Raw genomic sequence first — 72,089 nt, 5'->3', positions numbered from 1 at the left:
AGGCCCAACTACTGTGGTGTCACCTGCAAACTTGATGACCCTGTTGGGGCTGGATCTGGCAATGCAGTCGTGGGTCAGGAGCATGATGAGGAGTGGGCTGAGCACTCAGCCCTGAGGTGTGCCAGTGCTCAGCGTAATGGTGCTCGACGCTTAGTGGGAGTCCTTAAAGTTTGTCCTTAATGGATTGTAAAAGGAAATGTGCAGACTAATGCAAAAGTTTGTCGGTGAAGATTTACCTCAAGTACTTTGAAAACAAATGGCTATCCAAACAGAGTGAGATAATGCCCAGCTCCATTCACCTGGATTGCATCTCAAATTCAGATGGCAGGAGAATAGCCAAATTGCTTTTTCACCTCCTAATGGTTAGTAAAAATGTTTGGATTGTACAGATATGCAGAAAAAGTTGTGCTTTTTAATTCAACGAATGGTGCTGATGCCAGAGTTTGTGTTCAGCTACAGATAATCACAGCTTTCTCGTGATACCAGACTTCGTCACTTTCAAATGTACTAAACCGAGCGAGTTATGCTGTAAAGTTCTTTATAAACCTTCTTCTTTGTTTATTTCGATAGAATATTTAAGATGACTCCATAACACATTGCTATTCTTAAAAGTAGAGGGAAATTTTCTCTGCTGTCACATTAAAGGATAATTACTATTTTGTTTCCTGTTTCAGTTAAAAGCCACCAGCTCCACAGAAGCATAAGGGTAAAGTTTAAGGGCAATATTTGTGTGCTGAGTTGATTGTGTCAGAATGGAATAGAGAAGCTGCCTTCTAATATATTATATTCAAAATTTGGATCCACCAAAGTGGAGGACCAAAGATAGAAATGAAAGAATTTGCGAATTGTACAGAAGTGAAAGGTCTACCAACAGAGGTTTACAGAATAATCACAGCATGAAGTAAAAGAGCCCAGGCGAGAACAACCCCAGCTCCTTTCCCATTTCTTGATTTTTTTTTTCTCAATGGAGGATCTATCCAATTGTCTTTTGAAAGCAATTTGTTTCAATCTTTTCAGGAAGTGAACTGCTGTTGAAGGTTCTCACAGTCCTGATAGGACCATATTTACAAGGGCGTTATGGGTGATGACTGATGGTGTCTAATGAAGATATTTTGTTGAAAATTTTCCTTTCCAGTGTTCAATTCTGTTTATTCCTTGTAATTGCCCCATCTTACAGAAACTGTAGACAGACTGTCTTCCGATTTATCCTTTCTGCCAATAGGACCACCTGCTTCTCCACAGTTGTCTCTGACTCTATTCATCTGCTGCTAAAGCACGGAACTCCTGCCTCCTTTAGTTTTTTCCAATGCTCAGCATTGGAAAGGGTGTGGGATTTATGTAGAAATAATAATGCAACATTTGAATAAAAAATGATAATAACTTGAGCAGCAGTTTGAAGGAGCATTTTGGGGATAATGAGTTAATTACAATGCAGGCACGTATAATGGCTCATCTATCATTTTATTCCTCACCTTGGAATTTGGTATGACTGGATAAGACAGCTGAAAGAATAGTAAAGGCATTCCAGATGTGAAAAGAAGATACCAACCTTCTAATGAAATTCATCTCACTTAAACTGTAAGTTTTAGATTCTAGATGGAAGGCAACCTGAACTAAAATTCATGAGTGCAAAGTGGAGGAAGTTAACATTGGAAATGAATGCCATCTCTCTCATACTTAAACTGACCATAATGAACAAGTCAACCTATCACACTCTCCTTTCTCATACTGATGAATTTTGTGGGACACTGTAGTGGGGAGAAGGGGTGATAGCAGGACAATCTATGCCCTCATAAAGCAAGGGTTTCACAATGAATGCTTTGTAATACATACTATTCAAAGTGTACACAAACTATGATCCTAGTCTTTATTCCTTTGCTTTTTTGAACCTATGCAGTCATAATCTAAACTTTCCTGATAAATGGATCCATCAGTTGACAAACACTTACCTTTTTAGTTGCACATTTTCTCCAAATAAATTGAGGAAATTAATTTAATTTAGAGATGTAGCGTAGTAACAGGCCCTTGCAGCCCATGAGCCTGTGTCACCCAAAAATGCACCCACTTGACCAATCAACCTACCAACCCTGTATCTCTTTGGAACATATGGGGAAACTGGACCACCCAGAGGAAACCCATGCAGCCATGGGAACAATGTACAAACCCCTTACAAACAGTGCCAGATTTGAACCTGGATCGCTGGCAATGTGATGGCTTTGCACTAACCACTGCCCTGACTGTGAACTCCAAGAGGATCAGCTTTTCTTTATTTGTATTAGACATAGTTGGCTGCATTGTGGATGAGATCAAAGCTTTCTAGCAAATTTGCTAGCCCAGAGTTTGAGCTGGGAAACTAATGGAAATGGCTTGTGCGAGTTAGGGAAAGTATTGGGTCTGATTTCAATAAAGTATTTTCAATTTTAAAAATTTTTCAAAATCAGCACGGGAACTTTCAGCCCATGAGTTTGTGCCACCCAATTGCATCCAATTAACCTACAATCCCATACATATTTTTGAAGAGCGGGAGGAAACTGGAGCGCCAGGAGGAAACCCGCACAGACACTAGGAGAATGTACAAACTCCTTACAAACAGCAGTAGATTTGAACCGAGTTCACTGGTGCTGTAATTTTGGAGGGATTTGTGATCCATGAATATGAGCAAGAACTGGAGAATTTATTATATCAGTTATAATAATAGCTACTCCCCCAAGGAATAGGGGATCAGATGCATAAATTGTGTCAATTTGGATGTTTAGAAATCATTCTTTTATGTTTAGAGAACATATCTTAAGATAGGGCAGGTTCATGGCAGATTTTACAATATCTTTTCAATATAAATAATGTTTTTGTTTTCCAATTGATGGATAATGTTCATAAAAGAGCCCATCACATCTGCCGGATATGCTCTTTGTGCAGAATAACGTCACATGATTCACAGAATAGTATTTTAAGCAAGCCTATTGACTTATATCACATTAGGACAGCATACCATTGGCTTGTTACTGTTTATCCCTACACAGCATTCTAAATGTATTAAAGAATGTCATTTTATTGTATTAATTGTATGGAAGACCTTGAATAAATAGTATTTAATCCTGTAAGTAATATATTTAGTTAGTTTTTCCCCTCTCTCAAATAATGTGGCATTCTTGGCTGCAGGAAATCATGGAACATAAAAGGATGATTTAAGCTGTGAAACCTGTCCTTTCCAGGAGCCCAGGTAGAGGGTGTTGGGTTCTGGATTCTCTCCAACTTAATTTATCTGACAACTGAGGTAAATAAATACAAGTGCATTTTAAATTGTAAAAACGAACTTAAACAAAGGACGGTAACTGAGTTACGAGTTCCCCACAGAAGATAGAAGAGGAAATTTACAACCTATTCTATTTTTAATGGTTGTTAAAAATATCAGATGACGTATTAAAGTGAAATCCTAACTACTTTCTATTGTGAATCTAAAAGACTCCTGGTACCAAGGAGAAGTGAAGTTTCCATCATTATAATTTTCTTTTAAAAAGAAAATCACTCAAGTAGCATCTCTTAAAGATATAATTAATTTCACATTGATTGACTGGTTGTAAGAGACCCCTTCATGTAAAAGGGTTGCTGCTAAATTTCCTTAGGACGTCTCCCGACATTTTTCCACACCTTGATGAGGGGCTCAAGCCCGAAACGACAGTTATTTTGTCTATCTTCTTTAACAACTTCACTAGCTGTGGACTAAGCCGAGGATTTTAAAGGGTCCAGATCCAAGACTTCAATAAATCTATTTTGGAGCGTAGATCACAAATATAAATTGTGCACACTTTAATTTCACAATATCAATTCAATTTTAGCTTTGGAATTCCAAATGAACTCCTTAATCTGATTAATTCCATGAAATATTAATCTTTCTAGCATAGTCTTATAGAGTTGGACAACAGAGAAACAGACCCTTTAGCCCAGCGTGCCTATGGTGCCTGTTGAACCCACCTGTGTTAATTGCATTTACCAGCGTTAGGTCTGTAGTCTTCTATGTTTATATGCGTTAGCTTCTTAAATGTTATGACTGTTTTTGGCTCCAACACCTCTTTCGGCAGTACATTCCAGACTCCAACTTCACACTCTGTGTGAAGAAATTTACAACTCTGTCCTCTTGCCTATCATACTCCCAACATGCGAAAAAAAAATGCTATCTGCCTTTCTATCCACCTCATAATATGCCTCTATCTGGTCACACCATCCAGCCTCCTCCATTCTAGGGAAAATAAAGCCAGCCTCTCCAATCCTCTATAAATTCTACCAGTGTAAGTCATCCACTCTATGGAGTAAACAACTGAAAATTCCAGAAACAGTAAGATTTATTTTGGTCATTCCCAATAAACATTGCTTAGTTTTTAAAAATTTGTGTCAGTTCTAGTCAATAAAAGGCACAGAGATATCGGGCTTCCACATTGTTCCCAATCAGGAATGGGCATTACAAATCGATTCAGAAGCTTTGTCCAAAAGAAAGTTACTTCAGTTAATATCCCAGTGACCATCAATACAAAATGCACAGTCCGAGTTAAAAGCATTAAAATAATTATGGGCTTTAGGTCACAATTATAAATTGTGTACAATTTGCTCTTATATATTGAGGCAGTGTGTGAATCCACCTTGAAATTACAGTGACTCACATTGTGTCCAGGAGCTCGATATGTTACGTAGCTTGTGAAGACAATAGAAACTGCTTAATGGCATGGTTTGATTGATGACAGCAAAGAGATGAGTGCATCTCTGGCAGAACTATGAATCAAAATCCTGGATCTAGTTCCACATCGGATAGTTAACAGAATTTTGGTGCTGCTCAGAAAACAAGAATATAAAATTATGCCCTCCTATTTGAAAAAAGAATGTACAAAACAAAGCTCAACAAGAAGAAACAGCTACATACCCTGATACAGAGAGCAGGCTACTGCAATCCATCACTCGTTGTATTATTGAAAATGCACCAAGTCCAGCTATGGTCTCTCATCAGATAAGGATGCAAGGTGAAAAAATTAAAGTCCTTAATAACGGTTATGCTTCCCACCTGAATTGATTTCACAGTCACACTGGCAATGGAAGCATTCCCGGTTCAAAGCTCCAAACGACAGTAGTTTATACTTAGCTCTGCACAGCCAGTAGCAGTGACACTCTCTTTAAGCAACAGCAAGGAAAATGATTGCATGTGACAGTGCCTGAGCATCCCACACAGAGAACACGCTGCACCCAGGCATGGTACTGAAGCCCCCATAACCTTCTACAGCAGACTGCAGGGGCACTGGTGTTCAGCTGACGTGTAACTCATGCCCTTGCATTTGTTAAACAGGACATTGCATTCCTCATTATTATCCCTTCTGCCGTGAAATGAATTTTTATAACTAAATGAGGTAAAACACCAGTGAGCTCATTTGAAATGTTAAATAGGTATTTGAAAGGCAGTCTCACCATTACAACTCTCCAAATGGAGACAATATGGTGATATGTAATTACACCACTAGGTCACCAGGGGTCACCCTGGTGACCTTGTATATAAAGCAGTCCAGAGCTACAGTCTAGCCTTCCAGGTTCGTCTTGCAGAGAGACAAGACCTCTTAGTGTACATATTAGTTTATTATACTCGCACTGGTGGTGTGGTTATTGTCAGTACAGATGTAATCAGTTCAGTTCTTTTCTTTCTTTGGCTTGGCTTCGCGGACGAAGATTTATGGAGGGGGTAAATGACCACGTCAGCTGCAGGCTCGTTTGTGGCTGACAAGTCCGATGCGAGACAGGCAGACACGGTTGCAGCGGCTGCAGGGGAAAATTGGTGGGTTGGTGTTGGGTGTTGGGTTTTTCCTCCTTTGCCTTTTGTCAGTGAGGTAGGCTCTGCGGTCTTCTTCAAAGGAGGTTGCTGCCCGCCAAACTGTGAGGCGCCAAGATGCACGGTTTGAGGCGATATCAGCCCACTGGCGGTGGTCAATGTGGCAGGCACCAAGAGATTTCTTTATGCAGTCCTTGTACCTTTTCTTTGGTGCACCTCTGTCACGGTGGCCAGTGGAGAGCTCGCCATATAACACGATCTTGGGAAGGCGATGGTCCTCCATTCTGGAGATGTGAGCCACCCAGCGCAGCTGGATCTTCAGCAGCGTGGACTCGATGCTGTCGACCTCTACACCCTTAAAGCTTCTCACAGTGGAGCTACCGTCAGCAGATCTGTCACACGAACAGGAATTTCGTGGCACATTGCATTGTCATTCTGTGACCAAACTCTTTTTTACTTGCCTCACAGTGTATCCTGAACTAAGGCAGTTGATGGATGTCTTCCTAAATCCATGCCATTGCTACTTGTAGCTAGATGATGAGCGTGCCTAAGAATAATGTGCTACCATCCTCATCCTGAAAGAGGGAAAGAATTTTGGGTTGGGATCCTGCTTCAGGACTGAGAATGAAGAGGGAAGAAAGCCAGTATAATGTGGAGGGAGGGAGGGAAGGGTGAGACAGGGGACAGTAGGTGATAGGTGGAAAAATAAAGGGTGAGAAATGATTGACAGATGGAGCTAGATGCAGGAGGGCAGAGGTGGAGTTATAACGCAGAGGCATGCAGATGTTGGGTGAAAGCAGACAAAGAAAAATAGCTGGAACGAGGTAGGGAGGAATAGGAGGGTGAAGGAAGAGACAGGCTGGAGGGTAATGAGTGGGACAGAAAGGCTACAAGGGCCTGAATTCAATAAGTAAGGTAATAATGGAAACCAGTAATGAACAGATGAATGGCACAAGGAACATGGTGAGGAGAGTTATAGAAAGTAGGTGCATGGAACTGGGAGGGGGGGGGAAGGAAGGGAAAGACAAAAATGGGCAATGAGAGCAGATGGCAGAGTGTGGGAAAGGGATCAAAGGGAAAGAAAAGAAAAAGATCAGAAGAAATGAGAGAGTGAAACACAGGAGGTGAGGATTATCCAGGCAATCTAGACAGAATAGGAGATGTTGTTCTTCCAGTTTGTATTGGGTCTCATCTGGCAGTGGAGAAGGCTGAGGACAGAGGTGGTGTAGGAAAGGGAAGAGGAGTTGAAATGGCATGCAATCGGGAGGTTGGGATGCCACTAGGTGAGTGCAGGTTCTCTACAAACAAAAAATAAAGACATGACACACAGGAGACTGTAGATGCTGGAATCTGAAGCCAAACTCAGCAGTCGAGCAGCATCAGAGGGAAAAGAATGGTCAACAATTTGGGCAAAAACCCTTCAACAAGAATGATTTGTGTTTATATGTGACCTGAAGCAATTTGCAATCAATGAAGCACTTTTCAAATGTAGTTGAAGGGAGCTGTAGGGAACATATCAGCCACATGACACACAGTGAGAGTAATGAGATAATGTTTGTAGGAGTAAGTTGTGGGATGACTATTGATCAGAAAAATACGGAGAGTACATCAGCTTATCTTTGAAAATGTAGCATGGGAACTCCCACTCCTGCCTAAGAGAGCAGATGTGGGTTTTACAAGATGTTTCATGTGAAGGACAACACCTCTCTATTGTACAGCGTTAATATTCCCTAAGTACTTCTCAAAAGAATTAGCCAACATTAAATGGTGGCCTTTGAGGTGGACATTCAACCCATACTATCTGACTCAATGCTAAGTATGCTGTGGGCATTTGGTCAAAATGACTGAGATTGTTATCTCGTAAAAATGCATTGCTCATGCATTTGGATTGATTGGCCACCTTCCTCATTGTGCTCCCTCTTGCATAGTATTTTTCACTACTGGTTCCCAGCAAGCAGACTTGTAGCAATTAAATAAACCACTATATATGTGGTATTAGCATATAGTCTCTTCAATCATCACTTAACCAGCTTCTGCTTGAACCAAAGTTGAAAGCAGATTGCCTAATTATTATCACACTCCTTCCAAGGGACCTTATTTTACAAAATTTGGCTGTCATACCAATAGTGACCAGAGGTCAAAAGTGTTTAATTGGCTGAAGAGAATATTGAAACACCCCAAGTCATGAAAGAACAGACAGAATGGCTAACTTTGAAACAATGGTTTGCAATATGATGCTTGAAGTTAGTAAATGTTCATGAAACAACTCATTATTTATCTTAATTCTGGATATGGCATAGAACAAATAATCTTGCTTAGATCTCTTTTAAAAGGAATAGTATAAAAGGAGTACATTGAAAGATTGGGAAATTAAGGTTCTTTGGCTTGTCCTATCTTTAGGAGGAAAGCTGTATCAATCTTGCAATAACTTAAATGCTGCTTTTGTGATTTTTAAGCAGTTTTTCCTCAATAGCATCTTCTTCTGAACAGTATCTATTTAGCTGAAACAAACAAAATTCTTGGTGCATATGCACATTGTAAAAAGAATATGACAAGTTGTAAACACAGTTCAGGTCATCACATAAACCAACCTGCCCTCCAGTGACTCAGTCAATACCTCCCAGTGACCTGGAAAGTTGACAGTTCATTGAAGGATCTATCCCACCCTAGTCATCTTCTTCTTTCCATCAGACAGAATATAAATGTGTTTGAAGAGTCTCCAGCTAACAAATACAGTTTCATTCCAGCTGCAATTGGATTTTTAGTTGGAAAAATAAAAGATGATGCCCTTGCAATGATTTTTTAAAATTGTATTTTTCTCTAATCCGTGCACTGTGTTCAACGAGAAGAACAGGCTGATGCCAAAGAAAACTCCATGTCCCCCTGATGAATGAACCCTGCATTGCCACTGCCAAGGTGAGGAGAACCCTATCCAAGTTGAACCCACAAAAGTTAGTGGGACCTGACAACATACTTTATTGGGTCCTGAAGGACTGCACAGACCAACTAATGGAGGTCCTTCAAAATGCCACTGCAGCAGTCCATCATCCCCGTAGGTTTCAAAACAGCCACCATCATCCCGGTACCAAAGGGGCCAACAGTAACAGGCATCAATGACTTCTTCCCATGGACAGACCTCCACCATTATGAAATTCCTTGAGTGTCTGGTGATGGAACGCACCAAAGCACACTTCCCAGAGATGCAGGACCCATTTCAATTCACCTACAGATGGAACCATTCCAATAATGAATGCTATAGCCTTGTCTTTCCGCTTCATCTTGACTCACCTGGAGAATGACACCTCGTATGCCTAGCTGCTGTTCATCAAAATTGGCTCAGCATTTACACTATCATTCCCCAGAAGCTGGTGGAGAAGCTAGGACTCAACATCCTCTCTCTGAAATAGGACTCTGAACTTCCTAACAGAAAGACTCAGGTCTGTCCAGGTCGGTAGCAGAATGCTTAACACTGTCATTCCGGGCACTGGTGTACCTCAGGGATGTGTGCTCAGTGCACTCTGTTCACGCCACTAACCAATGACTGTAGTGCCAGATCCAGTTCTAATAAAGTCATCAGGTTTGCAGATGACAGGACAGTAATTGGCCTCATCAACAACAATGATAAGTTGCACAACAGAGAAGAGGCGGAAAATCATGTCAAATGGTGCAAGAATAACGACCTGAGTCTCAACGTAGACAAGACAAAGGAGATGATTATAGACTTCAGGAGGGCCATCATCCTCCAGTACACGTTAATAGATTGGTAGTAGAGAGCACCACATTCCTTGGAGTACACTTAAGTAGTGATCTATCCTGGACACATAATATCTCCACACTTGTCAGGAAGGCACAAGAGCAACTAGGCTTCCTGAGAAGACTGAGGCTGGTAAGGCTACCATTTTACCATCCTGTCAACATTTTACATGAGTCTATCGAGAATGTCCTGGCTGGCTACATCTCAGTGTGGTCCGATTGCTGTAGAACATTGGATCAAAAGTCTGCTGCTCAATACAGCTCTCCGACCTCTGGTGCACATTACCTTAATTAGGTAGCTGTGCACAATGTCTGAGGCACTGGAACTGGCAGACGAGCACCAGGGAATGTTTGAGTGATCTACTCTGACCTGAAAAATTCACTGGCAGCGACTCTGGCTTTGTCAGAGGAGCGTCCATTGTGAACGTCTTGATGGCTGAGGTGGGCGCCTGGCACATCGGTGTGAAGGCTCTTGGAGGACAATGGTGCGGCCCAAGTGCCCAGTGTGGATGCCAGGGCAGGCCAGCCTGAGGTCGGGATGACGGATGTGGAGCCTAGGGTTTATTGCTGGATGAAGTTAGCAGATGAGGTCAAGGGGATGGCTCACTGAGGTTATAGAGCTGAACTGTGGACTATTTGCAGGGCAGGGATTTCTCCAGCTGGTGGGGCGTTCCGGAGGGGCTGCATTGTGGGGGTTGATGGCAATGTGGGTGCCTGTGGGGCATGGAGGTGCCCATAATATAATCCCAGGCATCAGGGAATGTGAACGGAGAGACTCCTTACTCAAGCTACTGCAGTCTTTCAACCCTATGGTGCTAGTGTTGATTTCTAGTCGAAGTATTGGTGGCACAGATTTTTTGGGTTTTTTTTTATATATAATTGCAACTGAGTGTATTATATATAATAAATTTAGTTGTAATTTAGGTAATTTTACATTAAGTTTTGAGTCTAAAGTCTAAATTGTGTTTAGTTTAAAGTGTCTTGTGTTTTACCCTAATCATACACCAGTTTCCAAGAGTGTTATCTCATTTTTCTTTACTGCTGCTCATTTTTTATTGATTTGTATTGATTCTCTTGACATTTGATAGAAGTCTTGACCTCGCTTTTGTCATGGTTGTCTAAGGAGATGTAATGCCTGCCCAGATAGTTTGGGCTTGTTGGGCACAAGGCTAAGTTGGCCACACTATTGTGTTTTAGCAGCCTGTCGCCGCCCACATGTTTCTCCAACCTATTACTATTCTGTGAGATGTTTCTCCAGTATCTAGTCTTTTGTGTTTGTTGATTATGTGCTTTGGGTATTTTTTAATTAATTGGTGTACAGCACTTTGAAGCAACATTCCGTTATGTTTAAAATGTGCTATATAAATAAATATTCAATTCAATTCAAAGTCGATCCACAGGACCATAAGGCGGCAGAGAGGAACACTGGGTTCTCCCTCCCTCCCATTGATGTGATCTACAGAGATTGTTGTCTGAAAAGGTCTGGAAAAATCGTTAAGGACCCCAACCACCTTTCTAGCTACTCCCATCAGGAAAAAGATACAGGAGTATTAGAGGCGGAACCACCAGACTGAGAAACAGCTTCTTCCTATGGGCAATGAGAATGCTGCTCATACAAACCTCCGAGACTCACTATCTGTTTAACAAGGAGTAAAACATGGAAATTTACATATATGGTGGCTGAAGTAAAAACATAATGCTGGAGAAACTCAGCAGGTCAAACAGTGTACTTAATATAGATATGAAGATGAAGGGCTCAAGCCCGAAACATTGGTCATGTATCTTTATCTTTGCTATATAAAGTACACTGTTTGACTGCTGAGTTTCTCTAGCATTGTGTTTTTATTTCTTTAACAACATTTATTTATGTATGTATGCACATATGTACTGCATCAGAATCGTTTGTCTATATGTGCATTTGCATGTTTTGCCCTGAGGATCAAAGAATGCCATTTCATTCACTTGTACTTTTACAATCTGATGAAAATAAATGTGAACATGAACTAGGTTTCTGTAATTTCCACTATACCCCGCACCATTTAACACTAACACTACTCCCAATACCATGGCTTCATTTATTTGTTTTTATTGGACTATCAAAAAAAAAGCTTCATATTTAATCTTGGTGCCTTTGACAATGAAACAATTCTCTGTATCCTCTCCAGTACAAAATATTTTTTTTTCTATAGTATTGGTGTCCAAGACTGTTCACATTTTTGACCAAAGTTACCCAATTATTGGATCTGACAACGTGGAAAAACTAATTATTTTGCAATTTATGAAATTATTGCAGCGACTTTGTAAAATTGTTGCCGGTTATCAAATCATTCCAATTAATGTATGTGATAGTACAGGATACTATCACCAATGTATATATTTACATATAGTAGTAGTGATTGGCCGAGAGCCGTAGCCCCTCCTACTGGCCAGGTCATAAAGGACTGCTCCTAACCAGACCCAGGTCAGTCTGGACTGGTCGACCTTGATGTACTACGCTCCAGTCTTTTGTTAATAAAAGCCTTGGTTTGAATCAACAAGTCTTTGAGTCACTCGACGCACTACAACACATCAAAATGTAACCATTCTTAATGGGGGCACCCATGGCCCTCTTGGCAGGCCACAGCACATTTAAGTAAAACCCTTGCTTTCTTTTTACCTCGCATAACAATTTTTTTTTCTCCATGCAATTGGTAAGAGAGAAGAATGGAAGAAACTGAAACTTGATTGCTTCACAGGGAAGGAGCCCATAAACTTTGAGCAGAATCATAGCTGAATAAAGGCCGAGAAAGTCACTGCAGAACCATTACAACATAAATTAGGACAAGATAATTACAAGGTCAATACCAACAAAGGAATTATGCTAGCTCTGGTTCATTGGGTAACACTCTGACCTCTTCATCAGAAACTTTTAGGTTACTCCACCCTAACATCGAAGTACTCGAGATGGCAGAGGCCGACAGCATCGAGTCCACGCTGCTGCGCTGGGTGGGTCACGTCTCCAGAATGGAGGACCATCGCCTTCCCAAGATCGTGTTCTATGGCGAGCTCTCCACTGGCCACCGTGACAGAGGTACACCAAAGGAGAAGTACAAGGACTGCCTAAAGAAATCTCTTGGTACCTGCCACATTGACCACCACCAGTGGGCTGATCTCGCCTCAAACCGTGCATCTTGACGCCTCACAGTTTGGCGGGCAGCAACCTCCTTTGAAGAAGACCGCAGAGCCCACCTCACTGACAAAAGGCAAAGGAGGAAAAACCCAACACCCAACCCCAACCAACCAATTTTCCCCTGCAGCCACTGCAACCGTGGCTGCCTGTCCCACATCGGACTTGTCAGCCACAATCGAGCCTGCAGCTGACGTGGACTTTTTACCCCCTCCATAAATCTTCGTCCGCGAAGCCAAGCCAAAGAATAGTACTGAAAAGTATTCCTCTGCTTGGGGTGTTATTTTTCAACTGAGATATTAAACCAAAAGGCTGACTCCTCCACCCAAATGAAGTAAGAGATCACATAGCACCTGATTTTGAAGGATTGTTATCCTTGAAGATTTCAACAATGCTTAATATATAGTTCTGAAATAGATTATCTGCAAAGTGTGAAAATGCTGTTTGTGTGAGCTTGCAGTATGGGATTTGGCTGTTGTGTTTCTAATGTTACCATAGTAATGATATTGTAAAGTGTATTAGGATGTTTGAAGTGGAAGATATTCCTATATATGTCTTTCTTTCAGAAAATTATTATGTGTTTCCTCTTCCTTCCACCCCCCCCACCCCTCAGCTCCCCCGAATGTTTGGATTTTTTGGAAAGCGCAAGGCCATTTTGAACATTGTGGTGATAATTTCATTGCACTTATTATTATTTTTATAATGAGTGGATGCACTTTAGCAATGCCTTTGCTTGAATTGCAGTTATTATTATTTGTTTTGATGACCCAGTTCATCACATGGCCATCAACTGGAATTACTTAATTTCTCCCCCCTGCTTGGAAGGAACAGATTTAAATTTGCATTTCGCATTTAAGACTTGCTGCTCTGAATGTTTTTGCATTTCTATGAGACGTATGGCCTACAGCCAGAGTGAAGTAATCTATAATCAGTTGTTGTGACTGAACACACTGTGCCAGGCCAAACATTTTTTGCCTGACCCTTGAGGGATTGTAGATCCTTCTGTCAGGTTTTGCAAGACTCTTGTGTGTAAAAACAGTCTGTTATCATCAGCTCACATTCTCCATCATAGTGCCTGTTTCCCCTTTGGCCAGGTATTTCAAGCTATTTTGCAGCACATTGGAAATTGTTATATTGATACTTTGCCTTTGATATGTGACTGCTTTCTTGTTTCAAACATAACAGTTTCAAGTGACATATTTGCTTTGACCCATCATGTATTCAATCTCCAAATAGCCTTGGCGAACAACATGACGGAAGCATATAGTATGATGGCGGCATCGTTAGCATGAAAGCTGTTTTTGCACAAGTGGTTGGGACAATGGTTCAAATCCCATGCTGTCTGTAGGGAGTTTGTAGGTTTTCTCCAGGTCTGTGTGGGTTTCCTTCAGGAGCTCCAGCTTTCCCCCATGATACCAGGGCTGTAGATTAAATGGGTGTAATTGGGCTGAAATGTCTGTTACTGTGCCGCATGTACAAAATTTAAAAATAATAAGAATGAGCTCAGGCACACAGCAGTCATTTTGATATATATATTCTGATTTTAAATTCTAACTGCCAGGCACAAACGAGTTGGCAATGTGATGCAAACTGTGAGGTAAAATGTAGGAGACTGCTGGAGGTTATGGATAGGTTAAGAGAGTAGGGTGATGTGTAAAAAGTGTGATTCAATGTGAATAAAGATGAGGTAGCATATTGAAAACAAAGGTAAGGAATGGAAATAAAAGCGCAACATTCTCCAGGCAATAAATAATAAGGACATCATAGGAACAAACACAGAATTCTTTAACAATTGGATAGTAATTGGCAAAAAAAACCCACCAAAACGAATTAGGGTGCATGGATGCAGTTTGCCAAGATGCAATTGTTGCTGGTGCACCTCCCACTCAATGCTTTGGACTGCAGCTGACATATAAATCCAAAGATATTTCTTTTGGACAATTCATAAAAATCAAATCAAATTCTTACCAATAAGGCTAACAGAAAAACAAAAGTACAAATAATTTCTAAAGTGTCATGAAGTTTAGGACTATGAACAATCTTCATCTCAAGACATGAAATTCCTCTTTACCAGGGAGAAGGGCTTGGAAGATGGTGATAGGGATTATAATGTGGAGCATGTTCTAGTGTTATAGCATTTTATAAAGGCGGTGCTGAATCTTTTGAGAAACATTCAAGTGGATAAGTTCCCAAAGCCAGGTGGGTTAAATGCTCAGTTATTAAGAGGCAAGTAAAGATATTGCTGGGGCCTTGACAAATATCATTGCATCCTCACCAGCAACAGGAGAGGAGCATCTATGGTACATTTATTCAAGAAAGAAAATAAGAATTATCTAAGTAAGCTTTTCAGGGGCAGGGAAGCTGGTCAAAATTAATCTCAGGGATAGGATTTACATGCATTTGGGAAGTTATGGTCAGCTAGGGATAATCAACATAGATTTGTGAGGGGCAGGTCATATATTATCAATTTGATAGAGACTTTTGAGGAAGTGACAAAGAAGGTTAATGAGTTGACCAGTGAATGCCATCACTATGGATCTTAAGACATTTGAAAAGGTCCCTCCTGGTAGGCTGGCCCAGAAGCTCCAGATGCATGGGATCCACAGTGAAATGATTTTTGGAGAAAGAATTCATTAGCCCAGAGAAGAGAAAGGGTAGTGGTGGAAGAGAGTCACTCTGGCTGGAAATCCATGACCAGCGGTGTTCCAAGGGGATCAGTGTTAGGTACCCCATAGCTTACATGCACATTTACATACACATTTACATATATACATTCACATCTATATTTACATATATCTATAAATATCAATCTATATCTATCTATTTATATCTATTTATAGATGTGTATATGTATATATATATATCTATATATAATAGATATATATTTATATTCACATATATATTTACATATATCTATAAATATCAATCTATATCTATCTATTTATATCTATTTATATATGTGTATATGTATATATATATATCTATATAATAGATATATATTTATATTCACATATATATTTACATATATCTATAAATATCAATCTATATCTATCTATTTATATCTATTTATAGATGTGTATGTGTGTGTATATATATATATATATATATATATATATATACACCTATATATAATAGATATATATTTATATATCTATGTATTTATATATACATACACAAAAATGAAAAGGTTGGTGGGTGAGTTTGTAAATTTGCAGATGGCACAAAGATTGGTGGAGTTGTGGACAGTGTAGAGATTTTTCAATTAATAGAATAGGAGATGGATCAGTTGCAGATATGGGCTGAGAAATGGCAGATAATCTTTAATCCAGACATGTGTTGAGGTCAAATATAAGGGAAAGTATACAGTTATTAGCAGGACTCTTAAAAGCAATGATGTGCCGAGGGATCAGGGTGTCCAGGAAAATAACAGATTTAAAACAGCTACACAAGTACATTGGGTGATAAAGAAAATATAAGTATGGTATGCAAGCCTTCATTGGCCACGTGCTGAGTACATGAGTAATGAAGTTATGACATTATAGTATAAAACTTTTGTCAGCTGAACTTGAAATACTATGAGCAATTCTGGTCAACCCATTACAAAAAAAGACACAGAGGCTTAGGAAAGGGTACAGAAACAGTTAACCAGGATATGGGGAGAGATTGGACACATTTGGGTTGTTTTCTCTGGAGTAGAGGAGGCAGAGGGTAGATCTTATAGAGGTTAATAAAATCATGAAAAGCAATGATAGGGTGGATAATCAGAAACACGTCTCCAGGGCAAGAGCATCACACATGCGGGGAAATTTATTTAAAGTGAAGAGTACAAGTTGAAAGGAGATGTGTGGAGCAATTATTTTAAGCAGTGTGTGGTGGATGCCGTAGATGGGCTGTGAAGAGTAATGGTGGTCGCAGATGCTATTGCAGCACTTAAGAGACTTCCCAATAGATATATGAAGGTGATGGAGGGATATCGATCAAGTGCAAGCAGCAAATTTTTCATTTGAATCGGACATCATAATCAGTACAGACATCATATGTCAAAGGTCCTGCTCTTGCACTGCACTGTTCCATGCTTTAAATGTTGTATAATGAGGAAAAGTACAAAACATATTGGAGGAGGAATGTTGTGGGAAATTAACATTCGGACAAGGCAAGATAACCTCAGTATCCCTTTTCCCCACTTCAGGAAAATTTCAGTGTTATTTTACCAATGCATTTTATTCAGATTACCCTGTCAAATCAGCACAGGTGCTTCATATAAAGTTCAGATCCTTTTCAGTGCTAATGCAAGGTCACAAATTGTATCTCATTTTCTTCTGGTGCTGCCTGATGTCTGAGTATTTCCAGACATTTCCCTTTTTTTTAAAAAAGATAAACATTTACTTCTGCTCATCCACATGCATTATTAATCATTTTTTCAAGCAACAATTTAATTCCATCATCAAAAGTTCCAATAAAAAATTCTTAATAAGAAGTTCTTTAATAAAAAAAATTCCCTAATGTTGCCTAAGTATTCTTTCCCGCCAGTACATTAATTTAGTTTTGTCTTGTCTTGCTGATAAGTGGAACAATTTTTCCATGTATCTATAACATGCTTTAATAAATTTGACCACAGATACTAAATTATCTGTGAAATTTTTCATACATTTGTGAACAGAGCCATTATTTTTCAAATCCCTCTTCCCACATGTTAGCAGCCATCTCTAATAGTAATGTAATAAATCTGGGTGGTATCTGCTCAATTGACTTTTACTTTTGTAAACAATTCTGATCCTTCATCATATTGCATATTAGGTGTTGCATGAAATTACATAGATAACAGCAGATCAAGTCAGTTTTGAGCTGAAACCATCAGGGCAGAGGGGTGTTAGTAAAGAGGACAGGGTGGGAAGGATGAGGGAGGAATGCCATAAAGACCTGTCCTCTTCTCTTTGCATTGCTCTCTACCATCTTCCCTCAGTCCTGAGGAAGAGTTTTGGCCCAAAATGTCAACCATTCTTTTTCTCACACTGATGTGGTTTCATCGATTGGGTTCCTCCAGCAGATTGAGTTTGGCTTCAGATTCCAGCATCTGCAGTCTCCTGAGTTATGTACTTACCATTAATAAAAATAAACTGATGGAAAAACTCTGCCTCAGGCAGCATCTATGCAAAGAGAAACAGTCAATGTTTCAGGTCTCTGACCTTTTCTCAGAACTGGGCCCAGACATGCCATTTATAGCCTTTCTTAATATATAGTCTGCACTGGGTCCATGGGTAAACTACACAACGAACACTAGAACAAACCATCTGGTGGGTAGGTATAAAAACAATTCAGAAACAGAGTCCAAAAAGGGTTAATTTTCTCTTTCCACAGAGGCTGCCTGATATTTTTCCTCCATTTTCTGGTTTTGTTTCAGGTTGACGGCAAGCCTTATGTGGCTGATAATGCGCATGGTGGTTTGAATCTTTTGGTCTTTAATGCCACACTATAGCATTGTGATTAAGATGTTCCCAGGCTTTTCCACTGAATATATTGGGAGAATTGAATGATTGGTGTCTTACATGTTTCACCCAGGCTGTTCTAATCCAAGACTGATATTCTATTGGATCATCTTGGAGAAATCCATCATGAAATTTAACTCACATTTAACATTTCTTATTACATGCCAATAGATGTTTTGTGGCAGTGTTTCAGTACATCATATGATCCTCTAAAATGTTGTTTGAAGTGCAGTAAGAAGCAAGATTGATCATAATGGGAGTTTTAGTGTAACTAAGTTACAGGGTTCTACAGCATGCTCCTGGTGGAATAGCTTGGGTAGAGCTTTGTCAGGTGCGAATGCTAACATTAATTATCAAAGTTATTAAATGTGCTAACCTTCAAGGATGTGAAAGTAAAAATGTTAAAAATCTTGCAAAATATTTTTTTTAAATTACACTTAAATAATAACAAACATACCATATACATCAGCATACAAAATGGTCCTTAAATGTTAAAAATGTCACCCCAAAACCAGGGATTATTTTATACACCAAGTATAAGATCTGAACTTTAATAGTGATCTCTCGTGCTCCCCCCCACGCCAAGTATAAAATCCAAGCCTTAACAGCAAAGTCTCAACACTCACCTGCGCCAAGTGTAAAATCCAAATCTTAATGCCAAAGTCTCAGAGCTCCTCTGCGCCAAGTATAAAATCCGAACCTCAGCAGCAAAATCTTAGAGGTTCCCTATTCCAAGTTTAAAATCCAGACCTTAACAGTCAAGTCTCAACGCTTCCCCACGTAGTCCATTCACCCAGTCCAACTACCTTTGGCTCAGAAACCAACAGCAGTTTATTTTAAAATATGCTAATAAAATTTAAACCTTTACTGGGTAACCTGCTTTTAAAATATTGTGAATTTGTCTAATGAATATGCCTGGCAACATCACTCTACTGTTCAGTGGTTAAGTTTCAGAATTGGGGTAGTCTTATACAGCATGAATAGCTCAAAACCTACACTTTAGGTGGAAATTCAGGGGTTTGTCTTGTAGAGTCATATTATATGCCAACATATATGGTAAATCAATAACATTGTACTTGCATCACAAAGTTGAGCTTTGAGTTCTACAAGAGGATGCGGAGAAGAAAATCTCACAATGCAAAGGTTTATCTATCCTGCTACATTCTCACCTCTACAGTCAAGGATACATTTTTAATCTTTCCATATAATCGGCATCATAGCACATGACCTAAGTTTTAGTCTAGAAATCCAGGTTTCATAAGAAACCTCGAATAGAAAGTAAACAAGAAGACTGGAAAGGTGGCACAACACACAAAATACTGGAGGAACTTAGCAGGTCAGTCAGCATCAATGGAAACCAATAAACAGTCAAAAATGTTGACTTTCCATTGCTTTCCTTGGATGTTGCCTGACCTGCTAAGTTCCTCCAGCATTTTGTAGGAGATATATTGTTCGGGCGCCTGCCAACATTTCTTCACAAATTAATGAAGGCCTGAAGCCCAAAACCTTGGCTATATATTATCTTTGTTATATAAATTACACAGTTTGACCAGCTGAGTTTCTCCAGCATTGTTTTTTTACTTTTTCATCCACTATTTTGTATGTTACTACTGAATGGAAAGCATTCTTTGAATTTAATGATTGTGGGTAGGAATGGCTTCCTATTGTTAATCTCCTTAGATTTATTTCCCATTGTCTTTGGATAATGCAAATTAAAGCAGGGGCAGGCAACCTTTGGCCCGCAGGCTGTATCCATCCCATGTGCAGCTTGCCTGCAGTCGCTGCACGTCTCCCCTGCCCTCAGTGTGTTGGAGACTCTCCCCCCACCCTCATGAGTGTGTAAGTCTCTGTCACTTCCTCTCTCTCTGTGTGACTCATCCTCTCTCTGCGCGATGTTAGGTCTGCTTTGTTCATGAATGAGTGAGACAAACACCAGGCTGAGTCGAAATCAGGGTTCTTTGTTCTTTATTACCGGATTGTAACACTTGCGACTAACCATGTTAGTCGGAGAATGCATTCTGCCGTTATCAGCAAAATGGTGATTTTTTATACCCTTGGATATGTGCTTAGAACATCATCATATCATTACTTGTCCAATGACTAAAACTGTTGCTATCCTTTCCCTGCTAGCTTCCTGCCTCTCAATCCATCAATGTCTCTCTTATCTTGTAAGTACAAGGATGCATTTACATCTTGTTACAGCCCTGTACAGGGCAGGGTAACTCCTTACACATTCCCATCTCATGATGTTTTACCTTACAGCGAGCACCCCCCTCTTTGCATGAAGCTCACCCTCTCTTTGTGTGACATTCCCCTCTCCACACTGTGACATTCTCCCCATCCCACTGCTGTCTGTTTCAGGGTTAGCTATTTACTTTTTGTTGTGACTAATTTTTCTCCTTTCTGACTTTTAAAAAAATTGTATAATTTTAATTACTCACATTTGATTTTTGGTGTATTTCCAGATTTGAAGATGCTTTCCATGACCTGAAATACATCATATTTATTTATTTCATCTATTTATTTATTTCATTTATGGTAGCATCAGTGTGGCCTGCCTTTCAACCATTGACACACCATCCAGCCCACGCATGATAAAAGGTTGCCTGCCCTGGAATTAAAAGCTAATCATAGAAAGCTACATGGATTTAGAATCATTTAAGAGTTCCGAGGGTGATACTTGAGGAACAGTTTATGATTGACTATTGAATGTCAACATCATGGCATTGGAATTCTTGTCCTTTTGAATCTCTCAAAGGACACATATAGTCAAAACAATTCACTTGTGGGCTGGGCTGGCTACAGTTGTCAATTATAGTCCTCATGACTGCCAGATGGATTGGGTATGCTTTAGTGATTGATATAATTACAGTTTTCAATAGTGTGATTAAAGATTTTCATTAAAAACAGTAAAAAGACCTGGATCCCAGCCCATCCTCTGACCAACACCCCCATCCCCCCATATAACTGCAAATTACATTTCCATTTGGGATACAATTAGGCAGAGAATTTACACACTGATGACTTCACAAAAAAAAATTGCTGGAGAAACTGAGCAAGTCATGGAGCTTTCTTTATGTAGCAAAGGATTCATAACCAACGTTTCAGGCCTATCCACACTGTCAAAACAAATTCCATAGTGAATACCTTCCACCTGCTGAGCCCAGTCACTGAAAGAGTGCTAGCTGCCATCTGTCACCAAAGGATGCAATATAATGTCTACTGCTGGGTACAATTATGTGGATATTTGTGGGAATTAAGATTATTGTCATTTTCAAGCAAAGAATATAATATGAACATGCACTGTGTATTCTCAGTTTGCAGTGAAATAATACATAGATGGTGTAAAATAATGCATTGCAAACAAAGAAAGCATAAAAAGCTGTGACTGGTTGATTGACGGTTCTCCTCAGACAATACATGTGCATGCTATAATGATGGCATGATCAAATGTATCATGCAGTGACATTATATTTATAAATATATGAGTTTATTGTCACACACATTGTACAATGTACATACACAAAATTCTTACTTGCTGCAGCTAAACAGATACTTATATAAAAAAAACTAAGAGTAAACTAATTGAATTAAATTGAAAGAGACAATAAATACACAAGAGTTAAGTATTTACAGTAATCCTAGTTAAAAAAAAATAAATGCAGGAAATCCATGATCTGTGTTCCAAGGAGAGGTTCAAGAGTCTGCTAGCTATTGAAAAGAAACTGCTCTTGTACCTATTGATGCTGGTTTTCAGGCCTTATGCTCAAAGCTAGCAATGAGAAGTGGTTGTAACCAGGGTGATTGGGGAGGTCAGAGCATATGATGGACCTGGCTAGGTTTGTTACCTTCTGCATTCCTGGGCATTAATATTTCCAAATAGGGTATCATGCAACCATACTTTCCTCAGTGCACCTGTAGATGTATGATAGAGTATCCGACAATATGCCAAATCTCTTCAGACTCCTGAGAAAGTAGAGTCACTGGCATGCCTTCCTCAATGTTGTCTCAATGTGCTGGCTCCAGGAAAGGTCTTCTGAGATATGGGCTCCCAGGAACTTGAAGCTTCTGACCGTCTCCATGTCAATGCAGACATGTGCATAGTCCCTCAGTCCCACCTTTCTAAAAAAAAATCTACCATAAACTCTTTGGTCTTGGTGATGTTCAGAGCAAGATTAATGTTCTAGCACCACCCATCCCGTGAATCATCATTTCCAGTTATTCAGCCAACCACACTGGCACATCAGCAATTTTAGATAGAGTTGGAGCTGAACTTGGCCGTGCAGTCACAGGTGTACAGGGAAGTGAGTAGGGGACTAAGCACACAACCTTGGGGAGCTCCTGTACTGATGATTAGCATGGAGGAGGTGATGTTGCAGATCCACACTGATTGGGATCTGCTCATTAGGAAGTTAGAGGGACACTGCCTGGTAAAAGATGGGGAGGGAAGATGGCATTGCAGGAAAAATTAGCCTTCAGCTGTAGCCTGCATTTCATTTTTTTTTAAACTTTTGTTAAAGAAAAATGAAGATAATGGGCTTCTGAATGGTTATTGTCAATTTTGAGCTGTCAGACATTTAAATACCTATTTCACCTTCTGTGAGTTACATGCATACATGATAATATAGGGGATTGAAGGTAACTACCATGTGATTTTACCAGACACTGGTTTCTTCTGGAGACTATACTTACTGAATACACTTTCCTCTGATAACTCATTTTAAAGGACAAAGTTAAAATGTGTTCCTTGCTTAATATCAGTGTTATTTTCCTTTCTATCAACATTAATTTGTGAAGAATTTCTCACAAAACATTAAGAATCTTTATGCAATTAATTTCCATCAAGTCATCTTGACTGAAATAGACTCTATTTACTTTGCTTTGAATTTTTTTACACAGGAAAAACTCAACTTTATCTGGCCTGGATTGAGTAAGAACAATCTCTTAAATTACAAGTTGAAAGAACCATGTTCTTAACCTTTCTGTCACAAGATAACTTCTGGTGAGAGTCTTCCCATTTCATCAATCCCCAACTTTATGCATTGTTGGCATCTGAATTTATTTAATACTGTAGAATAAATCCAAAGTTTTGCCTACAGTCCAGTCCCTCCAATTTTTCCTTCTGTGAAGTTTCATAATTACCATGGGAATTTTACCTCTTAACCCCTTACACATTAATTGGAAATATTTTAAATTGCTATATATCCATAATTTTGTACACTTCAATAATATGATTCAATGGACCCCATGAGTATAAAATTTCTTAGACACTTAAATCTGAGATCAGTATGGAATATCTCTCCTCACACCATCAAACCAAGTCAAAACAGGAAAGCAGGTTCCCTCAATAGCTTCAAAATGTTTCTATAAATATACAAATTTATAATAGTAGGTAGCTTAATAAATTGTAAGGAAGTCTAAAATATATTGAGGGTCCAACTTTAATACAATTTACCAGGCAATTTTGGACATTAAAATGGGCTTTAAATTGGTGAGAATTTGGTCAAATTTTCACCGAGTTATGCTCTCATGAATGCATACTGCCATACAAGATCACAAGCCTGGCCTTGTATGCTAACAACTGTTTATTTTTAAATGCAAAAGTTTGGCACTTCTCTCTGAATTATTTTACAAGGGAAGTGACATTTTGTAAGAAATTCGAATCTGGTAAACAAACCGATATCTTTGTGCAAAATGGTGCCGACATTCTGCAATTCCACTATCATGGAACAATAATTTTCATTGCTTCAAACCATTAACAGTACTATAAAAATTACATAATATTTTCTGCAGGCAGCATGAAAGTTAAATAGTTATGGCTGTTTATTTGCCAATGCTACCCCTAAAAGATGTACATTTCTGTTCATTGGAGATTTCTAAAGATGAGAGTATCCAAACAACTAGAGCAGAGTGAAAGATATATAATTTTAACATTTCAAAAGCACTAAATATTGCATCAAGCAATTGTGTGAAATTCTGTAAAGAATGGATGACGATTCATTTCACTGTGTGGAAATTCCATGGAGGATATTGCAAGAGCTAAACAGCAGTATTACCGAAGAAGCAAAAAGATTGCAGACACATTCTTTTGGAAATTTGTTATTATGGTCTAGTGTTGCACCTTGTAATTGAGTGAAAACAGAGCTGGTTGATTAATGCTTTGGTAATTCCATAAGCGTATACAGAGCCGTTGTCATACCCATACTCCTGTTCGGCTCCGAATCATGGGTCCACTACCGGCACCACCTACGGCTCCTAGAACGCTTCCACCAGCGTTGTCTCCGCTCCATCCTCAACATCCATTGGAGCGCTTACACCCCTAACGTCGAAGTACTCGAGATGGCAGAGGTCGACAGCATCGAGTCCACGCTGCTGAAGATCCAGCTGCGATGGATGGGTCACGTCTCCAGAATGGAGGACCATCGCCTTCCCAAGATCGTGTTATATGGCGAGCTCTCCACTGGCCACCGTGACAGAGGTGCACCAAAGAAAAGGTACAAGGACTGCCTAAAGAAATCTCTTGGTGCCTGCCACATTGACCACCACCAGTGGGCTGATAACGCCTCAAACCGTGCATCTTGGCGCCTCACAGTTTGGCGGGCAGCAACCTCCTTTGAAGAAGACCGCAGAGCCCACCTCACTGACAAAAGGCAAAGGAGGAAAAACCCAACACCCAACCCCAACCCACCAATTTTCCCTTGCAACCGCTGCAATCGTGTCTGCCTGTCCCGCATCGGACTTGTCAGCCACAAACGAGCCTGCAGCTGACGTGGACTTTTTACCCCCTCCATAAATCTTCGTCCGCGAAGCCAAGCCAAAGAAGAGAAGAATTCCATTTAGAAAAGCAAGCATGTCCCAGTCCCATCAGACTCCTTCTGTCTTTCTTATAGTTTAAAGTTGAAGTTTAAGTTTATGTATCATCCGATTGTACAAATACGAACCAACAAAACAATGTTCTCCAATACTTGGTGCAAAAAACATGCAAACACAGAATCAGACACAACATATATAAATAAGCAAGTATACCTATATAAAATAAATAATTATTGTTTATTAAATAGTATCAAAGGGATAGTGTGAGCAGTTCCTTTGGTTATTCAGCATTCTCACACCCTGTGGGATGAAGCTGTTCCTCAGCCTGGTGGTGCTGGCTCTGATACTCCTCTATCTCTTTCCTGATGGGAGTAGCTGAAAGATGGTTGGGGCCCTCAAAGATTTGCACCCCTTCTTCAGACAACAATCCTGATAGATCATGTCAATGGGAGGGAGGGAGATCCCAGTGATCTCCTCTGTTATGCTTATGGGCCTGTGATCCAATTCTCTACGGCTATCCTACCACACTGTGATGCTGCCTATCAGGATGTTCTTGATAGAGCTCTTACAGAAAGTTGACATGATAGTGGCTGGAATCCTGACCTGCTTCAGTCTTCTCAGGAAGTGCAGTCAATATTAAAGTGAAAGTGAGGATATGTTGCATGTCCAGGGTAGGCCTCAAACCATATCACAAGATTTTCCACCTCTTCTCTGTGACTCATCATTTTTGCTGATGAGGCCAAGTACTGTTGTGTCATCTGCAAACTTATGAATCTGTTGGAACTAGATCTGGCGATGCAGTCGTGGGTCAGTAGCATAAACAGATGCGGGCTGAGCACACAGCCCTGAGGTGCTCCATTGTTCAGTGTGATGGTGCTCAACATTCTGTGGCTGACCTGGACAGACATCAAGTAAAACGCATTACTTAAAGTTGGACCATCTTTTCTTTGAATCTCTATCAAATGAAACCAATTTCAGTAACATTTTTTCTCTTTAAATTAAAGCTTGGAATTAGCTCAAAATGTCAAATGCACAATTTTACATAATGCTTTGTTAACAGTTCACCAGAAGCTTCAGTTGAAGCTTATTCATGTAGCAAAAAACTTGCATTAATTATGTACCTTCAATTTTATGCACCATGTCAAATTGTTGAAAAGCCATGTAATCAGTTGAAATAAAGCGAGAGCCATTAGGAAAGGGAGAAGTTGGCCCACAAAGCTTGGTCAGAGGTAGATTGTTTGGTGGAAATTCAGTTTCAGACTATGGCAACTGAAAGCTCAACTGCCAAAAATGGGGGAGACAGTAGATGATGAACATTGTAAGGTCTGAATTGGTACCACATACCTATGGTTGGTATTTGTTCACAAGGATAATTCAAAATTTGTGGGAACATTTATCCAAGGACCAATTTAAGTTAGCAGCTTAAGGGTAATGGGTGAATGAAATTTGGTTTAAGTTAGGAGCAGAGAAGCATGACTCAACTTTAATAGAAGCAAGAAGGTGTGGTTGGGCTGATAGCATCGATCTAGTCAAACCCCAGAGTCTGCAAAAGCATGAACAAGGGCTTCCCTCATCTTTAGGCTGAGGTATTGGTAGAAACAAGCCATATTTTAGGGAAGAAATGTTTGTGTGAGGTAATGGGAGTGGCAGCTTTGCTCAAAGAATGGAAGGGAAATAAGTGGGGGGGGGGGAAAGAGGATATTGTAGGCAGACAGAAAGTAATGCTTTAGTAACAGGTCAGTAATCACAAGATAATTATAGATAAGACAAGCAGAAATTTAAAAAAAGAATAGTCAGGAGAAAGCAATTTTTAGACTTCTGTCACTGCTCTGTCTGCCTCTTAACATGTTATTGCATTATCATAAAATATTACAGCAAAAAAAAATCATTGCTACTCTTGCTTCCCGCGAGGAACCTACTTTCTTCCTCAATCCACATGCTCTACGATTGCTTCTTATCTAAAGAAATGGGCAATTATTTTTAAGAATCATGGTTTTCACTTCAACTGCTGATTGTAGGAGAAAGCTCCAGATTTGAATTCATCTACAAGACAGGCTTTATTTTACTCATCCAAGTGTCTAAATTTATTTTATTGACAGTGGCTGATCTTGATAGCATGCCCTGTACTCTTATTCACATCCTTGAACACCTTGAGTAAAGCACAGCAAGAAAAAAAAATCAAATGTGTAATAAAGCTGCATTTTTTGTATCAATAAAATTCATTTTTAATCACAAATTTTTATAGAATCAAATTAGTGCAGTATTTCATCCTGTACATCAGTGATGACACCAAATACACCAGGACTGTAAAACATTTTGAGACGTTCTTAAATAACTCAAAAATTCTCAAGAATGTAGAGTACATCTAATCTGTGGGAATAGCTTTGTTTGAGTTAATAATTAATATTTGCTTTACACGTACTTGATCAGACTGAATAGTTTCAGAGATCTTCACTCTGTAAATTACTCTTCCGCAACTCATCATATCAAAAATATATATATTTTTTAAATTTTGCAACAACCTCTCAGCAACTTCAAGGGAACTCTGTGTCAAAGCTGCATCTGAAGGATGCGACAATTGGAAGATGTTTCCTCAGAAGAAGGGAAAGACATTTATGAAGAGATATATGCCAAGAAAGCTGTCACTTTTGGCAGCTAGAATTGCACTCTATTACAATGCAGTGCATTTAGTGTGACTGACTGGGAATGACGTTCCAGGCTTTGCTTTTAACCTGTCCTATTGCCTGTATAAAATCAGACAAATCTGGAACCAATCATACTTTTCCCTAACTTTTTTTTGGAGCGTGATGACTGATATAAAATGGTGAAAACCTTCAACAAGCGATTCCTTGAAGAAGGGGTCTGACACAAAACATTAGTAATCTACCTTTACTTCCCAGGGACGCTGTGAGATGGGCCAAGTTCCTCCAGCATGTGTTGTGTTGTTTTAAAAACCACAATCACAGCATCTGTAGACTTTGTTTCACTCCTCAACCTTCCTAACACTACAGAGGTATGCAAAAAAAAAAGCTAGAGGGACCCAACAGATCAGAAAGCATCTATGGAGAGAAAGAGATAGCCAGTGTGGTGTGGTGTATTTTCACCAGAAGGGCTGCAGTAATGCAAGTAGGAACTCATCATCACTTTCTCAAAAGGCAATTAAGGATCAGGCAAGCTTGTTGACCTTGCCTGCTACCTCCCAGAACAAAGCCTCTACTAATCTTTCATTCAGGAGAGAAAGAGAGAAGAATTAGGCCTCAAACTGGATGAAGCGCAAAAAGATTTATTATGATAGCCTTAGCTGTAGCGAAAAAAATGTATATAATGGCAACTTGGAAATCGGAAGAAAACCTGAGAATACAGCAATGGTACATAGAAATGAATAAATGTATTCCATTGGAAAAAAGAACAATTTAAAAAATAAAGTCACATTATTTGAACAAATTTGGGAACCATACATGGAACACAACAGAGAGGACCTACCACGGACCTCCACCCCCTAAAATGATAAAATGAGAAGACGACAAAATGACTTGATCCAGTGTATAAAAGTAATTGACACAATTTTCTTGTTTATTTTCATTGTGTGATGACATTGTTTAATGGTTTTATTGTATTGAACATGTTGAATGTTAAATGGGTTTTGAGGGGGGTGGGAAGGTGGAGGGGGGGGGGGAGAAAGGAGAGAAAATGCCAATGTATATATTTAAGAGGGAAATGTTTGTATGTATTTTGATTGATATGGTTCACAGTTGTGAAAAAAAAATTTAAAAAGGAGAGAATACGACACTTATCTAACAAAAGCAATTGGAAAGTTTGAGCGGTATGAGTAAACTCAGAGAAGTAAAGCATTAATATTAATTTGACCTTTTACTATGCAGGTACTCAACACAAAGCTTGTTGAAAATAGCAACCAAATATTATTTCAAAAATACTTTTACTTTTGGTTCCAGTTTATTGAATTGAATTTTTAAGCAAAATGGAGAGTTAAGTTTAAAGCATTAAACTGAATTAAAATTTAAAATAAACCTATATTTTTATTGTGTTTATCATATACACTAATGAGTTGAATTTTTATTTTTAAAGTTATATAGTCATATTTTCAAGTGCACCATTTTATTAATGAAAAATATGAAAAATCTTTATTTCATAAATCCTACTATCAAAATTCTATTGAAACTGTTATGCTGAGCCTCTGGTTTAATATTCAATAGTCATCCACCTGGTAGATATTATGGATCAGATATGTACATTGCTTTGATTTGTGTAACACTTTTATTATTGTGATATATTGTAGAGCTCGTCGAAAGAACCAAAGACTTGTTGATCCAAACCAAGGCTTTTATTAGCAAAAGACAGGAGCTCTTCACAGGTGGCCGACCAGTCCGGAATGATCCGACCTGGCTAGGGACACAACCCTTTAAGGCCCAGACAGTAGGCGTGGCTAAGCTCTCAGCCAATTACTGTAAGCACAGTCATTACATACTCTAAATACTGTAACTATATGCATTGGTGATGGGTCTGTACTATCACATATATATTAATGACTTGGATGTGAATGTGGGAGGTATGATTTGTATGACTGAGGATGAAACAAAAATAATGTCCTAATGAGGATGAGAATGGCTACAGTCTCAGAATATAAATTTGAATGTTTAAATTAAAAATATACAGTATGGTAACAGGTCCTTGTGGCTCACAAGCCCGTGCTGTACAATTATACCCTACTGACCTACAACCCCGGTGCTTTTTTTTTTGAAGGGTGGGAGTAAACCAGAGCACCCATAGGAAACCCACGCAGATACTGGCACTGAAACAGCAATGCGCTGCTACTCTAGCTGTGCTGCCCTGTTGGGGAGAGCATTGGCACATAGAAGTCAATCCTGACAGATGCAAACAATAACCTTTGGGAAATGACATGGTGCTAAGGCAATGTACAGTAAATGGGAGGCCTCTGGAACGTTGATAAATAGATACCAGGTGGTCCAAGTTCACACTTCCCTGAAAGTGGCAGCAGAAGATGATAGCCATTGGAAAAATGAACCTTCTCCACCACCCTATCAATTTCCCTTACTGTTTTAATGATAAGTTACTCCAGGACCGGAAACTGGCCCATCTGAGCTATTGGAACTTATTTAATAGGCATCATTTGAGTTTTCTTTTTACACTTTCCAGTTTGGCTGTTGCAATAAATTATTCTGATGCAGATCTACAGTGTATTTGTGCCTATGACAAAGTCATTATCAATAATATGAATGAGTAAGAAAGGTTAAAGCACTGCATGGCATTACATTCAGAACTATGATTGGAAATATGTATTTCATGCATATTTGAAGAAATCAGACTTACTGGCATAATTTATATGTGCACTTCATATGCATCTTAATTTAACCTGTGCCTGAGGGTGGTGATTGATTCAGATCTATGCTGACGATCTCAGATCCAAATCAGCATTCTGTAAGTTCAGGAGTGAGGGTAGAAATAGGAGGATGTGGAGGATGAATGGGTGGCTAAAGAGATGGTGCAGGGGGCAAGGGATAAGATTTCTGGATCATTGGGATCTCTTCTGGGGAAGGTCGGACCTGTACAAAAGGGGCAGACTCCACTTGAACTGGAGGGGTACCAATGTGCTGGCAAGCAGATTTGCTAGAGCTGTGGGGGAAGGTTTAAACTAGTTTGGTAGGGGGGTGCGGATCAGAGTGTGAGAGCAATGTCAAGGGAGCATGGCCACCTAGATAGAAATAATAACAATAAAATAGGTAGGATGGAGATTAGGGTAAAAGGTAGAAAAGAGAATATATGTGGGGGTCATTCTCTGAAATGCATATATTTTAATGCAAGAAGCATAGTGAATAAGGTAGATGAGCTTAGAGTATGGACAGATACTTGGGGTCATGATATTGTGGCAATTAGTGAGACCTGGCTACAGGACAGGCAGGACTGGCAACTTAATATTCCAGGATACATTTGTTTTAGATGTGATAGATCAGGGGGTAAAAAAGGGGGAGGAGTTGCTCTACTTGTTAAGAAGGACATTACTGCCGTGAGGTGGCAGGATGGTCTGGAGGGATCGTCCAGTGAGGCTGTTTGGGTGGAATTGAGGGGTGAAGGAGCCAAATGGGCCAAGAGAATTAGAGGAACAAATTTGTAGGGAGATAACGTGTATGTGTGAGAATCATAAGGTAGTGATCATGGGAGATTTTAACTTCCCTCACATTGATTGGGATACCCACACAGTTAGAGGGCTGGATGGGCTAGAGTTCGTTAAATGTGTTCAAGATTGTTTTCTAAATCAATTAGTAGAAGAACCGACTCGGGATAGTGTAATGATCTCCTTTTAGGGAACGAGTTAGGTCAGATATGGGACATTAATGTTGGAGACCAACTTGGGTCTAGTGATCATAACTCTGTTAGTTTTCGGTTAGTTTTAGGGAAGAGCAAAGAGGGGCCTAAAGTTGAGATTCTGGATTGGAGAAGAGCAAATTTCGAAGGAATAAGAAGGGATTTGGGGAGTATTGAGTGGGACAGGATATTTTCAGGTAAGGATGTAAATGAAAAATGGAGGATATTCAAAAAAGAAATTTTGAGGGTACAGAGCAGATATGTCCCAGTGAGGATCAAAGGAAAGGCTGGAAGTCATAGGGAGGCTTGGTTTTCGAAGAATATTGGAAATTTGATTAGGAGAAAAAGGGAGGTGTACAAGAGGTAATAAAGAGCAGGGAGCTGAGAATTTGAAGGAGGACTACAAGGAGTGTAGAAGGAATCTTAAGAAAGAAATTAGAAAGGCCAAAAAAAAGGCACGAAGAGGCTTTGGCAGACAAAGTAAAAATAAATCCAAAGGGTTTCTATAGGTACATTAAAAGTAAAAGATTAGTGAGGGATTAGTGAGAGAGAGAGAGAGAGAGAGAGAGAGAGAAAAAGAGAGAGAGAGAGAGAGAGAGAGAGAGAGAGAGAGAGAGAGAGAGATTTAGTCACTCGAATTCAAGCTTTCTGTATATCCCACTCAAAGTGAAACAAGAAAGTCTGCAGCCGATGCGATTGTAGTTAGTAGTTAATACATAAAAGTGCTGGGGAAACTCAGCAAGCCTTGCAGAGCCCGTAGGAGGCAGAGATATACAGTATAACCAACGTTTTGGGCCTGAGCAAAATGCAGGCAGGTGCCTGAATAAAAAAAGTGTGGGAGGAGGAAGAAAGGGTAGGGGGGTGAGCAGAGGAGTGTTTTCATAAATGCTCCAGTAGATTTCTGACTTGGCTTCCAGCTAAAGAACCTGTTCATATATTCTACCCAAGAAACTTCATATCACATGAAAATAAAGAGGAAAGTCAGGAAATTTCAGTGACGTATAGTTGGCGTGAAATTTTTGTCCTACACATTTTTTAATGATTTTCATATTTTCCTTGGGCACAAAGAACATTCAGCCCATTGAATCTCTGCACGTTCTTGAAGCAATTTCAATCATCCCATTCCCCCACTTCTATCCAGGTAACCTATTATCTTGCACATGCTTATTTAACTTCAGTAAAGCCACACAAATGGGATTCAAAGGCCTTTGAACATTCCAAGGACTTGAAAATTAAATATGAATGGAATTTGTTTCCTCCCTTTGATTGACATCATCTATCTATCTGACATTGGAGTCAAAAATCACCCGTCATGCATGTCATTCAGTACAAGGTAATTTTTTTGGCTTTGAAGTTTCCAACATAATTGAGTCTGCTGAAATGCAAGGCATAATCATTAGGATGTGTTTATGTTAATTATCTACAACTGCTATGGGGATCCAGCATTTGAGAATATTTACAATCATAGCTATTTTGCTTTTTTTATATATTTAAAAAAAAGGACATGCATACTGCTGTGAACATATTAAACATTCTCCATTTCAAAGATAACTGGTAATGTATCTGAAATGTGAAAGTTGCATCAAAAGCATTATTGATCAAACAATGTAGCAGCAAATATATGCTCTCTCATCAACTTGACTTTCTTTTGTAATATTTTCCCCTTCACAGAACAAAGGAAATATCCATGAACATTGGTTATGGAATTACTGATTTTCATGCCATTGAATGGTTGGAGCCTGAATATATGCTGGGTGTGAACTAATACCTACACTCACCTCATTCTCACACTCCCTTCTGAGCATGTGACCATGCTTGTGCAGATCAGCAGGTGGATGTATTCACAGAAATCTTTATTCTCTCCCCACAACAGGCCAAAGACCCCACTTGTTTCAAGAAGGCCACCATCATACCAGTAACAAAGGAGAACGTAAAAATGGGCCTAAATGACTACCAACCTTGACATCCATCAACATGAAATGTGTTAAGAGGCTGATCATAGCTGACATTAAATCTAGTCTAGTCTTCTTCAATTTGCCTACCAAGCCAACAGATCCATAGCAGGCGCTACATCTCCAGTTCACCACATGGCCACTGGACGCCAAGACAACCCAAGTTAGCTATTCCAATGTTAACACAAGTCAACCTTGTGAGTCAGTGACAAGGATACATCTTTTCCTGATGGGTTTAATACCTTCAATGCATGGTTTGATGAGAAAAACAATGTGACACTAAAGAAAGCCTCATCTCCCCCGAAGTACAGGCACCCTTCATAGCTGCGGCAGAGGTGAGGAGGATCCTATTCAGGGTGAGCCCATGCAAAGCAGCAGGAACCAGACAACATACTCTACTTGGGCAAGTACTGAAGGACTGTGTGGCCCAGCTGATGGAGATCCTAACAGAGATCTTCAAAATCTCACTGCAGCATTCCACTGTCCCCCCAGGATTAAAGGCAGCTATAATGATCCCAGTGCCCAACAGAGTGATGGTAACTGGACTAAATGACTACTGCCCATTGCACTGACCTCAATCATCATGAAGTGTTTTGAGTGACATGTAATGGAATGCATCAAGTCCCCACCTTTTAGTGTTCCAATTTGCCTACTGTCCAAACCAGTCCACAGATGATGTACTAGCCATGATCCTCCACTCTGTCCTCATTCACCTAGAGAATAATGCTTCATAAGCTAGGCTGTTGTTGACCGACCAACTCATCATTCAACACAATCATGCCTCAGTAACTGGTGGATATATTGCCCTCGCTGGGACTCAACACCACTCTCTGAAACTAGATTTTGGACTTCTTGACTAAAAGACCAGTCAGTCCAGGTTGATAGCAAAACTCAAGTCCTATTGCACAGAGCACTGGCATACCTCAACCTGCTATTGACTCACAACTGCACTGCCAAATTCAGTTCTTATGGTTGTCTTAGATCATATCATCAAGTTAGACAGAAATTATTGTGTCTTGACCAAAAGATTGCATAATGCAACTTACTTGATCTCTATCCAGATTTATTTGTAAGACGTAATGTTAAATGAACAAATATGGATATGTGGCGGCTCACTACAAAGCAGGCGAACTGTTTCCGCTTGTAAGCCATGCGGCAGGGCAGCCGGCCAAAATGGCGCTGTCGGGGATTTCTCTTCCTTCCAGCTCAGGGCTCAGAAACCCATGCTTGGGGACCACGTGATGCCTGGATGACATCAGCACCCTCCAGCGCTGTTCTCAGCCAGGTCCAGGCTGGGAGTACAAGTGTAGCCCAGCAGCCTGCAATAAACTAGTCTGCTCACTGAGCTCAACCCGTCTGGTTGCGTGTGTTATTGCAGGAGCATTGTAGCCGCCGCTACAGATAGATTATTTTCAATTATATTTACAATAATTTGTGATATGTATATAATATTACATGCTATTTGTTATATTAGTCGACATATGTAGTATTTGAATGTTAAACAACAATAATTTTAAAGAAAAGATTCATTTCTAACAGAATCAACAAATTTGTGGCTGATACAACAGTAGTTGGACTCATCGACAACCTTGGTAAGTCAATTTCGAGAGGAGGTTGGGCGGCTTGTAAAATGGTGCAAGAATAGCAACCTGAACCTCAAAGTGGACAAGACAAAGGAGATAATTGTCAATTTCTGGAGGATGAAGATCAACCACGTATCAATGATACCATGATAGAAAGCGTGAGGAGCACAAAGTTCCTTTGTGTGCATTCAAAGGACAAGCCATCCTGGACCCACAATATCTACTCATGAATCAGGAAGGCACAGGAGAGTCTACACTTCCTAAGGAGATTGAGGAGGGCACCCATCTTGACGACATTTTGAAAGTGTCCTGTCTAGCTGCAGCATTAGTATGGCAATTGCAGAGCATTGAATTGGAAGTCAATACAGAGGATCATCTAAACAGAGGAGAAGTTCACTGGAGTCTCCCTTTCATCTATTGATGACATTTACTGGGAGTGTTGGTTAAATTGGGTTCAAATAATTATAGACTTTTCCATCCAGCACACAGTATCTTTGACCCAATACTGTCAAGGAGCATCAAAGTCAGGACTGCCAGGCTGGGATATGAACAGTATTTTGTAACTGAGTAAATCATCGCAAAATATTTAAATATATTTATTTTAAATTGTATCTTTAAGTATGTAGTGATTATTATGTACTGTGCATTGTGTGTGTATGTGTGTATATATGTGTGAGCTTTCATCCTGCTGTATACGTCCAGTCATATGACAATAAACTTGAACAACTGTTCATAGACACCCAGCTCTACATTCACTACAAAAGCCTCTGTAAACACATTCCCAAATTTCAGAATCTAGGCCTCAATGCTCAACTCTGCAGTTGGTCCTTGACTTTCTGATTAACAATCAATGAAGGTGGATAATGACATCTACTTCATGATCACACTCAACTGCTCAGCTCAATATTGTTCCAACTATCTTTCAATTTGTTGACAATACAGTACCTCAATAGGTGCTGGGCATCAAAAAAACCCATCTTCTTCCACATCTCCTCCATTTCCCACTCATTTGCCCAGGCTCCCTCTGCCCTCAGACACAACAAACACAGGATTCCCTTTGTCCTCTCCTACTACTCCACCAGCCTCTGCACCCAACATATTATCCTCCAGAATTTCTGGCATTTACATCAGGATCCCACTTCCAGAAACATACTACTTTTGACTGTGGTAGGTACCTGCGATATTTGAGGTATCAGGAGTTTAAACGGGTGGGCAGGTGACTGGAACCAGGTTTTAAGTCTACGTCTGAGGTGTCAGGAGCTCAGATGGGTGGAGCAACTGGGACTGTATTGGGGTATCGGGAGCTTGGGTGGCTGGGACCTAGGTGAGAGTCTGCAGTTGGAGCATCGAGACTTCATTTGGGCAAGTGGCCAAGACCTAGGTGAGAGTCCAAGGTTGGGTCATTGCGAGTGTCAGGAGTTCAGGTGAGCAGGTGGCCGAGGCCCAGGAGGGAGAGACAGCAGTCAGGACATTGGGAGCTCGAATGGGTGAGCAGCAGGGCAAAATGGGGGTAGGGTTGACTTTTACATGACTATTTCAAGTATATGGTACTTGCTGGGTGGATCACATTGTAGTGCGGGAGCTGGTCTGCTCAAGATTAGAAAAGCCACAGAAGGTAGTGATTGCAGTTCTCTCTGCTCCAATGGACTCCATCTCTAGCTTCCTAGAAAAGACACCTAATTCCATGGACACACTCTCTTCCCCTATTTGAAAGAGGGGTTGAGTGTGGAAGCATGCACCTGAAAAGGATGGAATATAATTTGCTGCAAATTACCATTTGGAAGAGTGGGGAAAAACCCCATTTTGCTCATGTTTGCAGCAAAAGTTGATAAAAACTAAAATAGCCAATCTTAAACCCAAAGTTTTTGAAGATTTGGAAAACCAAGATGAATATGAATGTCCAGTTTTCATGCACAAACATGTTTAACAGCCAGGAAAATCATCTGGATGGAACTGTTGTAGATGCTGATGTTGATTGAAGAAATGATTTCTCAACAATGGAAGTGATACAAGTTTGATCCATGATGTGCATGTTCAATGGAGGTTACTCAGTGAGAAAACGCCTCACAAATTTACCTCAAAAGTTCCAGGCAGATAATGATTCTGGCTTTTAATTTTGTTATCCTGTTCTATGCTACTGTCAGACTGTGAATTTGTGCCTTTGAATTAGTTTTCCAAAATCTTGCCTGATCTTTTAGTTTGGTTTTAGCCGGCTATTTAAGGATTTCAAGCATGTCCCACAAAGATTAAATTGGATAATTTGAAATTGATTGTCCAAAAGAACACTATTTTGGAGAGATAAAAATCAAGAAGAAACTGTCAGTGTTAGCTGTGCTTAACAGTGAGCCCGAGTTGATAATAGTCAAGGAACGAAAGCAGAGATTCAGCTGAAAGAGCATGCAACCTGTCAGTAATTGAAAGTTTGACCTGCACAATACTGTGTGAGACAAAGCTGGCGAAGAGCTCAAGGAACTGCAATGGCTGTTTTCTGCCATCTTTAAGCAACATGTTTGGACTCCTGAATAAGTGAGGCAATCACTAGCTGCTGGGAATAGATGAGCGGTTGGAAAATGTTCTGAAGGAATCTACACAACTGCAATAGCATCACAGCGAGTCAGCTGTAGTTCAGCACCAGTGAGCTCAAGAATATTTGCCAGATCCAGATGTTTTTTCACCTGCTACTTAAACTGATGGAATGAAAAGAGGATTCACCTTGAAAAGAGAAGTTATTGCTAATGTTCGAGTGAAAACTGAGTGGCATCATTTGCAACAAGAAACAAAACCACCAACAGATTGAGCCTGTAAATGTGGAAATGTCATTACATTGATTTGTTGTAGCATTATTATTTCTTGTCTGTTTTTATGCCTGCAAGTTACATGCAACATCCTTTAGGTAACTTCAAAATTTGCGCAATTTTATTGAGCAATTACATCTAGTAGTTGCATGAAGCAGAGAAAGCAAATGCTTTGGCTACAGAATTGTGCTCTCTCGTAGGATCCTAATACACTGCCGCCAGGCTTTAAAAGGTTTGTTAAAGGAGCCAATGGCATTTTGTTTTATTTAAAATCCTGCCAGATGGCAGTGCCTGTGTTTGGCAGCAGCCTCGAGGAGTTGCAGACTCCAGATCAGCAGCAGACTTGTGCAGGACACCAGTAATGGGGAGACCACCCCTCCCGTTGAGAAGGACGGTGACCATGGTGGTGGACCAGCAAGAAGCTCTGCAGCTGAAGGACACATGCAGACAGTAGGGTGTTGGTGACTCAAGGTCAAAGGACTCGCATCTGGCTGCCAGCTGCTGGAGATTGGCTCAAGAGAACCAGGTTTTGGAATCAGGATCCGAGAGGATGCTGAAGGCAAGGAAGGGCCCTGAAGAGTTTTAGGCACTCAAGGCTTCTTCATCCTGCTATTGGCTCCATTTTGTCTAAAATGAGATCAACTGCTTTGGAAAGTGGGACTACGATTGAAGTGATTTTTACAGTGAGATGTGGGAGTGCTTGTACAATTGCAAAAAGTGAGTTTGCAGGTGCAGTAAGTACTCAAGAAAGCAAATGGAATATTTGATTGAAGTTTGAGAGATTGTATTTAAGATAGAGCAGTTTGACAATGTGCTGGTGAGGCGGAACCTGGAGTTCTCATCTCCTTGCTTGTGAAAGGATGTACTGGCTTTGGAAGTGGTGCAGAGATAGTTCACCAGGTTGATTCTGGAAATGAGGGGAGTTAGTTTAAGAGGAGAGATTGTGCAACGTGGGACAGTATTCATTAAAGTATAGAAAGATGGTATCCAATAGAAACATACAATAGTATGAAAGGAATAGATAAGATAGAAACAGGGAGGTTTTATCTACTGAAGAACTTGGAGACATAGCCTCATAATAATCTTGATGTTAATAGGTTGAATCAATTACTTAAATAAAATATTCAAATACATTATAGAACATTAGGAATGTTAGAGTATCACAAAGAGCCTATTATTGAACTGAATAACAGCAAAATACAAACTGCAAAGATTATAGATAAATACTGTAATAAACCTAAAACAAATAATACTAATAGCTCCATCACTTACTAACATAGATTTCCATGTATTTAGTTAATAGTAGTCAGTAATTTAATGGACTATTATGTAGATTCCAAAATAGTTTTTCTTTGGCTTTCAGGACATGAGGTTAAATTATCCTTGACATTTTTTGAACAGAATAGTTCCAAAGAGCTATACTATGTGTGTGATTATAGAGATGAAACAATACCATGGAGAGTTTTACACAGCTATGAGGTATTAGATTAGGTCAGAAATTGCAAGAAGAAAATAAATGCTTTACATAGTTACCTTCAAATCTCAAAGTGAGTGCTGTGGTCTTTAAAATATCCCCAAGATGTCATTTTGTAAATAAAATGCTTTTTGTCAATTTGGCACAATTGATAAGAATTTAATTCAGAGCTTTGTGGATTCAAGGCCAGGATCTGTGGTGATGTTTTAGTGGAGGGCTGAGGGATTATTAGAATTGTGGTTTTTGCTGAGAAATTAAACAAACAGGAGACCCTCAACCTTCCTCACCCCACTGCATAAACAGAAAACATTCTCTACACTACTGACAAAATAGCAGGAAGTTATTGTGCCGTGATTTAATTAAATATTGAGAATTTCTTGAGAACCACAAAGTTATTGAAGCAACAAAACATTCCCATTCAGGAAACTATAATGACTAGAATTCAGTTTAAGCCATGTACATTTGCTAACATATCACAGATAAATTGAGTTAACAGAAAGTTAATGATGAATTATTTCACAAAATTGGATCAGGATCAGGATTTAGATGTTTGGCTTTTTCCCACCTTTTTGATTTTGAATCAAAATTGAATCAACATTCACACAACACCCATTTTCATAGATACACACCTCAATCAGAATATCACCCACTTCAAAGCTATATACTGCAATTTCTGACTCACCTCATAATGGCATGTGACTTGGTTACAATGGCAGTATCTGCAAACACAAAGCAACAGTGGTCCAAAGACTCATCTGATGAAAGCAACAGTGGTCCAAAGACTCATCTGATGAAAGCAACAGTGGTCCAAAGACTCATCTGATGAAAGCAACAGTGGTCCAAAGACTCATCTGATGAAAGCAACAGTGGTCCAAAGACTCATCTGATGAAAGCAACAGTGGTCCAAAGACTCATCTGATGAAAGCAACAGTGGTCCAAAGACTCATCTGATGAAAGCAACAGTGGTCCAAAGACTCATCTGATGAAAGCAACAGTGGTCCAAAGACTCATCTGAATAAAGCAACAGTGGTCCAAAGACTCATCTGATGAAAGCAACAGTGGTCCAAAGACTCATCTGATGAAAGCAACAGTGGTCCAAAGACTCATCTGATGAAAGCAACAGTGGTCCAAAGACTCATCTGATGAACTAACGCCTTTATCAAAGTTTCTCAAGCTCATTTCATTTGTGACCTAAGACCTTCATCAATTGATTGATTCATCAAAGGCCCATTTCAGAGGCCAACGAGCCAATTAATTTGAAAACACCCAAGATGGAGAGTAAATCACTGACATTGATATCCAATGAAAGATTAAAGCCAGTGAGGTAATACAATGGAGTGCAACCTCATGGAAATAAACCTGCACAAACATTTCTCTAAATGGAGTACTGAAGAAAATGTGAATGGTGATATTCTGATTAAAAGGCAAGATTGAGCTTACATAATGATGGAATAAATATTTTGAAGAACTGTTAATCAGGACAAACAATGTTTTCATGGTCATATGATCCCTGCATTTTCTTAAGTTGGTATGGATATCAAGGCAAAATCTATTAAAGCCCAAGGATTGGACAAAATTTGTACAGAGATTTGTTAGTGACGCTCCCTTGCACATTCCCAAAGCTCATATGGAAATTTGTCAACATACAAAAAAAAACGGTAACTGATTGCATGGCTGCAATCCTCCACCCCACCCTCCCTTCAGTAGTTTGCAGAGATGCCTGGTTGATATTTCAATAATGTAATGATATGGTTGTATGTACTTCAGGCACAGGCTGGCCTGCCTTCCTGATGACATCCTCTCCCAGACTCCTCCCTGGACTCCTCCCCTGTGTCCCAGGCCATAAAGGTCGAGTCACCTCTTCCTCCCCTCATTTCCCTAGCTTGGACCTGGGCCAGCAGTCTTGTGTGTAAATAAAGCCTATCGTACCCCTCAGTCTTTGTCTCTGTAATTATTGGGGAAACTGGTAGTGCCCAACAAATAAAACACTCATACACTGCAAAAGGTTCTTCAGGGAGATGTTGAAGTAAACTTGGGGAAGCATTTCAAAAGCAGCAAGAATGACACCTGATGCCCTCCCTAAGCAATAATCATGCATCATAATTACGCTGTAAATTTCTTGGCTTATAATGGTGATAGGTTTAAAAAAAAACCAGTAATGTGGACCATATCATTACATGAAACCTGGCTCATGCTCTTTAGGAATTTGAACGGTTGAGCAACATATCATCTTTTGTTTGGCCACGCTAAGATGATCCAGGACACAATGTCAGAACAGAAGCAGTCTCTTTAATTGCTCTTCCACATTTTGAGAGTTGGTGTTTGTCATTTTTCTGCATCATTAGAAAGCTGGGGATTTCCAATTAAACCAGAGTCACATGTAACACTCTCCGGTTTCAGCTGATCCTGCGTGGCCCTTATACTGAAATGGGAATCATTGAAAATGTACGGGGTGTAGATGAATTGGATTATTTGTGCATCTCAGACTCGTGACCTGGAAGGGCATTTTACTATTGCTGCATGTCTAAAATTAAAAAAAATATATAAAATGTAATTCTCAGTCACTTCCGAATCCCTGCTGAAACTAACAGTTTCTGAGAATTAACTTCATTAAGATTTTCCACTTTACAGGAAGAAGTGAATCTGTTGCATTGATCAAGTGAACCGGCGTGGACTTGAAGGGCCCACGTGGCCTGTTTCCACGCTGTAAACAGTTATATGGTTATATGGTAATGACATCTGCTGAACAGAATTTTTTTTAGACTGCTTGACTGCTTTGTTTATTAGTCATCTTGTTCATGTCTGTAAGTCAGGATACATCATTCTGTGCCTAAGGTTTGCAATTGTTTTCTAAGTTCAGTAAGGAACCACCTTTATGATTTTATTCATTATTAGTCTCTTTCCTTCTCCCCCCCACCACCCCCCACCCCCCACCACCCCCACCAAATCTTTATGCACAGATCTTATTAACAGTTTGGGGCACTTTCTCGGAGGCTTCTGGAATTAGTCATAGCCCCTAAATTTGAAGGTTCTCGACATAGTTAGTTCTTGAAATCAAGTCACATGCTTTTTTTCCCCCCCTTTTCTATGAGTGGGAGCACCAGATAGCCTGCTCTTGGAAAATGGGTATGTTTTTCTTCTTTATTCCAAAGATATCCTTGGCACCAGCCATAGCCTTATCCTTAAATTTTCCAGCTAGGTATTCAACATAGGTATTGGGTGGAAAGGTTAGGGCAATGCTGTTACAGTGTCAATGATCAGGACCTGGGTTCAAATCCCACGCTGTCTGCAAGAAGTGTGTCTACGTGGGGTTTCCCCAGAGGCTCCAGTTTCCTCCCACCTTTCAAAAAATGTACCAGGGGTTTAGGCCATTTGGATGTAATTGAACAGTACAGGCTCATGGGCTGAAAGGGCCTGTAACTGTGCTGTTTGTCTAAAAAAAAATTTTAATGAGCTTAGTTGATTTGAGTATTCTTAGTAACTCAAATGTACATTTGATAGAGTAAATGTTGATTCAGCCACTGACATATATCTGTCCTAGTTTTCCTTTCCAGCACATTTCAAAGTGATTGAATCGATGTTTCATGCTTTATCAATGAAAATTATCCCTTGTAATGAATGCAAGCTTTTTTATTTATGCAAAATAAATTCTTGAAGCTTCCATTACCCTCAAAATCATCCATCTATTTCCGATAATGAGGTTTTCCTTAAAGGTCATGACAATAATTTACTAGGAACTGACTAAAAGCATTAATAAGGTCAAAACTTAGGACAGAATTGAATTAAAGCCAGACTGACGATTTCTATTTTCCTATAGATCTTCAATGTGATTAGTAGGAGCCTGATTCAGAGTTATTGTCAGATTGCATACACCACATCACATATAACCATGAGATTCTTTTTTCCTGGAGGTGCGGCAGAATTATCACTAATTGGTAGTGCAAAAAAAAAACTGTACACAGCATAAACATGTAAACAAACAAAGAATTGTAAACAGATAACACATATAAACAAAATGACTGTGCAATACAGAGAGAACTAAAAACAAAGTGCACATGAAAGAGTCCTTAAATGAATCTCTGATTGAGTTTGTTGTGGAGTCTGATGGTGGAGGGGTAATAGCTGTTCCTGAACCTGGTTGTGCAAGTCCTGTGGCACCTATACCTCTTTCCTGATGGCAGCAGCGAGAGCAGAGCATGTACTGGGTGGTGAGGATCCTTGATGATTCCTGCTACTCTCTGACAGCAGCATTCTTCCCTGTAGATGTACTCAACATTGGGGAGGGTTTTGCCTGTGTTGTCCTGGGCTGTGTCCACTACATTTTGGAGGGGTTTACACTCAGGGGTATTGGTGTTCCCAGACCAGACTCTGATGCAGCCGGTCAGCACACTTTCCATCACACCTCTGTAGAAATTTGCCAGGTGAATTTTAGCATCTATTAGTGTTACCTTAATATTTTGATGCATAGATCTCACATTTATTATGAATTTTTATTAGCTTTTTTAAGAATAGGTTGTGTGATAATTGTCATTGCATTAAACAACTTTTCCTACAATCTATAAACCTAAATGTGCCACAAAGCATTTATTTAAAGGACAACTCACAAAACTGACTGGCAAATCAAACCTTAAAGTTAGAGCATGTGAGAGATTGGATTCTACACCCATTACATTGACTCTCTACTATGGAGTCACCCTGAGCATTTCTGAATAGCGGGTCACTGAACCCGTGCTTGAAGGTAGGGAAGAACCTGTTCAAAAATGCATGTGCTGAGAAAAGGGTGAACACAGTTGTACATTTCAGATTCCCTACATTGTGATCATCTGACTGAACCCATGGCAGAAAGGTTAGTGTTGTGGTTGGCGCAACACAATTACAGCATCAGCGACTTGTGTTCAAGTCTGCCTCTGTCTGTAAGGGATTTATGTGTTCTCCTTGTAACCGCATGAGTTTCTGCTGGGTGCTACAGTTTCTTTCCATCTTCCAAAGAGGTACAGAGTGATTTGGTTATGGGATCACATGAGAGCATGGGCTTGTGGGCAGGAAGGACCTGTTGCCAAGCTGCCACCTTAAATTAAATAAGAATAAAAACATCCTGAATGAAATGTTTCATTTGAAAAGGTAAAAGGGGAGTGGACAGAAGACCAATTTCATGATGGCTTCACATTGGAGGTGGCAGAAACAATAGAGAATATAGATCGTTGCAAATATGCTGACATTTCCTGGAGATACGTAACATCAATTCAGTCATTGATGTAGCAGAAAAATGAGACAATCGACCGAATAGGAAGGAAGAGGAATTTTCCAAGAATTGCATAAGAATTCTATAGTGACACATTTTATATGGAAGAAGAAACAGATATTGGAAGAAAAGTTGTACTTGTGAGGACAGCCAAGTTAAGGAATGTGCTGGTGGAAGGGCATGAGCTGGAGGAAGAAACAAAGTGTCCTCGAGCTCACCTGATGGCAGATGGAGAGATATGTGGGAAGGGAACAGGTAAAAGGCAGGTGCACTAAACTCCACTCTTTAGATCAGACCAAATTTGCTTTTAGTGATCTGTCAACATTCCCAATTACTGTAGAAGGAAGCAGCTCCTAAATATGTTAGGAACTGTAGGTCACATTGTATATACTCATTTCTCAACAGTTGAAAGAATGATGTTTGGGCTTATTCTGTAAATACATGATCAATATTTTAAATTCAGTGTTTTCCAACTTATGTAGACAAATGTGTGTATTTAAATTATTTAACAAGTTGATTTTAAGAATATTATTGACTAACTAAAGAGCTTAATGATGAATTTAATGTTGGTAATGATGTCTAAATTGATGTTAATTAGTGATTCAATGCAGCTGGAGGTGACTTTCAGAATTCAATTACTCTCCTCAATGAAACCTTGTTAATATACTTTAGCATTATAAATTAAAGCATGATTAAACAAATGATTTTTGAGAAGTATTGTTGGTTTTAATGGATTTAAAGCATTTCAGCCAGGTAGATCATCTCAAGAGTTTTCTCTTCTATATTTCAACTTAGTGCAGGATGTACATCGATTTTAGTATTCTCACACATGTGGTGATCCAAAACTCGAGCCACCACAAAGCTCCAAGAAGAGATGAGGGCTAATTGAAATCATTTAAAGATTTGCACAGACTAATGGCTCAGAAGACTAGCAAAATTAATCTTCTTGGAACCAGTGTCATTATTTCTGACCAGTTTTAGCATGGATTCTGAGAAGTGGATATCAGGTATGGGATTGATCCATGGGTCTAAAGGGAATAATGGCACCCAGCTGTTCTCATGTAAGCAAGTCTGGGACTTACTGAGTGACAAATGCTGTTTCATCTGTCACTCCTTTCAATGTCAAGTGGAGAAATCTACTGCTCCACTAGTCAAACTTGGAAGAAGATTTTAGACCCATTCACTTCAAGATTTTCAGATGGGAGAAAGGGTTGAATGATTCTTTTAGATTAGTTTGTGTTGGTTTAACTGTTTTATTGATTTGCATTAATTTGTTTAGTTTTTAACATTTGTGCAGCACTTTTAATATTTCATAAATATTTCAGTTTTACTCAGGTTTGGGTTATTAGTGGAAAAGGCCATATTCAAAATAAAAATTAACAGGGCGAAAGAGAAGACTTTGAAACCTCTGAAACCTAGTGTGGAGATTCATTCACAAGCGACAGACACATTGACCATATCATCGTTTGCAAGGCAATGCATTACCCATCTTCAAGAAGGGAGACAAGTTCAAATTTTTTGTCCGAGTACATTCACACAACTCTGAGTTTCTTTTTCCTGCGGACCAGGCAGAATTTCAAAATATTGCTAACCGTCAACTGTACTCAAGAAGAAAGGGATGTAAACAAAACTGGCTATGCAAATACAGAAAAATAAATATTCAGTAATAAATAATGAGCAAAGTGCGAGTCCTTAAATGAGTCCCTGATTGAGTTTGTTGTTGAGGAGTCTGATGGTAGAGGGGTAGCAGCTGTTCCTGAACCTGGTGGTGAGAGTCTTGTGGCACCCATACCTCTTTCCTGATAGCAGCAGTAAGAACAGAGGGTGGTGTGGATCCTTGATGATTGCTACTATTTTCCAATGGCAGCATTCCTTGTAGGGATGTACTCAAGAGCGGGGGGAGTTTTGCCTGTGGGTCATTTTCCACATAAATAGTAGAAGGAATTGAATCAGCTGTCTCTTTTATATTTCCCTCTGCATTTATTTTCTCTTAGTTTCCAAACAAATCTTATATTGGAGAGGATAGAAATTTTCAGTAGATCCAATCTGGTCAGGTAACTTATTACTCTTTGAATCAGTTTGTTGTCATTCTTGAAGCTAATGAACAGCAGCCCAGTGTATGAGGCATCATTCTCGAGGTGGGCCAGGATGGAGCGAAGCAAGAAGGCTATAGCATCGTCTGTGGAACATTTTCTTCTATAGGCAAATTGAAATGGATCTAGTGTCCCTGGGAGGTGTGATTGATGTGCTACATCACCAGTTGCTTGAAGGATTTCATAATGGTGGAGGTCAGTGCCATAGAGTAGAAGTCATTGAGGCCTGTTATTTTCACCCTCTTGGGTACTGGGATGATGGTGGCTGTCTTGAACCTTGCGGGAATGATGGACTACTGCAGTGAGGTGTTGAAGATGTTCGTGAAGACCTCTGTCAATTTGGTCTGTGCAGCCCTTCAGTACATGGCTAGGTATGTTGTCTGGTCCCACTGCTTTGTTTGGGTTCAGCTTGGATAGGATTCTCCTCACCTTGGCCGCAGCTATGCTGGGGGTGGGGTGGGGGGGGAGGGGAGAAGTCCTGTTCATCAGGGGGATGTGGAGTATTCTTTGGCATCATCCTTCTCAAACCATGCAGTAAAGGTGTTCAGTCTGTCCAGAATGAAAGCATCATTTTTCTTAATTGGCAAGGTTGACCTGTGATCCATTATAGTCTTGATCCCTTGCCTCATGTGCCTCGTGTGGCAGGTGTCGCACAACTAGCTGTGGATCTTCTGTATGTACCCTTGTTTTGCCTTCCGGGTTACATGGGAGAGTTCAGCCCTGGCTGATCTTAGTGCCATCCTATCTCCTGTCCTGAAGGCATCATCAGGAGCTCTGAGAAGGGCCCTGTCCTCTGCATCTAACTATGGTTTCCGGTTAGCCCTGGTTGTGAAGTGTTTGATCTCAGTGGCAACCTCAATGCACTTGCTGATGTAGCCAGTCACTAAGTTCATGACTGTTGCAGGTGGCCACCTCCATGAAAGAGCATTAGTCCATGGTCTCAAAGCAGTATTGCAGCACTGCTATGTCTTGATCTCCCTGCAAACTTGCCTGGTTTGCTTTGCCAACAGTCTGTTCATTGGGGTGAGCAGGAGAGATATGTGATCTGAGTAACCAAGGTTGTTATTAGAAGTACCATTCTTTGAGGTATAAAAGATTGTATAATAGTATTCAGAGTAGAACAGGAAGTTTTCCTGGTGTTCGGGTTATAATTCCACATTCAAAGAACATTGTTACGATTCATCGCATTTGGCATTTGAAGGATTTTAATGTATCCTAATAAAGTGACAGTGATTTAACTGCAGATGGTCTTTAAAGGTAAGATTGTCAAATAAATACAAGTTGTAGAACCACTGGGAACAGGAAAGAAATAATGCAAGAATGTAATTGCTAGAATAAAGTGACAACAACAACTGTGGCTCACATCGCAAAGTATCCCATAAGGAACATTATTAATCAAAATTTGTAACAGTATATATTAGAGCTATTAAGACTATTAATGAAAAGCTTTATGGAGAGTGAAATTGAGAAACAGATGCTTATTGAATTTAAGTAAATGGACTGTTTATTGACTGGGGAAATTACTTGTAGGCATCTGAAAAAAAAATGCATCAGATTGAAGGGCTGAATCCTGATCCCAATTCTTATTTCTAATTCTTCAATAAAGAGGTCATTGTTTCCTCTTGACATTATAGATGCAGAAAGATAGATAAATTTAAAATTAAAGCCCTATAAAAAAATGGCAATGGGACATGGGCATATTTAAGAAATGGAATTCCCTGTCTGTGCAGCTGGGATACTGGACTCCACTCTGCATTCACTAGGACTAATGTTCAGTGCCATCAACCAGGTTCCAATTGTAACAGAACAGATCACCTACCTATTAGAGAAGTCACCAAGTTTTACATTGTAAATGCCCATCAGGTGAGCTCTACAACCGCTAAGCAATAAAAGAGCAAAAACTGGGAACATTAGGAATCAAAAATAAAACAGAAATATACTGGAAATACTCAAGCAGTTTCAGTGAAAAAAGAAGCGAAGTTAAAATGTCAGGGTGATAGTCTAAGCCAGTGAAATGTATGTTGACGATTATTATTGGAACACATCTACTTCTGAGGACCCAATGACTATGACTAGAAGCTTCAATCAGTCATTGAAGTTGGATTTTAACACTTGTCAGAGTGTGTCTTCATCATTTTGACTGGAGCATTTCATGTTAATTTTGGATCCATGGTTTTTTAAGCTTTGATCCACCCAGCATTTCCAATGCCGAGTCACCAACAGTTCGGCTTTGTTTCAAATAACGGAGTGAATAAGCAGCAAGGTTTTTTGAAAGATATTAAAGTGATGACGTAAATTTTCTTTAATGGGTTTAAATGCTATATCTGAAGTCTGCTTTTTTTGTAGAGGATGATAATCGTTTAAGAAATTCTTCAGTGATTGTAGTTGCTTGTGCACGGTTTGATCTGAGTGAGTGCATTCAAAGAAAACTGTGGCTTTTCAGTCCACTGGAAGAGTTTTTCAGTTCACTATTTTATTTGTTAAAAAAAATTGAAGGACTTTCAGAGCTTTGTCTATTGTTTTGAGGTTCAGCTGTGAAACCTTCCTTCCTATTTCCCCTGATTAAAATGAATGTTTATCATTCTCTGAAACTTCATTTTATAGAGTTATAGGATTGTACATCAGAGGAACATTAATTCAACTAACATTAAAATTAGTTAAAGCTGAAGAGCCAAAAAAAAAACATATTTAATTCAATCAAGAAGAATTCAGCATTAAGTTCCCAGGAGATTTAGGGGAAATGCAGGGGTATCAGCTCAGCAATGAAACAATTATGTTATACCAGGTAATTCTTATCAACCTTAGTACAGCTGGTAATAAAGAGTTGTTATGCATTTTCTGGCTCTTGTGTTTAAGGCATAAATTTATTTTAATTGAAAGAATACAAATTGTTAATTAGACCAATGCAAATATTGTTTTCTAAAAATCTGATTCAGAAAGACTGAGTCCAATACTATAGCTCTATGAGATTTACAAAAGACAGTATTTGGACGGTTTTCTAACGTGAAAAACAATGCAGTGTGCCAGGAGAGAGAGCTCATAAGATACTGATTATACATTTATTATTTTTTTTCTGGCTCATTTCAAGGTACAGCCCTTTCAGCCACGAGCCCGTGCCACCCAATTACATCTCAGTGACCACAATATGTTTTTGAACAGTGGGAGGAAACTGGAGCACTCAGAGGAAACCCATGCAGACGTGGGGAGAAGCTTCTTATAGACGGCGTCAGATTCAAACCCAGTCGCTGTTACAGCATTGCGCTAACCATTTACGCTATAACCATGCACCATATAAATTCTGCTCTATTTATTATTAGGTGTGATTTTAATCTTGGCAGGCATCTCTTGGATTTTTATCTGGAACACCAACATTTTTAATTCAGGTGGAATGTTTCCTTGGTTTGAATTAATTTAAGACAAACAAAGGATTTGAATCTTTCTGTGACACTTCAGAAGCGTTTGTTTCTTTCTTAGAAATAGTACTAAAATGTACAACTACAAGAGAATATAAGGAGTTTGCGACTCATTCCCAAGGCCTTTTATTGACCTGCACATAACTGCATCACTCTCCTTATTTACCTTTGTACATCTGTCTCTCCTTCTTTCCTTAACTCTCTATTGTATGTGGAGCCAGCATGCAAACCAAAGGCACTGTCTTTCTGCTTTCTTGTGAGTGCGTGTATCTATTTATGTTTCGACATCTTACTTTCTCGTTGTTTTCTTTTGGCCTCTCTATTTGGATGATTCTCCTCAGCAGAAATAAAAACATAACAATACCTCCTGCCTATGGGTCTGTTCTTCCCTTCCCTGCCCCTTCCCCCACCATATTATTCTCGCGCCTGCCCACGTGTTGCTCAAACCTTGATGAAGGGCTCAAGCCCAAAAGTTGATTATGCATCTTTACCTTCGCTATTGTAAGGTAAAACATCATGAGATGGGAATGTGTAAGGAGTTACCCTGTACAGGGCTGTAACCAGAAGGGGAGGTGTCCTTGTACTCCTGTTAGGTAAAACATCATGAGATGGGAATGTGTAAGGAGTTACCCTGTACAGGGCTGTAACAAGAAGGGGAGGTGTCCTTGTACTCCTGTTAGGTAAAACATCATGAGATGGGAATGTGTAAGGAGTTACCCTGTACAGGGCTGTAACAAGATGTGAATGCATCCTTGTACTTACAAGATAAGAAAGACATTGATGGATTGAGAGGCAGGAAGCTAGCAGGGAAAGGATAGCAACAGTTTTAGTCATTGGACAAGTAATGATATGATGATGTTCTAAGCATGTATCCAAGGGTATAAAAAATCACCATTTTGCTGATAACGGCAGAATGCATTCTCCGACTAACATGGTTAGTCGCAAGTGTTACAATCCGGTAATAAAGAACAAAGAACCCTGATTTCGACTCAGCCTGATGTTTGTCTCACTCATTCATGAACAAAGCAGACCTAACACTATATAAAGTTCACTGTTTGATGCGGAATTTCTCCAGCTTTGTGTTTTTACTTCAGTCAGTGCATCTGCTGATTTTCATGTTTAACTCCAATAAATTACATGGTCCTGCCAGCTTTTTTTCTCTATTCACCAAAATCATGGCAGATCCTGTGCCTCGTCCATTCTCCCATTGCAATTACCTATCTTGTGTCTCATAGTTTTCAAAGAACCACCATTGCTTGAGACTACTCAATGAGTTTCCATTATATGTGAGGAAAAGCAAAGTGAAACATGGATTTGAATTAGCAACCATTGAACCACAGTCAACTGTTCCCCCATTAAACTGAACTCAGTTTCCCTATCCTTCTCCCTCTGTTCCCGCTGCGTGTATAAACATGTTGCTCACAGGTTACAAGTCATTTCTATCTTTCCCTCAGAATTCTGTGCAGGGTGCTGAAGGCTTCCTGATCATAGTGGAAGTTTAGATCTGGAGCTCGTGTTGCCGATGGTTTAACGTGGAACCTGTGCAGCTGCAGAGGCTGTGGGAGCACTGGAGGTGAATCTACAGGCACTCAGTTTACTTCTCTTTCTCCTATTGATAAGGGGGCCGGGCAATGCCCATGGCGACTCTTTGCTTGCCTTATGGCAGACTTAAGTTGAAGTTTATCAAGTATGTTACATTTTTAATTGAATTATGTGACAATAAAAAGGAACTTTTACCTTTTTTTACCTTTTATTATTTAGTTTACTAACTCAAGGTGCTTGGTGAGCAGAAAGCCTGGTGCACAATCAAACAGTAAGATATCAGAGTTCAACTGCATTTCTTAACTGGACCAACAAACAATCATCCAGGTAGGGTCGGAACATGTTTGCTTTTTTTTAATAACAAGATAAGCTCCTGGATTTATGCTCCATCTCTCTCGTATTTCAGATGTGCTATTCTTGCAGCCATCAAACTCTGGTTTGAAATCTTCATAGTTTCTTCCTTAATACTTTCAAATCCTTTCTTCATTCCATTACAATTCTATTAAGATAGAGCAAATTGGATTCCACCCAAAATAGAAACACTTGTCTGATCACACAGAGTCATTGGAAAGGCAAACAGTGAAGGATGTTTCAGCTCAATCTGGGAATATGTGAAAACATGTTCGGTGTAAATTACAGAGGGGTTGGGAGGAAGATGGACAACCCAGGCTCTGATAAATCAAGGCCATATTTGCCGAGGTGATTCCAGTATTTATGGAGTTATCTGGTTAATAGATTAATGAGAGGTCCAAACTAAGCAAAGGGACAAGTGAAACTGTGAAATGTAGGTTAGGGCTGTTGTTAAGACCTAGAATCAAGATCTGTGTGCCTGTGGAGAGGGGAATAAACTGACTTAATATTACAGATGGATTACTTGTGGCATTCTCTACATCAGAGGGACCTGTCGCAGACTGGGAGATCGCTTCACAGAGCGCCTCCTCTACATTTGCAACAACAGCGACCTCCTAGTAGCCAACCAATTCTGGGTCACACTCCCAGACTCACGTGTCCGTCCATGGCCTTATGTACTGTCCCACCCTGACCACCCGCAGATTAGAGGAACAACGACTTATTTTCCGATTGGGCACCCTCCAGCCAGATGGGATTAATATTGACTTTTCTGCTTTCTGCTGAACTTGCTTGCCTTCCCTTTCCCCTCCCCCTTTCCCATCTTTCCAGTTCTCCCCTCCCTTCCCCCTTACCCACTCAGCCATCCTTCCTTCCCCACAATGCTGCTGTCTTCTCCCTCCTTTCTTCACCTATCATCTCCTGCCTTTGCCACCGCCCCCCTCCCCCCCCCCCACCCCCATCATGTTTGGATGCCTGCTGGCATTTTCTCATTCTTTGATGAAGGGCTCAAAGCCTGAAATGCCAGTTATGTATTTTTACCTTTGCTACACAAAGTTTGACCTGCTGAGTTTCTCCAGCATTTTGTGTTTTTACTTGTTGGCCAAAATGGACAGACTGGCCAAAGAACAATGTGATGAAAGGTTTCGGTCTGAAACATTGGCTGTTTATTGCCTTCTGTGGACACTGCCTGATCTACTGTCCCGTCTCTACTCTGTCAAACACTTTCAGAATACCACGCTTCAGTGAGATCACTTTCTAAACTTACTGAATTCCTGAGACTCCAGGGCCACCATGGATTCCCAGGAGAAAAGAAAAAAGTGCATTTGTTACACTGCCTTTAATACAATATACCAGGCAAGGTCATAGAACATATGCCCCCTGCCGAAACTGTCCACTATTCCATTAAATTGATCTTTGCATGGTAACAGGCCCTTCTGGCCAACAAGCCTGTGCTTCCCTAAATTGATCTTTGCGGGAGCTCTACTTTCCTGCCTATTTTCCGTAACCCTCAATACCCCTACAGACGAAAACTGTCCTTGTTGGGCTTGATTATATCCAATAGGCTCCACAGCTCTCAAAAGGTTATGTGAATCAAAGTTAATAAACAAAGGACAGAGGTGTTGAGGATGATGCAAAAACCTGGAGATTCTTAATGAAACCTTTCATTAGTAGGGGCTTTGATTGAGGAGATGCTCTTTGATAGAAATATCCTCATTAGACTCAAATGGTGACTCCTTATTCAGAAAATGTAAGCCCTACCTCGGGATTCCGCCATGAGGAGAGACAGCCTGTCCACAGTTCCTCACTCCCCATTCTTTTTCCTATAAATCTTGCTTCAAATTTAAATTTAAATTTCGATGTACAGCACAGTAACAAGCCTTTCTGCCGCTGAACCTGTGCCACCCAATTACACTCAATCGACCTACAACTCTGGTATGTTTTGAAGGGCGGGAGGAAACCAGAGCACACAGAGAAAACCCACGCAGTTACAGGGAGAATGTACAAACTCCTTACAGCCAGCGCAGGATTCGAACCCCAGTCCCGATCGCTGGTCCTAACCGTGCAGTCACTTCTAACTTTTTACAGGCCTGATGAAAGGGTAATTCGGGTCATTGGTTCATATATATAGCAAACGTGTTAAGCATGTTAAGCATTTCCAGCATTTTCTGCTTTGATTTCCAATTCTCTTGACTACTCCATAGAGTCTAAAAAAACCCCAATCTACTAATACCCATTTACAATCTGCATGTTTTTTTTTAATTGCTGGGCAAAATTTCCATTGTCCCCATTTAGACAAAGGTAAACTTACACAAGACAGTGGGTCCAGACCACATAACTGGCTGGGTACTAGACATCTTAAACACTTCATTGAGCCAACCCAATATTCTTGCAGGTTTCAAGACAGCCACAATCATCCCAGTACCCAGAGGGCAGCAAAAACAGCACTCAGTGACCATCGCCCTGTGGCACTGACCTCCATTAATATGAAATGCTTCGAGCGTCTGGTGATGGAACACATCAAAGCACACCTCCCAGAGATGCTGGGCCCATTGCAATTATAGGAGAAACTGTTCCACTGGGAATGCTATAGCCTTGTCCCTTCATTCTGACCTGACCCACCTGGAGAACAGCGCCTCATATGCCTCAGTATTGTTTGTCTGCATGTGTGTTATATCTGGTTGAGTGTCTGCATGTTTTGCACCGAGGACCAAAGAACACTCTTTCATCGGGTTGTGCAATCAGATGATAATAAATTTGACTTGTGATCCAAAGCCCTTTCAAATTTAATTGAGCCCTACCTCTTCTCTTCTATTAGAATATTAGACTGGATAGTTACATGGAGAGGAGAGGACTGGAGGGGTATGGATCGGGTGCTGGTCAGTGGGACTAGGAGGGTGGGAATTTGTTACGGCATGGACTAGTAGGGCCGAACTGGCCTGTTCTGTGCTGTAAGTGGTTATATGGTTATATGGTTATATGGAGGAGGATGAATGCTTCTCTAAGTTTTTCATTCACATGTGACTGGATGGAAATTAACAGTAAATGTCAAAGCTGAGAGGAAAGAAGAGAGTTAATGTGTACAATATACCCTAAATATAGAGAATCCTTTCCACAGAATTATTTATTTTGATGGATATTATGCAAAACTCATTGAATATTCCAGTAAGAGCTAAACTAGTCAATGGCCTCTTTCTGTGTTGTAATTATGCTAACTAAATCTGGCCTTGATGTCCTGCTCACCCAGGGAGAGTGCATGGATAATGCATTGCCTCTTCTATCTCAGTGTAGTGCTCACCATGTGGTCACTGTAAATGGCCTCTCCTACATTACTGAGACAGTAGCAACACCTTCTTGTTGGTGTCCCCCATGTTCACTGAGTTTGCTATGTCATGGTGCGACCAAGTGTCCGGCGGTATAACTGGATGGGTAAGCTGGGCTTGTTCATCTTGGTTGGCATCCAGTCTAAGAGAAGGAAAACTGATTTCAAACCCAGGCAGATGAGGCTTGTTAGCCTTGTCAGGCCTTCCATCTAGGAGAAAGACACTTGGACGTCCCAGATAAACCCCGGGTGTAAAGGGTGGGGCCAGTACTGCACACACTGCCCGCCACCTAAAAAATCCATTGCGCAGGCTCGAAGGACCTGCCCACTGTAGAGCTATTGATTAACCACATTAGACAGAGAGTTGTGATTAATAGGCTTAAATCACCTTAAGACATCAACACATCTCACATGTTCCAAGGTAGGTACCGAGGGAGGAGTTTGGGCGTAACAGCCTTTATGGGGGTTTCTGGGGGGAGGAGTCACAGGTGCAGGGGGCAGGCCAGCTCATACAGTACATTCATACAGTGCTAATAGCTATACAGAGTTTGCACCACACCCACGTCGACGATCTTTCCTAAATCTTTGTTCGTGAAGCCAAGCCATGATGATGGTACTAAGTGAAATGCAAACAAATCTTGTATTTTCCATTAGCTTTTCAGTAAGTCAGTCAATATCAGTATACTACACTGTATTAGTCACAAGCGATTTCCCAGTAACTCCATTTGGATTATGTGATTCATTTGTAACCCACTGGTCTGAAAGTGTGAAGAGGCAAATTCCAAAGAGATTTTGTCTGCTGTGACCTTATGAAGCTCACACAGCGTAAAAAAATAGCTTACATGAAATTGAACCATTACTATTAAGAACCTGTGCCATCTGAGATGAAATAGAATTTGGAAGAAAATATTTCAGAGAGAATTCCTTTTTAAACAGTGAAATGTAATACCCCGTTAAGCCAATATTAACATTAATTCTTTCCTTTTCTCCATATTGTTCACCGCTGATGAGTGAACTTTAGCATCTACCCCATTGATTTAGTGGAATGAGATATTAGGGCAGGGGCCTGTTTATGCACTAATTATATAACTTTGTGACCCTATCCAATCAATTAGTACCAAAAAAAACAAGGTTAAGTCTACGCCCTGAAATATAGTTATCATTGAGGTATTGTAAAATAACCTATTACAGCTTGTCACGGACATGCAGCAAACATGGATGAGGAGCAGGCCACTCAGCCCATCAAACCAGCCTTGCCATTTAACATGATTGCTGATCAGAAATAATCCGCATTCCTTCCTTAAATAGATGTGATTCCCAATTCTGGGTTTTCCCACCAGTGGGGAAATTATTGCTAATAATTAATTTCTGTGTGTTTGCCAGATTTTTGCCACCTACTCAACATTGCCATAACTTATTGACCGCCCTTTCAATTACAGAAAGAAAGGCAGTGTTTCTCAGCTGTGTGTCAGTGCATAACATCAGTCACAGAGCTCTGTCAAGTTCTAGACAAAAACAATACAGAAGAGAACAGTTGGACAGAGGCTACTATTCTTCAAATGGTTAAAATATCATTACATACTTTACAGAATGGTCTCGATGAGGCACCATCTGTAGTAATTTTTAGTTAATACCTTATAAAAGAGGTTTTACATTTTGTTGGTAGCCACATACCATTTGCTGAAGAGACCTGAAACTTGATTCCCACTACTATCTCCAGTATCTGCATGGGCTTTCTCCGGGAGCTCCGGTTTCCTCCCACCGTTCAAAACGTACTGGAGGTGTAGGTTAATGGGGCAGCACAGAATCATGGGCCAAAACGGCCTGTTACAGTGCTGTATGTCTAAATTTTTTTAAATGTAGAAAAACAAATTGATCTGCTGGTGCACTGACACATGTACTGATGGAGTTTGAGACCATGCTCCCCAAGACATGGACCTCCTCTCCACCATTTTTGGTTAATTTAGAAGTACAGCGCGCTAACAGGATCTTCTGACCTGTGCTGCCCATATACACTCATGTGATCAATTAATCTGCTAAATCTGTACACCTTTGGAAAGTTGGTGGAACCCAGAGGAAATATTGGGAGACACGGAGAGAACCCTGGTCGCTGGCGTTGGTGCTTCTCCGCCTGACAGCTGGATACCACAAATATCAGTTACAACTCCAATTTGTTTATGTAATTTTTCTATCCAAATATTATTCATACTTGTACATTAAAAGAATATTTTCTATTCTTTGAATTTGTAGCCAGAAAGCATGAAATTAAATAGCAATTCTGGTATTTGCCATTAATTTTGTACGTTGTAAGAAATGAAACATAATTTAGTCCATCCATGGGCCTGATTTATTGGATTTTCAGAAAATTGAAACAAAGTATATGTTTTCCTTTCAAAACTCATTTATTTGTTAAAGCTATCAAATGAAAAATAATGAATCCTCACTCAGCATTCACTGCAGAAATGCTGAAATGACCCTAGAGGACATATGTGAACACGATATTTACCATTCCAATTACTGATGCTGATTGGATCACACAGTACAGAGTCCTTTTACAGAGAGATTAAATCACAACAGTTTTTTGGACCATGGAATCTATGGTCAGCTCTGAGCAAGAACAATCCAGCCAGTCACACTCTCCCATTTTCACTCCAGCAACCTGCATATCCATTTCTTTTGAACTATTTATCCAGCTTCACTTTGAATATCAAGATAGAATCTGCCTCCAATATCTCTCTTGCACTTTATAATTTGCTGTGCAAAACAAACATTTTTCCTCACATCATCTTTTGACAATCATCTTTCACCATTGGGTGCTTTTTCTGCCCATCTAATCAATTTATACTCTTCACAATTTTAAATACTTCTAATCAGATTTTGTCACAACTTTTATTGTCACTGTAGAGCGCGTCGAAAGAACCAAAGACTTGTTGATCCAAACCAAGGCTTTTATTCACTAAAAGACTGGAGCGTATCACAAGTAGGTCGACCAGTCCAGAATGACCTGGTCTGGCTAGGAGCAACCCTTTAAGACCAGCCAGTAGGTGTGGCTACACTCTCAGCCAATCACAGTCATCCTACACTACAATCTGTACATATGTACATATACACATTGGTGATAGAATCTGTACTATCACAGTCACATATAATATATTAAAAATGTAATATAATTGATAAACTTCAACTTGTGATTGTCGTAAGGCAAATAAATAGTTGTCATGAGCATAGCCCATCACTCCCAAATGATAGAAGAAAGAGAAACAAAAGCAAATCGCTTCAGAGGCAGTTTCAACCCCTCGGCATCCTGAGCTCCAGATCCAAATCAATACAATCAGGAACACTTCAATGCCTGAGACCCTTCAGGAGCCCTTCTTGCCCTTAGCATTCTCTAACATCCCAATTCCGATACTGGTTTCCATGAGTCAGTCTCCAGTAGCGCACAGCCTCCGTGGGTCCTTTGACCACAAGACACCTGCAGCTCTCAGCTTGTGTTTGTTTGGGGAAGAAAGAACAACCAAAATCCCCAGTTTATCAGTTGCTCACTCTTGGAAACATTTCAGAAAATCCTTTCTCAGACTTCCGCATCTTTCCTGAGGTAAAGCATCCAGAAAGGAACAGAAAACTCATTTCAGCATGTCGACATTTTACAGAAGTTCATTATGCTATTTGTATACTTTGTACCTCTGTTTTAAATGCACATACCCACAGATCTGTTTGTTCCTCTATCCCTTTCAGAATTATACTTCGTAGTTTGTATTGTCTCTCTTTGATCTTCCTTCCAACCATTATGTAAGATATTGCCTTTCCTGCATTAAAATTCATCTGCCATATGCCTGGTTATTCCACTAGCCTGTTTATATCCTTTTGAAGTCTATTGATATTTTTCACAAAATTGATACACTTCAAAGATTTTGTGTGATCTACATTTTTGAAAATTCTTCACGGTGCATGCCTTTAATACATTATGAGGAAAACAGTGATCCCTCTCTTCTATTTTTCACATCTCTTTGCAATTACTGAGCTCACCAGTACTGTTACGAGCCCAGAGGACCCCATAAACCAGCAGTAATAGATATTCACTAAGACAAATAGTTACTTAAACAAAAGTTATATTTTATATTGTATGTAAATATGTTTTAAAGGAAGTAAATTGTGGCAATTTTTTTTAGTGTAGGTCACAAACAAATGCAAACACTTCAAAACAGATCTCATTTAAAATGCAAGATCTTGGCTCAAGCCAGATGGTCCAGGCTCCGAGTACCTTTGTACAAACTTTGAAGATCCCCTTAAGGACTTCACAAGTAGGTGTAAATTGGACATGCTGTGGAGTAATGAATTATTGTTTTGGAAAACAACAGTTGAACAAACTCAGAAGAGTGGGTCCGGTGCCGCAGTTTGTCTGAGTGCAGTTGGCTGTTCTAAGAGCTTCATGTGGTTTTGTGTGTGTGTGTGTGTGTGTGTGTGTGTGTGTGTGTGTGTGTGTGTGTGTGTGTGTGTGTGTGTGTGTGTGTGTGTGTGTGTGTGTGTGTGTGTGTGTGTGTGTGTGCGTGCGTGTGTGTGTGAGAGAGAGAGAGAGAGAGAGAGAGAGAGGGGGGGGGAGAGAATTCAGTTTCAGTTCTATAGTTCATCAGCAGTAGCTGGGACTGGAATGTGACAAGTTGACAAGCTTGTGGAAAAACCCCATTTTGAGTGAGTTCTTAGTTCAATCTGGTCAAAGTCCTTGTGGTCCGTACAAGAGGAGATGGCTGGTTGTATAATGTTTCACTTGAAATAGGGAAACAGAAAAGGAACTCTGTGGTGACCTGAAAGAAAGAGGTTATCATCTGGAAAACCCTGATAGGGCAAGTTTCTTTGGCAAGCACTGAAGTGGCTGATTGGAAGGAATCAGTCTGTGTCCAATGAGCAACAAATCTCTCTGAAAACCAACAAGAAACTTCCTGAGCGGTAACCATTTACCTTTCAAGCACCAAAGCCTAGTGAAATTCATAAATGTTAAATTCTGTGCACAGTATAAGAATTGCCTGCAACCAGTGAACTTGGAGGAACGAGAAGTGAGATTGGACTGTGAATCAAACACCTTTTCTGAACTTATATACACATTACATACACGTGCGCTTAAAATTAGAAGGGGGTTAAGTTGGGATAAGTTAATAATGATAAGTTAAAGTGTGATTCTGTTTTCATGTTTAAAGATAATTAAAAGCAACTTTTGTTTAAGTAACCATTTGTCTTGCTGCTGGGGTTTGGGGTCCTTTGGGCTCAACAATACAAATAACCTTGAAAAATGTATACCACTTTAATCATCTGTGAATTACTTTATTACAAATTAAAAAATGTGAAACACAGTCAAATAAAGGAGAAAGTGTTTTTGTTCCAAACATTATGGAGGCCACTCTTTGAGACCACTTTCTTTTTATTCTAGCAATACCAGCACAGCTTATTTTCATTGAAATGGAATGTAAAAAAGAAAATAAATTAACATGCTATCAAAGGATATGAAGCAGAATATTGCAGAAGACATGATGTGAACACATTTAGACCTAGTGGTTTGTTGATTGCATGAATTAGTATTTTATGTAACTGCCTCCTTTGTCAAAAACTGCTGTACTAACAGTACAATCTGACTGCAAAGCTACATCAATGGCGATGCCCTAGGTTCCATTGTCTATATCCTCATCTAGCCATGCTTGTAGTAGATGTAACAGGTGCTGTTGATCTTGGAGATGCTGGCAGTAGATCATACTCCAGGATTTCTTCCAATCTGTTATCACAGTTAGTTTCATTATGAAGCTAACAGATGCATGAATCCTGTGGTATCAGGTCATTCTTGTTTATTTGCAGTTTTACAAGGATGTCATTAGGCAAAGCTTCCAGATCTCCTGGAAGCCCATTACTCCAAATGGATAACTCACTGAGAACAAGATGGCAAAAAATGCAATTGTTACACAGAAAGCAAGGAACAGCCTTTTTAAGGGGAACTGAGTTCATTGTGATTTCTTCTTCTTTGGCTTGGCTTCGCGGACGAAGATTTATGGAGGGGGTAAAAGTCCACGTCAGCTGCAGGCTCGTTTGTGGCTGACAAGTCCGATGCGGGACAGGCAGACACGGTTGCAGGGGAAAATTGGTGGGTTGGGGTTGGGTTTTTCCTCCTTTGCCTTTTGTCAGTGAGGTGGGCTCTGCGGTCTTCTTCAAAGGAGGTTGCTGCCCGCCAAACTGTGAGGCGCCAAGATGCACGGTTGGAGGCGGTATCAGCCCACTGGCGGTGGTCAATGTGGCAGGCACCAAGAGTGTGATTATGTTGTTTATAATTGCCAGTTGGCATGCTACACATTTGACTTGCTTCACTCAGACTTTCCTGTGTGCATTTCGCCCAAGCAATAACTGGTTTTTTTTTTGTCCCAGGTCCAACATACTTGTGGTAGCTGACTCCCCCTCACCTCCCTTCCCTCTCCCTATTAGCCCTCTAGAGCCTACCTTGAAACCTCAGATAGCAGAGAAACAAACTTAAGATTTCAGTCTTCCCTTTTGTGAGCTGCTGTGGAAACAAATGATGGCTGCCTCAGTTGAAACTCTTGCAAGCTCTTGCAATCCTCAGACATTCCCTACATCCATCTCGTTAAAGAAGGTACATTGAGGAAGTGTCAAAGAATGAGAGTCAGAGAGATAGGCATCTAAATATTTTCACAACAGTGGAGAAAATCTTTGGCCTCAGATAATCAGGAGCTTGCATTGTTTCTTACATGAAAGCGAGAATTTTAGTCTGCAAACAAAAGGTCCATATCATTGAATATAATTAGCATGGTGTAAACTTTTGCAATATCCATCCATAATTACTATTTTTCCTATTGACCTTGGGTTTCCTGCTATCATAATGCAACTTTAAGCTGTGGTTTTACCTCTTCTGAACAAATACACATCGATAATAACTACTTTAAGAATGAAAAGGTCCACATTTTAGTAGTTTTAAAATAATTTCATTTGTTTTATGTGTTAAGCACAACAGGTCTTTTCTGCTGTATTTTTGAAGATCTCTTAACACCCTCATTTTGCCTGGTATCATTTATCTTCATGAACCCACTCAACTCATTTCAAAGATGTGAGTAGCCTAATCAAAGCAGGAGATAAATTTCCAAACGTGTTTTGTCAATGAATGATAAAAGTCTTAAACAATCACAAACCTATGTTAGAACTGTTTTACAGGATTGCCTGTGCCAATGGTGCATTACGAGGATGCTTGCTTGATTGCCAGTGGTCATAAACAGACATAAACATTTTGTACCCATTTTAGCTCTTATGCACATTCTTTCACCATTGTTTTGCCCTTTTTTTATTTTTAACTAATTGATGCAATGTTTGTCATATTGCTGGATATCCGTTTACCCTCCTCTTCCCATCCCCAGTGTCACTCGTCCTCCTTCCTACATCAGCTCTCATTTCCAAAAAAAAATGCATTTCAAATTATATTTGAGCTGTGGGGTGCTGGCACTACATTTTGGGAGTTGTCTTGATCCATTAAGACATAACCCATTGAGATGATGAGACAAGATTTCAGAACAATAAAGGAAGAACCTTTATTGGGGGTGGGGGGAGAACGATAAAAATATTGAACAGAAGTGTTTTTATTTAAAAAAAGGTAACAATGTGGAATAAGAAAATAATGTAAGGACATGTAATGAAATAAAACATTTGTCAAATGCTTAATTGAATTAAAAACTTGGAAATTTTAAATTTAATTTAGACATTCAGCACGGTATCAAGGCCCTTTTGGCCCACAACTCAGTGCTGCCCAATTACACCCAATTGACCTACACCCTCTGTACATTTTCAAATAAAAGGTTAAAAAAAGAGTCTGGAAAACAAAACAAATTCCCTCAAAGTGGGCAGCAGAAGAAACAAAAGAAGGATTAAATGTTTGCCGTGGTGAACCAGTAATAAATGAGAATGCCTATCTAAAGTCTCCCTCATGTTGTAATGCTCAAGCATATCAAATATGACTGAAAAATAGAATAAACCATTGTCCAGGAAATTACATTCCTGACAACTTGTTATCTTTAGTGGACAGGTATTGGATTCTTGATTAAGGGGTGAGTCAGAAGCATTAGGTGACTATTTAAACACGCGAATTGAGAAAAGTAGATTGTGTTCTATGCATCTATTGGAACTCTTGGAGAAATAAACCCATTGGGAAGTAAATAATAGATATTAAACACTGAATTGAATTGCTCAATTCACCATGCCTGGTTTACATCCAAAACTTCATATTGATTGCACTACACATTAGCACATTACAGAGTCATAATGTGCTATGGACCCTGGCCCTAAAGTAAAATGGACAATTTTATTTTAGGACCAGTGACTGGACTGAACCTACAGGGGAAAGAAAGGATTGTGTGCTGCTGTGAAGCGATGAAGTAGCACTGTAAAAAACTGACAGCTGCGTGTGAAGCTTTGACACAATGCTGCTATCAAAAGCACGAGAGCCACATGCTAGAAACCGGTGGGCTCACGGAGAGCACGCCTGCTGCTATCAACCTCTCTCCACTAATAGGGAGATCTGAAGGCACGTACTGAGACAGTTGAAGAGCCCAGCATGCTGAATTCTGAATGGGGTTGGCAGTTGGTCAGTTGGTTGGAGGGCAGTCAGTCAGACTGTCAGTGTGCTCACCCAGTAGTTTCAGTGGGAGAAAGAAGACTGAGCTACGTTGTCCGTGGATACCAGGACTGCTGTCCAGACAGCAGATTGCGCCACTGATACCCAGAATATGTGTGTGACTGACCTGGGCTTCCCCAGTCCCCTTCCAAAAGGAGGTCTTCGTGTGACAGAAGGTCCCATGTTAACCCTAAAGTGAGCTTCGGAGGTATCAACCTCGTGTAGTGGCTAGGAAGTCACGGGGTGAAAATTCCCATGTGAAGAAATCAATGGTGGTTGTTGCCACATTCGAAACTCAGGAAAGTCATAAGTCTACAGTGACCCTAGCCATCTGTCACCATGTCCAACTAGAAGACCAGTGTGCAACCAAATTAAGAATCCCAAGCCTGGAGACCAGACTCCATGGGCTGTTCCTCTTTGACTGAAGGACTTGACATGGCTGACTTGAAGTTTTGTTTTGGGAGTTTTCTTTTGGGGCATTTTGACCTTGGACTGTAATGGTCTAGGTTTTTTTCCCCACATACACCTTATAAATATCTGTTCTTAATGTAGTGTTGCCATAAAGGCTCATGATTGGGTGTTGTTTATTGAGATAATTCAATTATTGTGAATTGGTTTATAAATTTTTTGTTAAATTTAATCCATCTGTTTAAGTGTTTCTCAATTGTTACCAGTGAGGCGTAACAAATGTACCAACAAAAGATGAATGGTTTAAAAACAAATCCACAAAAATGAATGTCAGCTATATGATGCAAACATTTAGAAACAGGTGTGCATCAGCTTTAAAAGGCATGTTGTTCAGATAATAGTCCACTCTGTATCGGCTCTGAATGAGACAATTCCAGAGCTATTAGAAGATCAGCAGACTGATGATTAATTTGACATTGGATGGAGTGGAGTGGGGTGAATTAGTTAAATGAAGGCAAATATTGATTATTAAAAGTCAATGCACACAAAGTCGTGCAATTACTCAGCATCAATATTGTTATCCAAGGCTCTGTTTCCTACCCCATAGATAGTAAGTATATGTTAAAGTTAAAGTTCACACTATTTGGGTGATTTTTCAAATTTTCCAAATGGATTGCTAAAATGGCGATTAGGACTATGCATTATTAGCAAGTTTAATGATTGTTTTCAGACTTATACCCTAAACTGGACTGCATTGAAATGATTCAGTGCCAAGCCAGCTATGTTTGTAATGAGCACTTCGAAAGAGGGTACTTTCGAAGTTATGAATTTTTGGATGTAAACCAGGCATGGTGAATTGAGCAATTCAATTCAGTGTTTAATATCTATTATTTACTTCCCAATGGGTTTATTTCTCCAAGAGTTCCAATAGATGCATAGAACACAATCTACTTTTCTCAATTCACGTGTTTAAAGACTCCACCAAAAAGTAAAACTTCTAACCCATATCTGGAGCCAGAAGGAATGACTAGGCTTCTCCCATTTCCAGACCTCCTGAAGATTCATAGCTTCTGACCCCTGCAATTTCACCATCTCAGATCAATTCTATAACCACAACCTGTATCACAGCATGTCAAATGGAGCCCTGGTTCACCAGTTCACCTCTATATGACATTTTGCTCTCCAGTCTTGTATATCAGAGGTTCGAAAGCCATCTTCAATGGATGAAGATGAAATTCCTAACCATGGACAATTATTTAGAAACTTTAAAGATTATAAATGTAAATCAACCATGTTGGTTTTCTGAAGGAAAATAACGCCATTGGATTGGACAATAAATGCCCTGTTTTCAACTTAAATTTCTTTTGTAAAAGAAGAGTTGCTTTTGTAATAATCTGACTGGGCTTCCTTCTCTTCATCTCAGGAGGTATAAGGTATTTCTTAACACCTTATCCTATGACTCTTGGGAGATTAGAAGGCAACATCTGTGAGTATGCTTCTATATTTAAAGATTTCTTTGACTAAAATACCCAAGGTTAAAGTTTAATTCAGCTCCTCTCTTCCCTCAACACATTATGCACTAATTAAAACATGCATACAGTAGATTTGCAAAGATAATTTTTTAAAGGAAGATTCAGCAAGTTGCATAATGAATGAACATCTGCTACTCATAGAACATACAAGTACAGCACAACACAAGAAAAGGCTCTTCAGCCTTTTCATGTCCACGCTGAACATGATGTCAAATTCAACTAAAACTCTTCTACCTACACATAATCTATACCACCCCCCCCTACTCCCATCCCCTACCCCATTTTGTGTATGTTGATGTCTCTGGCTAAAAGCCTTTTAAATGCAACTATTGCATTTGTTTTACCACAACTCCTGGCAAGCAGCTCCGAGCACCAACCACACTTGGTTTAAAAATTTGACCCGTACAACACTTAGTGTGCTAAAGTTCTATATTTTTCAGAACCATCTTGGCTGATTCTAACATTAATTTTAAATCATTGATATGTATACAGTAATGGATGTCCTTGCTATTGTATACAAGAGCTGAATATTACAAATATTACAAATTATTCTTTTCTTTGGCTTGGCTTCGCGGACGAAGATTTATGGAGGGGTAATGTCCACGTCAGCTGCAGGCTCGTTTGTGGCTGACAAACGACAGGCAGGCACGGTTGCAGCGGTTGCAAGGGAAAATTGGTGGGTTGGGGTTGGGTGTAGGGTTTTTCCTCCTTTGTCTTTTGTCAGTGAGGTGGGCTCTGCGGTCTTCTTCAAAGGAGGTTGCTGCCCGCCAAACTATGAGGCACCAAGATGCACGGTTTGAGGCGATATCAGCCCACTGGTGGTGGTCAATGTGGCAGGCACCAAGAGCTTTCTTTAGGCAGTCCTTATACCTCTTCTTTGGTGCACCTCTGTCTCGGTGGCCAGTGGAGAGCTCGCCATAGAACACGATCTTGGGAAGGCGATGGTCCTCCATTCTGGAGACGTGACTTACCCAGCGCGGTTGATCTTCAGCAGCGTGGATTCGATGCTGTCAGCCTCTGCCATCTCGAGTACTTCAATGTTGGAGATGAAGTCGCTCCAATGAATGTTGAGGATGGAGCATAAACTACTATGAAATTCCAATAAATATATTTACCGTTACAGAACGGTACATCTGCAAACAAAGGATTTGTGTCTGAGCAATGCAGGTATTCCTCAACTTAGAACCTATGCAAGTTGCGAACACCTGCACATATGACCAATTTTAAAAAAATATTGAACATATGCTGATATTCTTCATTAAAGGTTCATTTGTTGAAAATGTTTTTGAAAAATTTCTTTAATATCTCGTTAAGACATGCAAATCCAACTTACGACTAGTTCAAGTTATGACCAATCCTTTGGTCCCAATTACGGTCATAAGTTGAGGACTACCTGTATTTCGTTGGACTGGATACTTTATGAACATAGAATCTGAAAAAGAAATGTCATTCAAATCATAACTTACTGACAGCAGTTGAATTTTCTGTGAAACCCGTCCAGATCATTGTGCCCATATGATGGTAATATTTTTATTGTTCCATACTCATCATTTAAGAGTTTATTTTAAGTTGCAATGAGAGCTGGAGAAGCAAGTCAGAGCATTAAGCAAGAATAAAGATCCATAACCAACATTTTGGGCTTGAGCTCTTCATCAAAGTGTGAGCAAAATGTAGGCAGGCACCTGAACAAAATAGTGGAGGGGGGAGGAGCACAGATCTACAGGCAAGGGGTAATTGGAGGATAAGGGAGGGAAGGCACAGCGTTAAACAGGGGGAGAGGGGATAGCTCTGTGAATGGAGAGGGTAAGTGGGAGAGCTGGAGGAAAGGAAACAGAGGGATAGGGATGAGAGGGAGAACAGGAAGAGATAGAACAGAAACAGGAGATATTGATGTAAATGTCATCCAGTTGGAGGGTGCTCCTCCAATTTACAGGTGGCTTTGGTTTGGCAGTGCATGAGGCCAGGGACTGACGTGTCAACGCGGGAGTGTGGTGCAGAATTGAAGTAGCCTTCTCGACATTGGGGAGACAGGACACAAACCAGGAGATGGCTTCACTGAGAATCTTCACTCTGTCCGCATCAATGACAAGGATTTCCCAGGGGCCAACTATTTCAATTCAACAAAATAGTATTTGGTGTTTTCCTAGGATTGCCCTGCATGGCTATTTACTTCTATTGCAATGTTTACGGTATTTTAAAGACCTTCTTATCCTACTCATATCCTACTTTTAAAAAAAAATCTTGTACAGAATTTGAAAATCACAGAGCACTGTCTTCCTCATGTTATATTATACTTCACTGTCCAAAATAAGTTTGACTTCCCACATAATGTTCTAGTACAATGCATTACCTATTTAAGAGCTGGTGGATTCTCTTCAACTGAAGCGAGACTCTTAATCTTCGCCTTTTGATGATCCAAGCAATTAATCATCAGTGCAATTTATATTGGCAAAACGACATAATTATTAAATTGAGCAGACAGGATGGAGTTGGGCATTTTGCCTGCTTTGCAACTAAATGGTTTCATTGCACAATGATATTGATTTTTGAAATTTAGATTTTGGCTTTTAAATTTAGCAGCTGGAGTTCTGAAACTATTTTTCAATTATGTGAACATGCTGAAGAAAGCTCAGCTCCCAACAAGGGGCCTCGGGAGGATTTTAAGCATGATCCTCCATGACTAATGCTTAGACACTTGGGCTTCCTTCTGATGTATTCTGGAATTCGATTGCCTTATTAAATGAAGTTTCACCCAAAATGATGGTATATTGCACCAGTTAAGTCAAATTTTAAATGTTGCAGTAAGTCCCAATAGTTAAAAACAACAGGGCCTTTTCCCCTTCATATTCATTGAGTTGATCTCCAATGTAACAATCCCATCTTCTTATAAAAGCTGCACCTCTTCAATCACCACTGTCCCTTTTTTAGACTGACTGTAGACATAGAATTGGTGCATTTCTTCATTTCCAGAAGATAAATCTTCCTAATCCACCTTACAACAATAAATTTTAAAAATGGATTGCCACAAATACATTTAAAATTCATAAGTTTAAATTTTAAACTATTAAAATGTGGAACTTCAGTTATATTCAGTTGTACCTATAATTAATGCCATTGTATTAGCATTGTTTAAGTTTTCACAGGGCAGCTCCAAATTCAAGCAGTAAAATAAAATTATTCTTACCTGTCAAGGCAGGCTTTCATGATATTCATTACTGCACTAAACATGTTCACTTGTTCCCGGAATCTTTAAGTTCCATTTCAGTTTCCAATCCTTCTATTACCTAGGGAATGATAATTGTGCATTGTTAATGGAAACATTACATAAAGAGTGAATCATCATCAAATGTCCTGGCAAAGAAATATATGCCAATTTCATGTCCTTTTGTCCTCATCCTGAACATTATTAGTTCGTTCTGCGCTCATCAAGATCAGGGGTATTAATGTTAGAAAATTTTTTGTTTCTCTTTGTCGGGACTCTTTTAGCACTTGGAGCAGCTCAGATGCAACATGAAATCCAGTACGAACTTCCTTCTCCTCAGCCTCCAAACTCTCACCACATTTTCCATTGCTTTTTCCCTCATTCTGTGGCTCCTCTGGGTAAGAATCTTGATTGACAGTTTTATTAATCTGGCCTGTTTGGAAAATAGAGCAATGTGGAAATTTATTTTATGTGGTACCTTTTCAAACAACTGATGAAGGAAACTTTCATTACTTCAGTATAAAACAGATACTAACTCACCTTGCAGGCTCTCATCAGAATAATTACTTCTGAAAACTCTTCCAATAAGGAATAAAGCCATATTCAGAAGAATAGAAACCTAGGATGAAAGCAGTGTAAAAATCTATTGGACGAATTTGTGAAAACTCACAATGAAACTGTGCCTCCATAAAATAAATCATAAAGCAACAATAGGCCCCATTTGGAACATTGGGTGCAGTTTTGGATGCTGCATTATAGGACAGATATGGCTGCTTTGGAGAGAGTGTAGAGGAAGTTCAGGGGGATCCCACCTGGTTTAGAGAGTGTTAGCTATAAAGAGAACTAGGACAAACTGGATTGTTTTCTCTGGCATGTCAGACGCTGAGGGGATGATCTGAATGAAGTACCACATATTTCAGCATATAAGTTGATTTGTGAAACCCTAAAAAATATTCTCAAAAAGGAGGGGTCGACTTATACGCCGGATATACTTTTGAGACCTTAAATTCATCGAAAAACCAGATTGACATCTATTAGGCATATAAGTTGATACTGGAAGCACCTCCCCAACACCTCCCTACCACTGTGCGCCGCCATAACTCCTCCTACCTGAAACCCCAAGGTCCCCATGGCCACTCCTGCTTGGTAGGCTGCGGTTCCAGCTCCCACCGGGAGCACGATGTCAGCGCTCCAGCTCCGTGGGCCATTGCCGCTGGGTTTTTTTTGCGTATTTAATTTACAGCTTTTTTTAACTTGCGATTGAGGTGTTTAAAAATTTTTTGGTTAGGCAGCCCGAAAAATGGGGGTCAGCTTATACACCGGATATACCATAAAACATTTAAAATTAGGTTGAAAAATGGGGGTCGGCTTGTACACTGAAATATAAAACTATGAGGTGTAGATACTCAGAGACCTTTCCCAGGATAGAAACATCTAATACTAGATGAAATAGCTTCACTGTTGGAGGGAGAACATTTGAAGGAAATGAGCAATCTAATTTTTTTTACATGGAGGAGGTGGGTGCCTGAAATGCACTGCCGGCAATGGGGTGGGATGTGGGAATAAGGGATAATGGTGGAAGGAGATATGATAGTGTTGCTTAAGAGAAATTTAGAGAAACATATAAGCATGCAGGAAGTGGAGGGATATGGTCCATGTGCAGTCAGATAGGATTATTTTAATTTGACATGGTTGCCACCATGAACTTCATGTACCAAAAAGCCTGTGCTTTACAGTTGTATGTTATTTCTAAGTGTTATGTAAGTGAAGGGGTTGTCTGCAAACTAAAGGAAAGTGAATTGAGAAAAGCTTAATTTCGTTTAGTTTATTTATTTATATAGCACATATAAAACAACTCACGTTGACCAAAGTTCTGTACAGATCAAAAAGACATCACAACTAGGCAACTATTTAAAGTACGGAATAAAATGAATACGAGGGGTTAGAACATAAGATGCATGAGGAGGACTCAAAATGCTAGTAAATAAAAGTACATCTTCAATCTGGATATAAAAGAGTTGATGGAAGGGGCCGATTTGATAGAAGGAGGAATGTTGTTACACAATTTGGGGGCTACAATAGCGTAAGCATGATCTCCTCTGAGTTTATTTGAGCGTGGAACAACCAAAAGCCCCACGTTAGCCAACCTGAGAGGTCTTGAAGTGGAATAAGGAGTTAGGAGATCCATGAGGCTAGCCCATTATAGACAAACAGGAGAGAATACAATGAAGATGGAAAGGCACCATCACGAGGAGCAAAGAAGGGTGCAAGGGAAAATGATTTAGACAGGGCTACCTGAGTGAAGTTATTTCACAAGAACATTTAAAAATTAGGGCAGAAGCTAAAAGGCAGATCTGATTAATATATATTTTTCCATTCAAGGAGTATTTAGTATCTAGAATTGATCACTTGTAGCACTCAGATTTTAGACGATATTCTGAAAATATTGAAAACATGTTTGTTTTTCATTTTAATCTGTAGTCCTACATGACGGCAAAAGAGTTCCTGCTAATGCAACATATCCAAATGCAGGAGGTTTAATACAGACCCGAGACTTTTACTTGAATCAAAGCACAATGTGTCCCAGCTTTTCCTCCATTTGAAATATGTGAGCAACGTTTCACTTGACAAATTTTAACCCTTCCTTTGCTCGATTTACAATTTTGAGAGCTATTGAGCCTTTCCTTCAGAGTGGTGCCATCCTACTAAATAGTTGGTTGATCAATGCAATTTTAATGCAAAAATCAAACACTGCGGGTGCTGAAAATCTGAAAAGAGAAACCAAAATTTTGGGAACATACAGCAGGTTGGGCATCATCTGTGAAGGGAGAAGCTGCCAGAATTTTGCTGAGTCGTGCAAATGGTTCTCTGTAGGAAGTCTGGGATCTCCTAGCAGCTGTGTGCAAATGTGGGAGTCCCATATATCCCAAGTGAAGCCCAATGTCCTCCAACCCTGGAGCCAAGTGACCCTGAGCAATCTGCCAGATGACCCTCCTGGTTCAGAAACGTTTTTCATTTCAATGGAGAAAATAATTATAATTTGCTACTATGTGCACCCTGGAGTAAGCAACTTTATTTCTAACTGAAATATCCTTACTTGCAGATAGATGTTCCATAAAGTAATGGACTATCCAGGGGACAAAATGGTGACACTAATTGTGAGGCCTAGT

The 72,089-nt window shown here is 39.8% G+C and overlaps 1 long non-coding RNA gene across 2 annotated transcripts; it reads left to right on the top strand.

The window, feature by feature from the left end:
* The first annotated feature begins 37,840 nt into the window (after positions 1-37,840).
* Positions 37,841-54,677, top strand: LOC138743056 (uncharacterized). 2 transcript variants are annotated; one of them, XR_011344625.1, is made up of 3 exons: positions 37,841-37,925; positions 51,677-51,784; positions 54,201-54,677. It is a non-coding gene; the product is annotated as an uncharacterized lncRNA (long non-coding RNA). The 2 variants fall into 2 exon arrangements; XR_011344626.1 differs by lacking the exon at positions 37,841-37,925 and adding an exon at positions 51,380-51,488.
* The last annotated feature ends 17,412 nt before the right edge of the window (positions 54,678-72,089 follow it).

The sequence above is a fragment of the Narcine bancroftii genome, chromosome 9 (assembly GCF_036971445.1).
Source record: "Narcine bancroftii isolate sNarBan1 chromosome 9, sNarBan1.hap1, whole genome shotgun sequence".
Classification (NCBI taxonomy): Eukaryota; Metazoa; Chordata; class Chondrichthyes; order Torpediniformes; family Narcinidae; genus Narcine; species Narcine bancroftii.
The sequence above is the reverse complement of the archived record's forward strand: the minus strand, read 5'-3'. Positions and strand labels throughout refer to the sequence as shown.